The sequence below is a fragment of the Physcomitrium patens genome, chromosome 26, assembly GCF_059467195.1.
Source record: "Physcomitrium patens ecotype Gransden chromosome 26, ASM5946719v1, whole genome shotgun sequence".
Lineage (NCBI taxonomy): Eukaryota > Viridiplantae > Streptophyta > Bryopsida > Funariales > Funariaceae > Physcomitrium > Physcomitrium patens.
This window is the reverse complement of record NC_143435.1, coordinates 4,869,534-4,941,622: the sequence shown is the minus strand read 5'-3', so window position 1 is coordinate 4,941,622 and position 72,089 is coordinate 4,869,534. Positions and strand designations below refer to the sequence as shown.

The window sequence follows — 72,089 nt, the reverse complement described above, 5'->3', positions numbered from 1 at the left end:
ATTATTTTAGATTTCAATGTAAAAGCTTTATCCCAATACAAAGTACTTAAAAACACTATTTTTAATAACTTCAAGCTATTATAAGCATAATTTCTTTTATTATTTTGTTAGTTTTTTTTTTTTTTTTTTTTTTTTTTTTTTTTTTTTTTTTTTTTTAAACCCTAATTCTAAACAACGAGCTTCTCAATTTGTTTGTCTAATTCTGGTAGAACTTCTACTACTAGTGTCTTTGCAAGCCTTTTAAATGCTCAAGAAGTTTCAATCCAATCCAACTTACAGATTGGAAGAAAACGCTATAAATCCACACTGTTGTCCCTTGACCGTCGACTAGAAAGTTGATGACAAACTTTGAATTGCAATTTCTCTAATCGTTAATTATCATTCAAACTTTGTGTGCAACTTCACCTTTAAGTCCTCGACTTACTACGTAAAAATTCACCTTATTTCAGTTGATACATCCCCAGATTTGCAAAAATCCTAAAAAACCCAATCTATCAACTTCTTATACCTCTTTGCACTAATGATCAAATATCCTCTATCTGTACCATTCAATTAATATAAATTTTTGCATTCACTTGGCATATTCTATCATTTAGATACCTCTAACTTTCAACCGTAGATGTTTTTTCAATTTTACAAAACAATCAAGAGTACTAGCTCTCACTTTATTAAAAAAAAAAAAAAAAAAAAAAAAAAAAAAAAAAAAAAAAACCCAATTCAACAATACTAACACTGACTTTCAGCAACAATTGTCAAAAGTCCTCCCTAATCCTATGAAACTCAGTCTTACCTTTTTCCAAAACTTGAAGCTTCTTCCCCGATTCCAAATTCCCCCTCCCCCCTCAAATCTTGATATCCAAATGCCAAAAATTCTTCTTTTTTTCTTCCACTTTTTTTTTTTGCGTGGTCCAATATTCTTTCGCCTTGGACTCTCAAATTGGCCCAATCGATGGAGCTTCCTCTTATGTGGTTCCACATCTCAGAGGATCTTTTTACAAAAAAAACGTTTCTTGAACTAGCATAGAAAACTGAACAGCTTGAAACGGAACCAAAATCTCCGTATAGGGACCTCATTGGGTTGTCCAACTGAGTCAGGACTCATATTGGGTAAGAGGCCTATAACAGGACTTGGATTAGATGTCTCCATAATTGGGTCAAATTGGTCCTTGAATATTGGCACTAGAATCGGCCGTTGTTTTTGACATCCAAGATGACTAAATATTAATAAAATCTTTTCATTTATATTTTCATTATATAGTCGTGCTACAACACAACAGCCATGAAGTATAATAATTGTCTATTGTAATGTTGCCAAGATCAATGATCAAGATAACATACGATTCATCACACTCCAATTATATCAACAAGCAGCTTGAATTCACATTCAGAGGTAGAAGACATGTAAATTGATATGGTAAGTGTCAAATCCCTAACTTTAGAAGAAAAAAAGCGACATATAGAAGAAGGACTATGCTTGTATTGCAGTGAAGAAGGCCACAGAGTTGGAAATTACCCCAAGAAGCTAAATCAATGCATTATCAAGACCAGAGGCGCATTTGTTCAAGAAAATGAGGATGTCCAACCACAATAGGGACCGTGCGACTGGACGATTCAATACTACAACAACAATCAAGTTCCTCTCTTTTCACTTAGTCTGTCCATTGCTTTATCATTCCTCTATCTTTTGGCCCTAAGAAATTAAAAACCTTCACATTATTAGATTCAGGAGCATCTACTTACTTTTTAGACAAAGAATTTGCTAAGCGTCACGAGATTCTTCTAGTATGAAAATCTAAACCTATTCATGTAGAAGTAATAGATGGGCGACCTTTATTATCTGGTAGTGTCACCCATGAATCAAAACCTATAGAGGTGATGTTTAAAAACCATAGTAGTTATAATATTTCTAATATTATTAGTATCCCATCAAACTATATTATTCTTGGTCTTTTTTGGTTAGAAATGCATAATCCATCTATAGATTGGAAGTTACAAAAGATGGCATTTCCTATAGAACATTCTAAGAGTAAGTTTGTTAGAAGATCTCGAATAAAAAAATCCTATTTGTAGAAGCAAGAGCGTTTGTAACATCGTCCAAGGAAGATATATCGTTTGTCATTTATGCGACTCCAACTAGCGGAGAGAAGATTTTGACAGTAATATACCAAAGCAATATAAGGATTTTGAAGACGTATTTCAAAAGAAAAATATCGACATGCTATCAGAGCATCGACCATACGATTGTACCATAGACTTGTAGAAAGGAGCACAACCACCTTTTGGCCCAATCTATAATTTGCCGCAAAGAGAGTTAGCATAGTTGTGAAAGTACATTGATGAGAATCTAGCCAAGAACTTCATTTGTCATTCAAAGTCACCAATTGGGGTACCAATCTTATTTGTTAAAAAGAAAGATAGCTTGTTGCAGATATACGTAGATTATCGAGGTCTCACCAAGGTGACAAAGAAGAATTGCTATCCATTATTCTTGATATCAAGTCTTCAAGAACAAGTTGGGTGTGCAAGGAACTTTACAAAGATTGATCTAAGAAGAACTTATAACCTCGTGCAAATCAAAGAAGGAGACGAATGGAAGATAACTCTTTGTATAAGGTATGGCCATTTTGAATATAATGTCATGCTTTTTGGTCTTACCAATACTTCGATAGTCTTTCAACACATGATGAATGACATCTTTCAGGAGCACCTTGACAATTTTGTTGTCATCTATCTAGATGATATTATGATATTTTCTAAGAATGTAGAAGAGCATGAGACACATGTTCATCTAGTCCTTGAAAAATTCTACGAGCGAGGATTTTATGCCAAGTTGGAGAATTGCTTATTTAACCAAACTGAGATGGAATTTTTGGGATTCATTGCAACTATAGAAGGTTTGAAGATGGACCCTAAGAAGGTGGAAGCAATTGTATGGTGGGAAGTTCCAAAGATGATTAGAGATGTACAATGCTTTCTTGGCTTTACTAACTTCTATCAAATCTTCATTAAGAATTATTCTCAAGTTGCTACTTCGCTTACTCGGTTGACATGTAAAGACAAGCTCGAATGGAGACCTCTAAGGAAAAAAGCATTCGAAGATCTTAAGATGGCATTTACTATGGCTCCAATCTTGGTACATCCCAACTTTGTAAAGGCCTTTTACTTAGAGACTGATGCTTCAAATTTTGCTATGGAAGTTGTACTTTTATTGATAGACATAGACGAGAAGCTTCATCCGGTTATATTCTACTCTCAAAAGTTTTCTGTTACCGAGATCAATTATGAGATTCATGATAAAGAACTTCTTGCAATAGTAGATTCTTTCCAAGAGTGGCATCACTTTCTTGAAAGAGTTGTGCATCCGATGATCGTAGACAAGAATCATAAGAATTTGGAGTACTTCATGTCGGCTCGGGTCCTGAATTGTTGTCAAGCTCGATAGAATATGTTGCTATCTTGGTTTGACTTTGTTATTATTTATCGACCTAGGAAGCAAAAAAGACTATTCAATGTATTATCAATGAGATCATATCTAGTGCTAAAGATTGGAGAAGCAACGTTTGATCAATAGTATACAACATTATTGAAGTCAAAACAATTTAGGCTTTGCTTTGATATAGTGCCAATTGATGCTGACTTCCTCAACCAAGTATATATTGCAACTATTGCAGATTCTATAGCCCTTGATATCACACAATGTATTAATAATGACAAGTTCAAGGTAGAAGGAGGAAATTTATACTTTGAAGAATAGTTGTATATTCCAAAGGGGCCAGCATGACTCCGAGTTCTCCAATCTCGACACGACTTTCTAGCTCCAGGATATTTTGGATTCAATAAGACCTTGGAACTTATTTCTTGAGATTTTTGGTGGCCTCAAATATGGAAGGATGTCAAGGATTTTGTCCTCTCCAATGACATTTGCTTAAAATCCAAGAACCCTCGACATCATCCTTATGGTCTTCTTCAGCCATTGCCTATTCCACATTGGCCAGGTTCTTCAATTTCCATGGACTTCATTATGGGCCTCCTGCCATCAAATTCATTTGACAACATCTTTGTTGTAGTAGATCAGCTTACAAAGATGGCACACTTTGTCCCTTGCAAGAAAACATCGTCAAGCAAAGACACTACAAGGCTCTTTCTTGATAGTATGTATTGATATCATGGTTTACCAAATGATATCGTGCCGGATCAAGGAATCTAATTTATATCAAATTTTTGCAGATCCCTTTTTGAGATATTGAAGGTGGATATCAAGCTTTTTTTGGCTTTTCATCGTCAAACTGATGGCCAAACAAAACGGGTGAATCAAACTTTGGAGTAGTATTTACGATGTAGCATCAACTTTCAATAAGATGATTGAATTGCATATCTATTGTTAGCCAAGTTTACATATAACAACATACTTCATGCATCGACTTAAGAAACATCATTCTTTTTCAACTATGGGTATCATCTAAAATTTGATTTGTTGAACCCGTCAACCAATAACAATCCGACAGTTGAAGGATTTGTGAAACAACTATTGAAGCTTCAAACTACATTGAAACTTCAATTGCAAACTGCCCAAGAAGCTTATAAGGCATTCGGAGATAAATTTCAGAATCAGGCACCTACTATGAAAATTAGAGATAAAGTATTGCTACTTTGCCAGAATATCAAAACGAAGCGGCTATGTAATAAGTTGGACTACCGGATATTGGAACCCTTTATCATCTAAAAGTAAATTAATCTAGTGGCGTACCGTCTTGGGTTACTAGCCGCTATGAAGGTACATCCAGTCTTTTATGTTTATTTGTTAGAGCCTTATCAAGAGTTGCCTTTTCTTAGAAGAGTACAATATCCGCCACCTAGTATTGAAATTGAAAATCACGAGAAATACAAGGTGGAAAAGGTACTAGATTCATGGCATTAAAGGGAAAAATAAGTATATTAAGTGCATTAAAGCGGCTTTGATATGAATGAGCGCACATAAGAATGAGCAAAAAATCTTATAAATGCATCGCAAAAGGTACAAGAGTTTCATTGATGATATCCTCAGAAACCTAAGCTCTTTCAATGAAAGTTATTTCAATGAAGTTCCTTCTCCTTGAAGTCTCTTAATCCTCGGCTTTACAAAGAAGGGGAAGAAAGAACCTCTAAAAGACATAGTTAGAGACTATAAATCTAAAACCTGAGCCCATTCTTCCATGTTTAGTGGTATGATATGGATAGCCAAGAGATAGATACCATACCAGTTATGTCTTTTCAACCAAGTATCTCACGAAGACAACTCCGGGATGAAGAACTACCTGTACCACAAAGACGACGGAAGATACCCAGTAATAGGTCGCTAGTCATTATGTTTGAGGTAGTACATGCATACGATGATCTTCTCAAAGGAGTTTTTGTAGGACATTTCTACAAAGAAGACATGAAAGTTTATGCTTGGTCAAAAATCGAAGGTGTAGAACACTATTGTTGGTTACAAGGGCCAGTAAACTACTTACCGTGTGAACAACAATTGGAGTATATTGTAGACACTATGCGACAAATTTTCAACTTCTTACGTTGGTACTAACTTACAATAGGAGTGCTGCTCGGAGACCTCGAAGCTAAAAGAAGGGGTGATGTCAAAGACATATACTAGGGAGTTGTAGAAGATTTTCAAAGGTTCTAGAGAAGCTTTATAGTTTGTGGAAGTTGCTTTAGAAGCTTCATAGATTGTCAAAGCTGCTCGAGAAGCTTCATAATTTCTACAAGCTGCTTGAAAAGCATCTTAGTTTGTGAAGTTGCTCGAGAAGCTTTCTAGCTTGTAATATATATAAGAGCCGAGATAGACAAGTTCCATAATCTCGACAATACATCACTTAAAGGTCTAGCTCACCTCTCTAGTGTTGTTTCAATACTCATCTAATTAATCTAGTTCTTGCCAATTCTTCATGAGCTACTTTTTCTAGTTATTATTTTAGATTCATAATACTATCTCTATAATTTACTGTTGAAATAATCACTCAAATTATCTATATAAAAGGTCAATTAAAATCAACTCACTTCACATTTACACACACAATTAGAAGCACCACCTCCTAGCAAATGCACCAAAATGTGAAGATAAATTCTATCCCTGAATCCAAATTACAAGATGGCGTCAATTAAGAGTTGCTTGTAATTGGTGGTGTAAAGTGGAAGTAGCAAGAACAAAAGAAGTATAACACAAAAACAAGTGAAACCAGTGCAATTAAGCAATTGTATACTAGAACAATAGTCAAAGTCTATTCACTAAGTTTTTACTTAGTAAAAAATAAAAAATAAAAAATAAAAAAATTATTTTTAGAAATTTAATTATATTATCTTTTAAATAGTATAAGAAACATGTAAATCCAAACTATTATGAATAAGTTATAAAAGGTTAAAGATAAAAGATAAACAAAAAAAAATTAAATAAATAATTTTTATCTCAAGGATAACTTGATTAAGAGATCAAGAGTTTGAACTTCACCAAGACTCATAAGTAGTATATATGGGTGTCTAAGAGAAGCCGTAAGGCCATAGTCTTATCCTCCTAACTACCTTCAAGGTGCTACAATCCATATGGAACTTGTGCACCTCCCTTCTCACAAGGACTATACTAGCTGCTGGCCCTCCTATTTTCTACTAATAAAATCAATATTTTTGCATTTTTGACTCCACCATGGTGTTTAAAAACACCCAATTAGCATAGAAACCTTGCGTGGCCTTCAAATCTTGCTCCATTTCTTCATAATGGATCCCAAGGTAGTAAAATTTATTTTTATCAAAGTCTAAATTTTAAAAATAAATTCTAAATAAATTAAAAAAATTCCTATAAATTTTCTATAATATAAACATAAATTTAAAGCTATATTTTTCTAACTTTATTATTTTTTATAATGATAAAATCAATTTAAATAAACTATAAATCCTATTTCTTATATAACTAACTAAAAAGATATGAGTTTTTTTTCCATGTTATTTTTTAACTATTAACTGATATTTATAATTTTATTTATAAGTACTACATATAGATATAAGGCCAATATAAATATTAATCTTAATAAATAATCCTTGATATTCGATAATAAGTAAAAATATTAAATCAACTAAGATAATTGCCTCTAAGACTTACTAGGACTCCATTTTTACAACTAACATTCTAATTTTCTATTTGACTAAAGATTTCTACACTACTTAGTATATATTGTGGTTTAAAGCATTCTAAATATATCTTTTTATCCTAAAATAATTAATGAGTAAATTTGATAACTCACATTAATTATATTTTTTGTAATGCCATCATATCAGTATTTTTTATTATCTTCTTTATAATATTGAAAAAAAATTGGTAAAAATTTCAAAACATTGGAATATTGTGACAAAGTCTAATATGACTCAAAGAAATCCAAAAGATTGCAATTGCTATCATGAATTCTAACTTCAAAGTGAAGTGACTCTAGTGGTAGAATTCTTCTACTTATATCCCTTCATCGTTGTGTTTCTTTATTAGACCTATGAAAGAAATAGTTTTGGACTAATAGCTCATTCAAACTATCTTTTGGGCCTAGATTAGTCTTCTCACTTTCTTTTCATTTTTATTTTTCTTATTTTCTATTTCATTAATGATGCACTCATTTTGCAATCCTTGTAGTTGGAATATGTATTAGTTTAAGAGTTTGAAGAGATGCCTTTCAACTTGAATCACATCCATTAGAATGTCATATTCCAGATTTTTAAGATTAAAGATTATATTAAGTAGTGGAGGATCATACTTTGAGAACATACATTCATCTCATTTTTCTAAAGTAATAGTGCTTTTATCAAAGCTCCCGTTCTTGAGAATATACAAGTTGATGGTCTGACCATCAAATGGTGGTCATCAAGATAATATCTAACTTCTTATTCTTTTTCATCTTTTTCATATATTTTTAAGCAAATTTTTATTATTTTTCTTTAATAAATACTTGTATAGAAAGTTGGTATCTTAGAATGTTATATTTTTGTAAGTATTATTAATGTATCTATCTACATTAATAAACAAAGGTCTCTACAATGTATCTACATCTTAGTAAAAATGAGGAAGTCATTGCTTCCTCATTTGTAGAATAGACTGTGGTATTTGGAATGCCTTTCAAAGATTTCATTACGGAAGAGGAAGAAGAAAAGCTACAATTAAGTGGCAAGGTGTGACGGACACAAAAATAGAGACTCAAGATCTAACAAAAAGTTCAAGAAGAACTGACAAGAAGTAGATTAATCAGATGAATACAAGAACAACACCAGAGAGGTGAACTAGAGCTCCAAGAGATGTGTTTTCGAGAGTGAAGAACTCTTCAATCCGATTCTAATATATACTCCTATTTAGGAAGCTTCTCAAGCAATTTCTACCAACTAGGAAGCTTCTAGAAGGTTCCAGAGACTTGCTTCTAGAAGGTTCTAGAAACTTTTCTCTATAAGGTTTTAAGTATTATGTCTCTAATATCACCCCCTCCTTTAGCTTCTACGTCTCTGAGAAGCAATGTTGTTGTTAATTAGTACCAACGTAAGAAAATGAAGATCTGTGGCATTACGTCTGCTATGAATTCCAACTGTTGTTCACGAGGCAAGTGGTTCATCAGTCCTTGAAGCCAATGGTAGTAGCCCACTCTTTCGACTTCTGACCAAGCATGAACTTCCGTGTCCTCATTGTGAAATTGTCATGTAAACACGCCTTTTTGCTGACCATCGTAAGCAGGTCGAACTCAAATACAAACACCAGTGATCGGTTACTCAGTATCCTCTATTGTCGTCGTGGTGTAGGTAGTTCTTCATCTCGAGGTCGCCTTCGTGAGCTAGTCGGTTGAGATAATTTGATTGGCATAGTATCTATTTCTTGGCTATCCATATCAAAAGACCAAACTATGACTACTGAAAAAATTCTACTTTATCTTGGAAAAAATAACTACATCAACTACGAATTTTGGTGGTGCTCTCTCCCTTTCTTATATTCTTGGATGAGCAAGCTTAAAAAAGAAGCTATCATTGAACCGGCTTAGATTTATGAGGATGTTGTTGATAAAACTCCTGTACCTTTTGTGGCACATTGATAAGATTTTCAGCTCGCTCCCACATTCGCTCATTAATGTCATAGCCGCACTAATGAACAAGATACTCTAACTTGCCCCACCTTCGCCGTGAATCCAACACCTTTTCTACGCCGTATTCCTTGTGGTTCTCGATCTCAATACTGGGTAGTAGACATTCCATTCTTCCAGGAAAAGACGACTCTCGATAAGGCTCCAATAGAGAAACATGAAAGACTAGATGTACCTTCATAGAAGCCATTAATTCCAAACGGTATGCCACTAGATTGATTTGCTTCTGGATGATAAATGGTCCCAATCTTTGATAGTCCAACTTATCACATGGTCGCTTGGTCTTGATATTCCATCGAAGAAGCCACGCTTTATCTCCAATTTTGAAAGTAGGTGCTTGATTCCGAAATCTATCTGCAGATGCCTCGTAGGATTCTTGAGCAGATTGTAATTGAAGCTTCAATGTATTTTGACGCTCTGATAGTTGTTTCACAAATCCTTCAGCTGCTGGATTGTTATTTGTTGACGGACTCAATAAATCAAGCTTTGGATGATATCCATAGTTGGAAAAGAATGGTATGTATTGAGTCGACGCATTGAGGGTGTTGTTGTATGCAAACTCGGCTAGCGGCAGATATGCAGTCCAATCGTCTTGTTGATAGTTGATGCTGCATCATAAGTATTGTTCCAAGACTTGGTTCATCCGTTCCGTTTGGCCGTCACTTTCAAGATGAAAAGCCAAAAAAAACTTGATATCCACCTTTAGTATCTCAAAGAAAGATCTCCAAAACTTTGATACAAATTGGGTTCCTCGATCTAATACAATATCATCTGGTAGTCCATGATATCGATACACATTATCGAGAAAGAGCCTTGTTGTGACTTCATTGGAAGATGCCTTCTTGCAAGGGACAATGTGTGCCATCTTTGTAAGCCGATCTACGACGACAAAGATGCTGTCAAATGAGTTTGATGATGGTAAGTCCGTGATGAAGTCCATGGAAACTAAAGACCATGGTTGACATGGACTCGGCAATGGCTGTAGGAGTCTATGAAGGTGATGCCAAGGATTCTAGAATCTTGAACAGATGTCACAAGAGAAGACAAAATCTTTCACATCCTTCCACATTTGGGGCCACCAAAAATCTCAAGAAATAAGCTCCAAGGTCTTGTTGAATCCAGAACGTCCCACAGCTAGAAAATCGTGGCAAGATTGAAGAACTCGGAGTTGTGCTGGTCCTTTTGGGATATACAACCGCTCTTCAAAGTATAAAAGATCTCCCTCCACCTTGAACTTGTCGTCATTGGCACGCTGCTTAATATCAATGGCTACTGAATCTTTAATGGTCACGGCATGTACTTGATTCAGGAAGTTAGCATCAATTGGCACAATAGTAGCGCAAAGCTAAAATTACTCTGGCTGCAACAATGTCATACATTGTTGATCAAACGTTGCTTCTCCAGCCTTTGGTACAAGATACGATCTCTTTAATAAGGCATCAGATAGTCCTTGCTGCTTTCCAGGTCGATAAGTGATAACAAAATCAAACCTAGATAGCAACATACTCCATCGAGCTTGACGTCGATTTAGAACTCGAGCCAACATGAAATACTCCAAATTCTTGTGATGTGTGTATACGATCACTGGGTGTGCAACTCCTTCAAGAAAGTAATGCCATTCTTAGAAAGAATCCACTATAGTAAAAAGTTCCTTATTTTGGATCTCATAATTGATTTCAGCAGCAAAGAACTTTCGAGAATAGAATGCAACCGGATCGAGCTTCTTGTCTTCTCCCATTTGTAAAAGTACAGCTCCAAAAGCAAAATCCGAAGCATTAGTTTCTAAATAAAAGGCCTTTGTAAAGTCTAGATGTACCAAGATTGGAGTCGTAGCAAATGCGGTCTTCAGGTCTTGAAACACCTTCTTTGCTAGAAGTCCCCATTCCAACTTATCCTTGCATGTCAATCGAATGAGAGGAACAGCAACTTGAGAATAATTCTTGATGAAGATCTGATAGAAGTTGGCAAAACCAAGAAAGCATTGTACATCTCTAACCGTCTTCGGAACCTTCCAGGACACGATTGTTTCCACCTTCTTGGAATCCATCTTCAAGCCTTCAGTAGTCGCAAAGAATCCCAAAAACTCCATCTCTATTTAGTGAAATAAACACTTCTCTAACTTAGCATATAGTCCTCGCTCGTGTAGTTTCTCCAAGACTCAACGAACGTGCTTTTCATGCTCTTGCTCATTTTTGGAGAATATCAAAATATCATTCAAATAGATGACAACAAAATCGTCAAGGTGCTCTCAAAAAATATCATTCATCATATGTTGAAAGACCATTGGAGCATTGGTAAGACCAAAAGGCATGACATTATACTCAAAATGGCCATACCTTGTACGAAACGTTGTCTTCCATTCATCTCCTTCCTTGATTCGTACGAGGTTATAAGCTCTCCTTAGATCAATTTTTGTAAAGACCCTTGCATGTCCAAGTTGTTCTAAGAAACCAAAAATCAAAGGTAACGGATAACGATTCTTCTTTGTTACCTTATTGAGGCCTCGATAGTCCATGCACATCCGCAACGAGCCATCTTTCTTCTTCACAAATAAGATAGGTGCTCCCGCTGACGATTTTGAATGACAAATGAAGTTCTTGGCTAGATTCTCGTCAATGTACTTCTACAACTTCGCCAACTCTGTCTGCGATAGATTGTAGATCGGGCCAAAAGGTGATTTTTCTCCTTCCTACAAGTCTATGGCACAATCATATGGTCGATGTTCTGGTAGCATGTCGGCATTCTTCTTTTGAAATACGTCTTTAAAATCCTTATATTGCTCTGGTATATTCGCTGTCAAGATCTTCTCCGCGGTAGTTAGAATCGCATAAATGACAAACGATGTGCTTTTCTTAGACGATCTTATAAACGCTCTTGTTCTAATGAATAAGGATTTCTCTATTCGGAATTTTCTACTAGGCTTACTCTTAGGTGGTTTTGTGAGAAAGATCATCTTCCGCAACCTCCAATCTATGGATGGGTTATGCTTTTCCAACCAAGAAAGACCAAGAATAACAGGATTTGATGGGGTTCTAATAATATTAAAAATAATATGACTACTATGGCCCTTAAACGTCACTTCTATAGGTTCTGATTCGTAAGTGACCTACTAGATAATACAGGTCGCCCATCTATGACCTCAACGTGAACAGGTTTGGATTTTTGTACTAAAGAGATCTTATGACGCTTTGCAAATTCTTCGTCTAAGAAACAAGCAGATGCTCTTGAATCTAATAATGCTAAGGTTCTCAGTTTTTGAGGGCCAATAAACAAAAGGACTGTAAAGCAAAGGGCAGGTTGAGCGGAAAGTAAGGAACCTGGTTGTTATTGCAATATTTCACTGTCTAGCCGCACAGTTCCTATTGTGGTTGGGCATCCTCGTTTTCCTGAACAAACGTGCCCCTAGTCCTGACAATATGTCGATTTTACTTCTTGGGACAGTTTCTAACTTTGTGGCCTTCTTCACCGCAATGTAAGCATAGACCTTCCTCCATACGCCGCTTTTTTTCTTAAAGAGTAAGAGATTTGACACGTACAGCATTAATTTGCATGTCTTCTACCTCTAAATGTGAATTCGCATTGCTTGCTGTCATAGTTGGGGCATGGCAAACCGTATGTTATCTTAAGCGTTGGTCTTGGCAGCATTGGAATAGGCGATTATCGCACTTCACAGCTTGGCTAATAGCTTCATTGAGCGTTTGCGGATCAGAAAGAGTTAACATCAAATCCTTCACATCGTCCTTTAAACCTCAATAGAATTGACTCATCAATGTTTCTTCGTCCCAATTGATGTGGCATGCTAATTACCTGAAATCCTATGCATAGACTGATGTAGAATACATCCCTTGTCGTAGTAACCGAATCTTTGTTGTAGCCCATCCAACCTTATCGTGTTCACCAAATACTTCCGCAAACGCTTCCAAAAAGGTTTCAAAGTTGTTTAATATGGATGATTGTTTCTCAAACAAAGGAGCAAACCATGATAGAGCTTGCCTTGTAAGTAAGGTTCCAACAAGCCCAACATGTGACTCCTTCGATGCATAACGTTCGGGCAATAAAACTGTTATCAACTTGATTTAGATGACAAATCCTCGAAACTGGGAACGCGTACCATCAAACTTGTTTGGAAGGCTAACTTGGAGCTCCTTATGTTGTAGAACCAGCGGTGCTTGTCGAACTTTAGGTAAAGTTGCTTCTCCAAGTAGAGAAGTTTGAGGCTGGTGCAACCTAGATTGTGCCATCTCAGATGCTCCATCATTATGCAGCCTTGCCACGACTCCTTCAATCGCTGCAGCTCTTTACGATAACGTAGCGAGAGCATTCATGATAGCATTCAACTTGGACTTTGAACTTTCTGTCATACTAATGTCATGGCCTCCGGCCATTCTAAGAGAAGGACAGAAATGACTCTATAAGAATTCAATATTGGTTTAGAGGAGGATACTCTGCAACCTCTAAAATACCTTAAGAGTTGCAAGAAAAGGAATAATCCACTCTTTCCAAGAAGAATAAGACTCCAATATTGTAAGAAAAGAAGTATCAATTTAGAGGAGGGTAATCCGCAATCTCTAAAATGCTAGTACACTTCTAAGCAGAGGAGTAATCCACACTCTAACGAGAAAGAAACTAGCTTTGATATCTCACATGAGTGAAGTCTCGACAAACTCTCACGGACACAAAAATACAGACTCCAAATCTAACAAGAAATTCAAGAAGAAATGGCAAGAAGTAGATTAATCAAATGAATACAAGAACAACACCAGAGAGGTGAACTAGAGCTCCAAGAGATGTATTGTCGAGACTAAAGAACTCTTCAGCCTCGATTCCAATATATACTCATATTAAGGAAGCTTCTCAAGTAACTTCTACCAACTAGGAAGCTTCAAGAAGATTCTAAAATATTGTCTCTAGAAGGTTCTAAGGACTATGTCCCTAACATCTTATACCGACTACGAAGCTTCTAAAAGGTTCTAGAGACTTGCTTCTAGAAGGTTCTAGAAACTAGTCTCTAAAAGGTTCTAAGTACTATATCCCTAACACAGGATAGCTGCGATTATCTTAAAAGATGGTACAATTGATATTTTGGAGGCTCTTGTAATTACTTTTGAAAAAGAGGCCATTCAAATTAGAAAGTAGAATGCATTGTTATTTGATTCAAAGGCTCTAAAAGCTCTAGAGATTCTAAAGGCCTTGAAGGCTTCGAAAGCCTTGAAGGCTTCAAAAGCCTCGAAGACTCAAAAAAATGCTTTAGTGGCAATCATCCATATTAGTACTAACATAGCATTTATAGTAGTATAAATCATAAAGATGACAATGGAAATTTTTTCTACTCAGTGTACCTCAATTATGCAAGCTTCTCTAGTCCAAATTTAGGCAAAAAAATAAACCTTGCAAGTTGGTGTGAGCTCCTTTTCTATAGCTACTCTAATAAGAGTTTTGATTAAGAACATTTTTATATTCAAGTTCATAGAAGTTGGGCTTATATACTCCCTTATAGCTAAAAGCATAATTTTATGAACTAGACATATTTCTCTTTTTTAGCAATTTTCTACATGATATATATTATATTATAATATTTTTTTTTATTATTATTATTATTTTTGTATTAACAAGTTAGAACAAATAAACGAATAGAAATGTATTTTGCATTATGCCTCTATAGTGGATTCACCTCCTTGTTGTAGACCTACCAAAAAAAAATGCGAGTCCTGAACATCTCCTCTTAATCCTATACCATTTCAAAGTAGAATCGATATGTCAAGGCTTACTTAGAGGTCATTTTTGAATTTGCTTATGCATTCTTCTATAATGCACCTATATTCTTTTTCATGCTTGAATCACAAGCCATTTGGATAGATGTGCAAATGTATGCTTTAACATACGAGTTTTGGATTTTCAAAGATTAGTTGGCTTCATTGATGAATGTTATTGTCTCATTATGTTTTTTGAAATTAGCCATGGATTTAAACTCTTTTTGTTGTTTTTACTTCTAACATTCCTATCTCCTTCAAACATACCACTTCGATATCTTTTTGCTTCTTCATAAGATGGAACCATCTCTATAGTTTACTTTCAAAGAAGACCATGAATTATCCAATGATATATATATCATATTGAGGGTGATGATATCTGATTCAACTTCATAGCGAAGGAGACACAAGTTATAAACAAAGTTGTGCCATAGAAAAGAAGTCAGGAGAAGGACCTTATTTTTAAGTAAATTCTTCTAGAGGCCATTATCAAGTCGTGTGCTATTATTGTTGGAACCATTATCTCTACATATACTCCTAAATCTTCACTTTTTTATATTTTTTTTCTTTTAATTTTTTATTTTAAATTTATTCTAAATTTTTTTTGCTAAATCCTAGAGATATCTATTTATTCTTGCTGTTGTTTTGGTTGCCGCCTAGTTGCCTTTGAGAAGGACCATCTCATCTTCTTTCAACTGCACAATTTCTTGCTGCAGACTCTGAACTTCTTCCATAGTTGTAAGCATAGTACCTCCATGATTCACATTAGAAATACGTAAGATTTCTACTTTTAGAGTGTTGACAAGCTCATGAAGATCTATAATAATTATAAATCTCTTCTCACTTTGGCTAAGAATAGCATTCATAATCTTTCCTTCCATAGACAACTCAAAAAAATCCAAAATATTAAATTAGAGGAAGGTAATCTACAACTTCTAATAAAAATTTCCACAAAGAAGGATAATCCACTGTCTTTAAGAAAATGATCAGTATTAGAAAACAAGATTTTTTGTCTAAAGGTGAATAACTAGCAACCTTCAAAATATAACAATAGAAGTGGAATAATTCACTCACTTCTAAAACAAGATAAAAATAATATATTAGCACTCTTGTCAAACTATCAAAGACATGAATCTCAAAAAAAAACCTCCGCGGACCCCATACACTCCAGCGCGCTATAGAACGGCTACCAACGCCCCTACTCATCATCCACGGCTGCTATCACCCCTCTGATCTCTGCTCCGATCGCCATGCGCCTTCTTCCAACCATCAAAACCTCCAGGAAGCCTGTCGTCGTATATACCCCTGTCCACTCTATTAGCCCGAGTATCGGCACAATAACACATCAATATCAAAGGAGTATCACCTAGATATTAAACTATTCCACTCGTGTTCCTGTTGAGTGAGAGAGATAGCATTGCGTTTTGTGCTCACTGCGCGTATGATGCATTGCATCATACGAGCATGCTCGTAGGATTGAGGGAATGTTGACTGGAATTTTCTCTGCCTTGAAGCCATTAAAATCGAAGCTCAAGGATCTCTCCTGAATGCTCTTTTTTGGGGCTTTTTAGCACTTCGGAGTCTCTTGGTCCCCTCTTTGAGTGTGTTTCTTGAATCCAACGTACGATGTGGTAAGTGAAGTTCTAGTTCGTTTATGAGGTGACTTGCTGCTTTGAATTGGATTATAGAGAGGTAATATGTGTGCGGCTATGCTGAGGAGAAGTCTTTTCATGCTTAGGATTTTGCCAGATGGAATGTTGACTGGAATTTTGCCAGATATTATGAATCCGTGACTGTGAGTGAATAACTGGATTCGTAAGTATCGAGCTGTTTCTTTCGACAGCTCCTTTTACGTGCTCCTTTCAAGTACTTCGGTGATGTTTCTCGAGTCTTCATCAGTTGCATGTATTGTTTGAACTTCGCACGATGATTGAACTGATGTCATTGGAAAGGTCTTAGTTCTGCTTTGTTGCATTGTCATTTTACTTTTTCCAATAGTAGCCTCTTGTTGCGTTAAGTGATAATTTACGCGGCCTCCATCGATAGTAGTTTCGATTAGCACCGAGTCATTTGGTAGTTATAAGCTAGGGATTCTCTTGTATCTCATACGTTGCATTCATTCCCTCTCGATGCAATTTGTATGTTATGCTTTCCAAATTTATGCGCAGGTATTCACGTATTCACTATTTAGGTAGTCCGGCACCAGAGTCCCAGTCTAGGACATTTCACAACTATAGATGCGCTAGAGGCCGCTTTCTGTATTTATTATGTATACGCCACAAGATGGAGTGCAGGAATGACGTTTGCCAACGACGTGATTAGCAGAGAGTGATTTTAGGGTTTTCGATACTCTGCGGTAACTATGGACTGGAAGAATAATCCGGTATACGAGTCGGAAGGTGGTGGATCAACATAATGAGTTGAGACGGAGGGACTGAATGCTAAACTTGCATCATTCCAGGTATTAAACAATTTCTAATTCTATCACGCATTTGATATTGATTACCTGAATCTCTAGTGCACCCTCGTCTTTTGTCTGCGTTTATAAGTTGTTGAAGAACAATAGCTCCTAAAATTTGAGGTTTTGGCACCGGTGAGAATTGCAGAATTTTTGTTCACAGATTTGTTTCTTACTTTGCAGGAGCTTGAATTCAAAACATCAAATCAATCTGAAGAGGCAGAGAGCTTATGATCAGAGCTAAAGCATGTACAAGAAGAATTTGAGGGCAATCAAGTCACAATCTATCGCTTTGAGGAGAGACTTAGAGAAGGCCGAAGAAGACAAGTGAAATGCACAACAACAGATTGATTAAGAGCATGGAAGAGGAAGAACACGTGGAAAATTGCTGAACGAGATTGATAGCGTGCCATCGAAGCCGCCGAGAAAATAAAACTGAGGCAAGCGCTGAAGAAAGGGAAAAGTTAGAGACTCAAAAACTGGTTGCAGAGAGAATGACAGCAGTCGATCGAGCTTCAGCTCTTTCAATGTTGCAGATTTATATCATGCAGGGACAGATTGATAACCTCCAGCGCCACCTGTTCAGAGTGCACAATCACGAAGTAGCTCTAGAGACCCGACTAGTCCGGGGTTTTACGCACATTTCACCTAGGAAGTCACCAATGGGCCCCACTCGTATTAAAAGAACCTTCCAAGTCGCAGGTGTGTCTTTGCTGCTTCGCCATAATTTCACTCTGCTTGTCAACTTCAACTGGTTGAATTGATTGAATTGAGTCTAGTGTAGGATAGTGATGAAGAATTGGAGGCTATTTTGAACAGTTCTGGGACAGTCTCTTGCTTGGAAAGTGTACATTTATTAATGGTTTTGATGTGCATGAACCAAGAACGGAGACCCCTGAACAAGATATGTCATCAACATGGATAAGTACATCAAAAAAAAAAATCTTGTAAAAATTGGTTCATATGGTTTATAAATATGAGCTTAAAATAAAAAATAAATGAAATTTTATTTCAATATTTTATTATAATACTAATTTTGGAAGGAAAGATGCTCAAGGCCTCTAGAAAGAATAAAGTATGTAGTATCGTTTTGGCACCACGATCCAAGATTCCAAGGATCCCTCTTTCGAAAAGGGCAGGGCCCAACAAATTGAAGGGAAGAGAAGACTTGCTGAGTTCCATGCATGAATGTAAAAATAAAGGGAATGTCAGAATTCCACACCGTCTACCAGATTTTAGTTGTATCACGATGCATCAGAACATTACGGCCAACGCTTCGCGGCTGTTTCTGGTTGAATTCTTGGCTCGACTGTCTTAATTTCTGATTTGAGGTTTTTGTGTCAGATCAGTAATTAGGCTTTGTACGAATTGCCACCCCGATTTTAGAACTCGGTGCATTCCATTCTTGGCTTTGGGTCTGCCACTCTCGGATGGCTTGGGTTTTCTCTTCTTCCTTGTGCTAGGGTTTCCGTTTTTCCGTGCGCTAGAGTTTAGTGTTTATTTTGCTCCTTCCAAGTCTGCTGTTTCGTTTCGTTAGGTCGCTTCGTTGATGGGCGTGATTGACAAGAATGACCCTGGCAGAGGTAGGGAACCTTTCTCACGACGGGCAGTTCAATCGCTTGACCTCAGCTTGAGCGCTCTCTTCTGTTCTCTTACCACCCTTGCCTTCCGCCTACCGGTAAGTTATTCTGTCTCCGTTGAGCTCTTCAGTCATCCACAGGTATCGTATTGTTGTCCAGTTTCTTTTCCTCTTGTAATTCCAGCGCCGGTTTGCTTTTCCGGGTGTCGTTGATTTCTTGGCCGGGGTCAGCCGCCCCTCCGTGTTTCGTGTTTCTGCGGTAAATTTCGAGTCTTTATGGTGAATGTCAGGGTGATTACTTATGTTGTTGGATTATTAGTTGTGAGGCATGATTCGGGAGAGTTTAGAAGTGGCTGTCGTGCGCGCCATGAGCTTTGATTGTGGTTTGGCAGCTGATTTTACTCTTTCTGTTTGTTGTCTCTATAGGGGTTTGTTTTGGCTGAGCGGAGTTTTGTATGCATTTCGAGCACTGCTCGCGTTTGCGTGTGACAGCGTTCTAATGAATTGCTGCTGAGGTTGCACGTTACAGGAGGTGGTCACGTAGGCAGCATAGGCGTGCTGAAAGGGTCATGCGCTTTACAAGACAATGGATACCGAAATTGAAGAGGTGAAGCAAGAGATCAGGAAAGTAGAGCAACAGATCGATGCTGTGGAAGAACAACTGACGAAGGCTGTCACAGAGGCCGATGTCGCTTACTGGCGGAAAGAGAAGGAGCAACTGAGGAAAAAGGAGGAGCAACTGCGGAAGAAGGAGGAGCAACTGCGGGAAAAGGAACTGCTGCTACTCAACGCTGATACTTCAGGTGAAATCACTTGTCCTGACACTTATTGCATTATCCACTTGATTATATCCACTTCTTCCCTTTGGCCAGGGTTCCTATTAGTATCTCGTCCGGTTCATATTTTCGGGCGAGGGTTTAGTTCATGGTTATGGAATTAGGGTTGGCATTGGGGTAGCACCTCCTACCGGTATGATTCTCCTTCTTAACTTGGTAGCTTAATCAATACCTTAAGCCCTGAAGTATGCATTCTTACAAGCTCCTGCTCCTGGTATGTTTTTTTTTTTCAGCAGAACAATTAGGTTTTCTTGTGATGGCTTGTTCGATGCTTTATTCCACGTCTGATAAGGTCTGTTGTTTTCAAGGTTTCTGAACCTTGTGGATCTATTGAAACTCATTGGGTAAGAAATGTTGTTCTTGGTCTTACTGATTCGCTCTCTAGGGCTCTCTAGTTTTTGCTCAATGCCTGCATTTATTTTTCCCCACCCCCTTGTCCTCTTCTTCTTCTGGTACTTCTTGGTCATGTAGGTTATGCAAGTACACAGGGAAGTACACATTCCAATTTTATTCGATGTTTGTCATTCAGAGACACGTGCTTGTATTGGATGGTCTTGCACCATTGTTGAATTGGCTGCGTTGCACTGTTCATACTTTGCGCCTGAAGGTCTGATTGTTTTATCACAGTTGAGGAAGCCGTTGATTTATGCTTTTTGTAAACAAGTACGTTCCAATTTTTTCCTCCAGGTTAACCTATTAAGGGTTGTAGACGTGTCTGCATGGCACCTATTAATTAGTTCTCGAACTTATGGGTAACTGGTGAAGGTTTTCTTTATGCAGCCACGCTCCCTCCCTCCCTCTGTTTGAACTCATGGTACTTAACCTCAGCCGATTATTAACCGATAAAGGGTTACTGATGGCTGGTATTTAACACACTCCCCCAACTCACCTGACTTCGGCCTTTCTCTTGCTGCCACGTTACGTCTCGGTAGCTGTGCCTTAATGCTGTTCCAGCTATATATACCAAGCCACCACCCTTTCTTCTTCCCTGTGGTTACTGGACGCGTTGAGGTGGTCGGTGTGGAACTCTATACCTTGGGGGTTTTCGTTTCTGGAGGGGACACTACTCTTTCACAATGGCTACATAGGTTTCCGAAACCATAGGTAGTCTGGCCTGCTAATTTATGTGCTTATTTAGGCTCGCATCTCTATGTATGTTTACTTATTTTGTGGTTTAAGCAGCTGCTCAACAGGATGCACTGGACCCTTTCCGGAGGTTATTAGTAGAAGCAAGAGTGGACGTCAGGATTCCGGAGGTCACTGAACTGAAAGGTTACTTGCTGCATCCGCCACGTATGGCATTTCCGGTTTCTCACCGACGCTACTTTCAGTGGAAGAGCTATCTGAGTAAAGCAGACAACTTTATTTGTCATGACCCTGCACGAGGCGTTTGCTGGAATTTGGATGACCACCTTGGGATTGTGTTAAGGCCTCCAGCTACAGGCTCTACAGAAAGTTCTTATCATGCTTATTGGGATTGTCTTGTTACTGAGCCAATATCCCTGTTCTCTTTGGAAACACTTGTCTTTGATAGAGACACCTCAAGGTTTAGTTCATCCGAGAACAAGCGCCCAGACAAACTTGGGATGGTTTCCAGACTCGCACTTTGGCGTGGCGAGGAGAAGGGGCCAGATACTGAAGATGATCCCAAACAAGAATTGGTCAGGAAGCTGATCTGGACGTATGGAAACCTGCCCTATCTCCTGTGTTATTATGCCAACGCAGCGATCGTTACTTACTGTGCACTAGTGCATGATGCTAAGCGATGTAAGACTGAGGTGGTGGATTTGATCACTGTCAATCTATCTGTTGTAGAGGACAGGTTGCTGGCATCGTTGATAGGCTTCAACATCAGCAAGCTGCTAATGCGCCTGTCTGAAGCTGGAATCGTGCTGGGAGTTGAGTCTGACTTTTACGATTATCGCACTGACGGAAAAACTGTTTTCGTGGGGACTGGTGTTGACAAGATCTACAGAGATAAGCGTACCTTTGAGAAGGTGTACCAAATATATAAGAGCATCAAGGATTGCCCCAATGCAGAGCAGGTGCTGAAAATTAATGCAGCCGATCGTAGATTCCGAATGATACCCCGGTGTCTTGTGAAAAGCCGGGCGAGACCTGAAGATGAACTTTTGAAAGCATTGATCAATGTTGCAGAAGCACTGGTCTGGTTGCATGGAAAAAATCTAATGCATCGAGATATAACTTGGCGGAATGTTCTCAGAAACACTTCAGGTACCAACTGGGTTTTAATTGATTTTGATGAGACTGCTGCTACTCCCTGTGGTCACGCTCACGGACTGTGTGTTGAAGCTCACGCCCCTGAGATGAGCAGAGGTCGTCATGACTCGAGTGTAGACATATGGGGCATTGGGCATTTGATCAGGAGTAGCGGGATAAATGGTTTGTCAGCGGGTGTTCGAGAGTTGCAAAGGGATTGCTTGCAGACTGACGCTTCCAGAAGACCAAATGCAGAAACTTGCTTGGAGAGATTAAAATGTCTCCGTAGAATGACTAACATGAACTTACACATGGACTTCGAAAGCTGTTGAACCTGATGTGAGGGATACTGTGATTCTGGCATTATGTTGTTGAAGCAGATAAGGATGACCTATCATGTGGGAATGAGATCTTATTTGCAAGAATCCTACGTAGAGCCGCATCCGGCATTGTTGGCTGAAGGCGCCTATAGTGCTCCATCTTCTCAAGTTTCATGCAACTTTTGAGAAAATAGCTCCAGGGGGGATGAAGTCTGAAAACTCCGCAATTCTGATCATTACCAAGGGAATTGCTTCGTTAAAACAAACCTCTCGTGCTTGTGCTTCAGATTGGAAAAGTGGGATGTGCCCACGCAGAACCGAAGAACAACCGAAGAGGGTTTGTTTTTGACACCTTTTTTGGCAGGTTTCCGACATTTTATTATATTTTTTGGGAAATTCTCTGACATATGACTGTAGAAATTTGGAAGGATTTCGCTTGCTTCGGTTTCGACAATTGTTTAGACACACAAGTGACTAAATCAATGTCGAACTAATTTTTCGACACTTTAATGTCGATAACTTCATCTACAATTTGTCAATGTTGGGAAGTCTGTCAAAACGAAGTAAACAAAGTGGATGTTCCAGAAGGTGTCGACTTAATTCTGTGAAAACAAGGGTCCAGAACCTCGTACTGCAAAGCAAGTTGAAAAACGAATCTGAAATTCTGGCAAGTAATAAACCCAACGCAGTAATGAACTTCTTGTTGTAAACTATGCTGAATATGACGTCGATACGTGCGTCAATATGTTTATGTCACTGCAGCTACTAACAGTTCACTGGTCCAATAACGCATTGGACGTAAGAGTCCTCCGAAGCATACGCCCCCTTCCTACCAGGAGGTAGACAGGAGCTCGTGGTGGCTTGTAAACGAGGGTTTCAACCACAGAAAGGTGGTAACCACCGAACCTACATGGCATCCCACTTGCCAAGTGAGTTATTTATAGTGGTGTAGAGGTGGTGTAGTGGTGTAAAGGTACACTCCATAACTTCGTTGCATGCCATGGGTATTAGAAAAATGTATCTAGTAGCTGAAGTATGGACATACTAAACTAATCTACTAATAAGTGATTATTGTGCTTCTACAGTTGATGTAAATGTTTTCATCCATAATACTGTAGATATTTGCCTTCATTGTTTGAAATAGCTTGATTTGTGACATATCCGTGTGAAATCTAAGAAGATTTTTTGACTGCATGGTAGTTAGTGCGTTGCAGCCTACCTCTTGGTGCAAAAGTTGTTGAAGTACAATAGGAGTACAAACAAGATGCATAAGTACATGCAATAGATAGAGTATGCATACAATGCTCGGAGTGAGAGAGATCATTCTACTCCCCACTTTATCCACATGACTAAAACCCTTCAATATGATGTCTTTGCCTCTAAATACAAATTGAAGTCTAAAGTATCCTTCAAATATTTCATGATGCATTTCAACCATCCAATGAAAGGGACTTGCTCTAGATATGAATTGGCTTAGCACATCCATCAAAAATGCAAGATTTGCCCTTATATCCACCATTGCATACATGAATGATTCTATTGTTGTCTTGTATGGAATGCCTTCCATTTCTTCTTGAATCTCTTCATACTTTTTCTCAAAAAGCTTCAACAACTTGGAATTCACATCAAATGGAGTTTCAATGGATTTGCTCTCTTCTATGTTAAAATGCATGAGTTTTTGTGATTATCGTTTTACTTATTTTGAAAGAAACCTACCAGAATAAATTCATATAGGGGAATTTGAACACAGGAAAAGACCATGTATATGAGTTCCAATTGTTAGGGTCACACAATTAACCGCTACAACTGAATGCTTACAATGTTGAAGAACACTTAACTTTTCCTCCTATTGTTTACTCTCTCATATTAATATGATAACAACCTCGACATCAATTTCAATACCCTGTGTAATTTACAAACACACAAGCATAACCCAAATCTTGGAACGAACAACTTCTAATCCACTGAATTTGATGAAGACAATTCCTTCAATTATAATTCCTCTCCACTGAACTTACAACCTTGCGATAAACAGTGACTGGAAACTTCTATAAAAAACTTCCTAAATCAAACATTGATTCATTAAATCGATTATCTTCACAAGAATCAACACTAACACCAAAGAAACAAGAAAACTAAGAAGAAGAGATAGCACCAAGCTTATTCTTGGCTAATAACTATCACAATCTGGAATTTTCATCTTCTCTCCCATCCTCCTTATACTACCCCAAGATATCAACTCCTATACTACCGATGATAATTATTTTTCCTGACTATTCATCCATTCTACCTATTGAACCACCTTTTCAGTAGTTATCTAACCCTGTTTACACTATACATTATGTATCTACATCCTAAAAATAACTACTTATTCTATATAGCCCGACTTCTAATTGTATAGGGTCCATGCAAATACAATATTGATAAACAATTTTTTTTTTTTTTTTTTTTTTTTTCTTCTTTTTGTAAGTGGATTGTTTAATCTTTTCAATTCCTGGCGTTGGCTCCATTTGGTCTTGTTTCAACACTATATCTTCTTTCGACGACTCATCCTAAATCTCTACCTTTAATTGAGCTGTTAAATCTTCATTATACGCTCCCAATTCTCGAACATGAACTTGCAATTATTGTTGTTGCTTTTGCAATTTCTCCTCCAATTTTTCAATTTTTATTCTCGTTGAGGCAAATATCTGTGGCTAACCAATTTTGACCAAATCACTCTCCAATTTTGTTACTATTTCCTTCAAAACAATAATTTTTGCCTGTAGCTCATCTATTTTGTTTCGATATTCGACACCCAATTGTTTCTTTTTAAGCTCCAATGCCTCCTTCTTCTCTCATTCCATCTTCAACTTAGCGTTCATCTTGTCTTGTTCCAATTTATATGATTTGCGAGTTTGTAGTAATTCTTGCCTTTGATTTTTTAGGATATGTTGAATCCTTTGTTTCTCCTTTGACTAGTTTTCCACTCTCTTATCCAATTCACGCTTCACTCGCATCTTGGATTCTGATTCTACCTTGATGACTTGTTCTTGTTCCTTGATTTTGTAATTTTGCTCCAATATTATTTTCTTGCTCGCTTCTACTTGCCTTTTTAAGCTATCCTCATCTTTGAGCTTATTCACCGTAAGTTGCAGCTAGGAAATTTGATTCAATATAACTTTTTTAAGATTTCATCTTTCCGTTATACCCTGTGGAAACCCTAATTGGTTGCTTTCCCTTGGAATTGGTATTGGTGTCGTCATCTCTATTGTCATCTCTAATTGGTTGAGATTCTTATTTCAATGTATACTCAAGTACTGAGTTTACATAATTTGAACGTAATAGTGAAGCAAAATTCTCCGTCTTCCCATTACCTCTCATTTTTGCATGTATCGTTGTGGCCACAGAAGCTGCCCAATTGAATACCATGCCTTTCAGTGTTCCTATCATGAAAAATAATAATCGCTTCACCATGTAGGTGGTATGCTAATTCAATGCTAACTGCTTCTGAACAAACCGCATCCATTCCATAAGTTTGGACAGAAGTGCCTCCTGTACCTTCCATCCTTGATTTCACTCGAGAGACGACATTCCTCCTTTGAAGTAGCTTCCTCGCCTGAAGTCATTTGATGCATCTCCTCCTACATCAAGCTCTCCGGTTGGTAAATGTAAGACCTTGTGTAAGATATTCTCATCTATTCCAATCAAGACTCCTCTTACCACACTCAAACCATCCTCTAGATCATAATTCTCTATATATTTCGCCACTCGTTTTACATTAATTGGTGGTAGTTTATTCGATCTTTGTAAAAACGTAAATAACTATGTATTTCTAAAATCTTTTTGCCTTTTCAATGACCAACAGATATCTAACTTCATCGGTTACATGTTGGTGATAACTACAAGAGACCGTGATCCCAAATCGCACTTAGACCTCACATTGCAGTGACTTTTTGATCATTTCGGTACTCTCTTTGCTCTTTCTATCAACATTGTGAAAATCAAACTCTCAATACTTCTTCACGCTAACACTATTGCTGATTACTGTCGTAAAGCTTACAATTCAAAGCACAATGTCTAAAATTTGCAACAATGATACCTTCTATGAGTGCCTCGCTCCTAACTGCTTACTCGGGATTCAAATCAAGAATATCTAATCTAGAATATCTTAATCTCACGTCTAACAAGAATGTCTAATTTCTTGACTAGTCAATTTCAGTACCCAAAACTAACCATCAATCGTTTCCTAACTATCACAACCTTTTCAATCTTATCGATTCCCATTCATGCGTAACTAGTTCTCGTTAATGCGTGTTGTAAAGTGGATTCACAGAAAATCTTTCAATTAAATTGAAGCATTAACAAAACCTTCCACCACCCAATATGGCCCATGCAATTATACTTGAAATTTATCGAAAAAGTTGTTAAAGCGGCTATCATAAAGTAGCACCAAATCATTGGGCATAAAATATTTTGACTGTAACATACTGTTGTAATAACTCTTTCTACAACGTTGTGTAGCTTCCATGATCAAGAGAGCCATAGCCCTAGCTTCATCCAATTTCTCCAATTTGACTAACATATATTGAAGAGATTCTTTGTCTCCCATACGTTCATCTAATACAATTTGTAAACTTTGGACCTCCAATTCAATTGGTAGAATTACCTCCTGATCGTATTTCAATTGAAATGGGGTAGAATTGATAGTTACTTTATATGCAATACGGTATGCCCATAAAGTTGCAAACAATTTAGTATCCCAATTGTTTTTTGCTCTTGAAATAGTCTTTGTTAAGATCTTAAATTGGATATCATTGGTCTTTTCTATGTACCCATTGGCTTGTGGATGATAAGGTGTAATTTTGGAATGTTTGATCTCATACTTCGCTATTAATGTTTCAATTATTGTATTAATAAAATGTATTCCGCGATCATTAACCAATTCTTTCAGACAGCCAAAATCAGTGATAATGTTCTCATATAAAAATGTTGCTACTGTATTGGCATTATCAGTTTTCCTTGTCATGGCCTTTGCCCATTTGGTGACATAATTGGTGGCTATTAGAATATAACGTTTATGTCCATTTTGAGAGGCATGTACAATGGGTCCTACAAAGTCAATACCCCATTTTTCAAATGGTGCTTGTGCCAAAATTGGTACCAATGGCATTGCAGAAGTTATAGTAGGGCAAACAAATTCGTTGACAAGGATCACAACGACGAACATATTGGTGTGCATCCGAAAACATTGTTGGCCACCAATACCCAGCCATTAAAGCCTTACGTGTGGTGCTATCACCCGCAAAATGTCCTCCACAACTGTCCAAATGACAACCTTCCAAAATTGTACGAACTTCACTTTGAAAGATGCAACAGCATAAAATTCCATCCCGCCCTTGTTTGTACAAGGCATCTGCAATCATGGTATATGGCGCACTTTTTAAAATCTGACGCTTCTTTAATTTTTCATTATAAGAAATTACAAAAGTCTAAAACATTAGATATTGGATCGATTCACCATATTTGTGTGTAATGACATCCACAGCAAATAGTTGTGCGTCCAAAAAAACATTGTTTATTGGCTCATTACCCCATATATTAGATAAATGGGATAAATGATCTTCATTGGCATATTTTTTGCCGGATCGAACGTTAATCGTAAAGTTGAATTCCTACAGAAGTAACACCGTCAAGCAAATCATCTGCTCAATTGAGGTTTATTTATCATGTATTTAAGTGCATCATGATCAACGTGGAACACAAATGGGTATCCAAGTAGATAGTGGCAGATTTTTTGTACAGAGTAGATCATTCCGAGGGCTTTTCGCTCGGTAGTATTATAATTTCATTCTGCAGCAACGAATTGTTGGCTCGCATAATATATGAGATGATCTAATTCTTTTTCATCATTTTATCTGTGAATGGATCCAATAGCAACCTTGGACGCATCCATATAGACATGAAACGATTTTGTCCAACAACGTGTTACAAGAATTGGAACAGATACTAATTTTTGTTTCAATTTGTCAAATGCAAAAGTATAGTCTTTAGTCCATATTGAGCTAGATCCGTTTGGTGGGGGTTTCTTTAACAAGTTAATTAATGGTTGACAGATAATTGCAAAAGATTCAATAAAATGCCGATAGTAGCTAACATGACCGATGAAATTGTGTATGCCTAATACCGTATCTGGCTTTGGTTAACCCAATATACTAATAACTTTATCGGGGTCCATAGCGATACCTTCAATAGAGACAATGTGTCCCTATAGCTTTCCGGACGGTATGCCAAATTGACACTTCTCCAAATTTAGAGATATCCCAAATTTATCGCATTGATTCAAACAGTTATCTAGACATGCTAGTTGTTTAGCCGTTGTGCTAAAGGATCAAAAATCGTCTAGAAATATCTCCATTGATAAACATAGGTAGTCTTGAAATGCTTGTGTCATTACTTGTTGAAAAGTAACTAGGGCATTACATAATCCAAATGGCATTACTTTATAGGCAAATGTTCTCCAATTTGTGGTAAACGTAATCTTCAACAGGTCTTCTTAAGCAATTTTAATTTGATTATATCCCAAAAATCCGTCCAAAAATGAGTACCATTCATATCTGGCCATTGCGTCTAAAATATTGTCTATAAACGGTAACGAAAAATAATCCTTCTTAGTAGCCGCATTTAACTTTCCAAAATCTTGACACATCTTGATTTTCCCATTTTTCTTTGGTACTATCACGATTGGTGACACCCATGCACTATGCGGAATAGGATAAATAAAATCCACGTCGAGAAGTTTATCCAATTCTTCTTTCACTAAAAGAAAATATCTTGGGTTAAGTTGGTGTTGTCTTTGACAAACTGGCATAACACCCTCTTCCAAAATAATCTAGTGCTCACACACGTCGACTCGAATCCCTTTCAAATCCACATACGACCACACAAAGGCAAATTTGTGATGGACAAAAAATTGTTTTCAAGCATCTAATTCTGTAACTATAATACTGGCATATATTTTAATTAGATGTGGCATTTTGTTGGTGCCTAGGTTAATAGATAGACACACAGGATCTTCTACAACCTCTGATTTAATTATCTTCTCTTGATCTAAATATCTTATATTATCCGACATATAAGAACTATCCCATTCTTGTTCCAATCAGCTGACTCTATTGATTGCAAGATTGTCCATCCATTGGGCAATAGTATGATCCGAGTTAGTTGCATCCTCCTGATGAACAAAATATTCTTTAAGTCCTCAATATTGGTAGGATATTTCTTCCTTACGTATGCAATTTGGATCATTGTCGACTTGCATTAAGTTAGTAATTTCATCATAGTTATCCTTAGATTGATCCTCCTCATCAGATGTCACTTCCGAGTCTAGAACTTGTAATTCCCTATGATATTGGACTAGGTGCATTTGCAAAACAATCGTTTTTCTTCCCTTTCTGATAGTTAACGTTCTATGGCCCCAATCATTTTTAGCTTTAGCTTGGTATAACCATGGCCGTCCCAATAAATTTAGATATGATAATGTGGAACTTTATAATGTAAAAATGATATAATCAATTTTATACATAATTTCTGCTATAGCAATGTCAATACTATAAAGAATATCCATAGGCTTGACTCGATTATAGTCAGCCATTCTTAATACAAATAATGTGGATAACAACTTAATTAAACTCAGATTTTTTATTATTTCCACCGTCATTAAATTTACACTTGAGCCCGGATCCACTTGAACTCTAGAAATAAAGACTCCATTGATAGATACATCAATAATCGATGCTCCTGGATCGGGGTTTAAGCTGACTTCCCAAACTTCTTTAGACCAAGTTCTTCGTAGTATTAATGAAGAATTCAACATAGAACGACATTCTGGCATAATCGCTAATAGTTGCTTCATTGAGATTGACGATTTGATTTCATCCAAATCCTTCAATATATCATACAGTTCCATATTTGTAGTAATTCCCAAAGCCCTTTTCTTTTTCATAGGCTTCACTTTAACTCTTGTCAATAGCTTATCTTGCTTTATAGAGTCACACATCGGAATAGTTGAACAAGCTATTTCATATTGTTTCACCCTGAGAGGGTCTTTCAGTGAGTAAGGCTGCTCCTTGTCTTTTGGGGGTAATAGAATTGGTTCATGTTGGATCAATAGTCTCGTGTCAGAACCATCATTGGGCTGTTCTGATTATTCAGGTCTCAATGTTGATGACGATCTAAGTATGGTTATTAGATTTGAGTCTTATTGTCTCTTAGAAATTGGTTCCTCCAATTGTCGAATTGGATCTTTTTCTTTTTTTTGGACCCTTGTAAGCATGGTATGTACGCATTCCACCCAGTTTACCAATAAATCTCGATTATTCTCCTCTAGTTTACTCTGCAATTGAATATGTTGGTTTTAATTATTGAAATTAAATGGAGAATTACACTGCTGATAAGTATGTCCTGATTGCTTATAATTTCCACACGAGGGAGCATAGTCATTGCTTGCTTTTAGATTAGGACATTCACTAGCATAATGTCCAATTTGTCTTCAACATTAACATCAAAGTGGTTTCCTTTAAACACCGACAGGAATATTGGGAGTATCTATCAGGATATACCAGCTCAGCATGTTCTAGGTTGAATGGAAAAATGATCCCGGTTGTCCAGTTGGTACTTTGGAATCCGAATTTGATTGCTGAAAGGATTGATATTGGAAATATCCTTATTGATTTTGTACCATTCTTTGAGCATTGGTTCCGTATTCTTGATTGTATACCAAATTTTAAAATTTAAAATTTTTTCTATTCGGCTTGTTAAAACGATTCTCATTCTAGCCAAACCTATTTTCTATTTGAATTTGCTTAACGTCCCATGAATTTGGTTATCGTTCCACGGTTGGATCATTATCTAGTTACTGAGTTGTTGTTGCTTCCATAAATTCCAACAGTTGGTGGTAATATGCTTGCCCTCAGAAAAGGTATAATATACAATCATTTAAGGTGGTGAAGGATATTCTGTTACTAAATGACCTTGCCCCTTACAATTACTCCACCAGAAATTGGGATGCATATTGCTTGGTTTATATCTCTTTTCCTTGTCCTTCATAAGATTCATAGCCAATTCATCCATTTTTTTCGTCAATGTTAACAACAATGATTCATTGGAATCCCTTAATACCAATGCATTTGGAAATTCCTTCGTAGGTATTGATTTTTGATATGCAAAATAAGGCACATACGGATGTGATAATGATGGTGGTACAGCCTGCAATAGAACGGCATCCACTATTCCTTATGGAATTGTACCATAATCATTCCTTCCTTGATAACTATCCGATGCGTCATTCCAATTTGTCATTTGATAACCTCCTTGAGGTGGAATCATCATGGCTTCAACTGTTAAATTTTGGTCATAGTGACATTCTTCCCATACTTTTGTTCGCTCAAGAAATGATGCAATGGTGGCTGATTGGGCCCATTTTACAAACATCTTCAATTCTGGTGGATGTAGTCCATTAACCAATATGGACAACACAAATAATTTCGGTATTTGGTTATTTGGCCATTTTTGAAGTATATCTACTATACAATCATAATATGACTGTACCGCTTCCCCTGGTACCATTTTGCTGTTCATTAATTTTTCTCTAAGATGTTCTTCAAAACCAATTGGTCGAAAATGGACTAAAAATGTATTTTTCAATGCCTTCCAATTGATAAATGATTCGACAAGTTGGCAGTTATACCACTCAAATGGTGTGTCTTTTAATGTTGCTGGCAACCATCTTAACCAAATATCTTCAGTTCTTCCATTATTGGCTACACATGCAGTCAAGAATTGTTATAAATGTTGATCTGGATTGGCTCCTGGTAAACCTCTAAAGGTAGGTAATAGAGCCACGCTAGTTGTGTGATCTCTTGCCGCACCCATTTGTACTGCGATTTGAATCGTTGAACCTCCGAATGCCATTAAAGATGTTGGTGTTTCGCTCAATTTCTTATTAAAATAAAAATTTTCTCCCACAAAAGTATTTTTCAGCCATCCAAGCCTTCTCGATTGACTATTATTATCTCCAAATAATTTTACTGGTTGAATATGAGGTAAAAACGATGGATTTTGATATACTCTGAATTGGTCTCTATTGACAAGTGATTCATGCCAATCTTCAAAACCAATCTTGTTAGAATCGGACATATCTCTAATTGGAAAAATACCCAATGGAGTACCTAATTCCTTTGTACCTTCCTTGCTTTCCGTTAACGGCTTCGAGAGGTATGCTGGACTATTAGCAGATCTTCCCACAAGTGCTCTTGGTGATTTCTTTAATGGTGTATACTTTTGAAATATTAGAGGTCGATTGCCTTCTAGATATGATCAAATATGCCAATAGGCATACAACCACGACTTAATCCAACTTTATCAATGCTTTTTTTTCAACTTGTGATCTCGCTCACTATGTAACAAATTTATTGCTTGTGATCTCTTTGTTCTTTTCTTTGATTGCTTTATTCTCTTTGTTGTTAAATTCTCATTCTTAATAACCATACTCTTTCATTATTTTAATTCAGTTTGCTTCCTAATCTCCTTTACTGCTTTGGCAAATAATTCTTAACACCCAATAATGTTGTCAATCTTCGGCAGCGGCGCCAAAATGTGATTATCATTTTACTTATTCTGAAAGGATGCTACCAGAATAAATCCATATAGGGGAATTCGAACACAGGAAAAGACCATGTATATGAGCTCCAATTGTTAGGGTCACACAATTAACCGCTACTGCTGAATGCTTACAATACCGAAGAATACTTACATTTTCTTCCTACTGTCCACTCTTTCATATCAATATGATAACAACCATGACATCAATTTCAGTACCCTATGTAATTCACAAACATACAAGCCTAATCCAAATCCTAGAATGAATAACTTCCAATCCATTGAATTTGATAAAGACAATTCATTCAATTATAATTCCTCTCTACTAAACTTACAACCTTGCAATAAATAGTGACTAGAAACTTCCATAAACAACTTCCTAAATCAAACATTGATTCATAAAATTGATTCTCTTCACTAGAATCAACACTAATACAAAAGAAAGAAGAAAACTAAGAGGAAGAGATAGCACCAAGCTTATCCCCGGCTCATGACTATCACAGTCTGGTATTTTCATCTTCTCTCCCATCCTCCTCATACAACCCCGAGATACCAACTCCTATATTACGATGATAACTACTTTTTCTATCTATTCATCTATTCTATCTACTGAACCACCCTTTCAACAGTTATCTATCCATGTTTACACTATATACTAGGTATCTATATTCTAAAAATAACTACTTATTCTACAATTCCTCTTCAAGTTATTTTCTTTTAACTTATGATAATGGTACAATTAGGAGTAGCGGGATAAAAGATTTGTGAACTAGTGTTAGAGAGTTGCAAAGGGATTGCTTGTAGATTGACACTTCCAGAAGACCAAATGCAAAAACTTGCTTGAAGAAATTAAAATGTCTCCATGGAATGACTAACATGAATTTACACATGGACTTCGAAAGCTACTGATGTGAGAAATATTGTGATTCAGGCATTATGTTGTTGAAGCAAATAAGGATGACCTATCATATGGGTATGAGATCTTATTTGCAAGAATCTTATGTAGGGCTACATGCGACATTGTTGGCTGAAGGCACCTATAGTGCTCCATCTTCTCAAGTTTCATGTAATTTTTGAGAAAATAGCTCCAAGGAGATGAAGTCTCAAAACTCCACAATTCAGATCATTACCAAGGAATTTGCTTCGTTAAAACAAACCTCTCATGCTTAAGATTGAAAAAGTGGAATGTACTTATGCACAACCGAAGAACAACCAAAGAAGATTTATTTTTGATACTTTTTTTGACAGGTTTCCGACATTATATCATATTTTTTGAAAAATTCTAAGCAATCTTAATTATCAAAAGGAATTCCATATCAAGATGGCAGAAAGTTCAAACTCTTCTTTTTTCTTTCTACTTTTTTACAACAAGTCTATTAAAGAATTATCCACTACAACAATTAACAACAGTTGTTTATTAGATAAAAATTGTTCTTTGTAAAATAATTATATCACTTTGAAGAAGGACTTAGCTCGTCATATCTGTAGCCAACTTGACACAATTTAAAGAATTTCTAATGTGATTTTTTTCCTATTCGATTCTAACTAAATGGTTTAAAAATCTATTTTAAGAATGGAATAGTAAACGGTCCTAAGGCTCTATTGATCCCATTTGAAAAAATCTATAAAAAAGTTTAAAAGGGAACCTCTTCTTGCCTCTTTTTCTTAGATTCTACCCTCCAAATTCTAATTCCAGCTTCTTATACTCAAGTAATTTGCTAAAATTTCAAAAAAAGAAATAATTGACAAGGATTCAAAGACTTACTTGCTTGCAAACTATTAATGTCATTCTTCTTTCTTTTTGAGCTCTTTCTCCTTAAACCACAATCTATATTAGCAAAATAAATTAAAACTCAATAAAAGTTGTTAAAAAGTATATTCACCTTAGATTTATGACTTAAACTTGTTGATCTTTTCTTTCCTTGTTGATGAAGAATTTTCTTGAATTTCTTGTTAAGCTCCTACTATACTACTTCTTGTGAATAGAAGAGATATGAAGGGTGGAGAGAGTGATTAAATCTCCCTATTACTAGAGAAAAGCCTTCAATTAAAAATTTACAAAGATGAAAAGAAATGATACCAAGAATAGATGGAGTGATTAAATCTCCCTATTACTAAAAAAGACCCTCAATTAGAAAAATTACAAGGAAAGATAGTGAAGATCCTTGAAGATGAGCTCCACCCTTGATGATGAACCCTTAAAACTTTCAAGCTTACTCTTCACTTCAAAAATCACCAAAAATTGAATATTGACGTAATTTCAATAAAAATTGCACCATTCCAAGTTTATCCTTCAGATTTTTTTACTCCAAAGTAATTCAATTTAAAATATTCAACAAGCACTAAGAAATGCCTTTTCAAACATGGAGTATATAAAATTGCCAAGGCAGTGAATCCTTTTTTAATCAAAAATTCACTTAAAATTCAATTTTAGTCCAATTCAAACATGTAGTAGCTTTTTAAAAAGATAACACCAAGATACACAACTTTACAAAGTTCCAAAGTGAAATAACAATTACATAAAAACTGATTGATGAAAATCCGAGAGAAAATCACTCTCTACCTATCCATGGTTTTTTTTTTTTTCTTTTTTTTTTTTCTTTTAAATATCTTTTGATTATATAATTAAAAGAGATATTTTTATAAAAAAAATGAAGAAAGATAAAAGACTTACCAATGATAGAAAATAGATTTGAAATACTCACTCAAATAATCTATACAAAAGGTCAATTAAAATCAACTCACTTCACATTTACACACACAATTAGAAGCACCACCTCCTAGCAAATGCACCAAAATGTGAAGATAAATTCTATCCCTCAATCCAAATTATAAGATGGCCTCAATTAAGAGTTGCTTGTAATTAGTGGTGTAAAGTGGAAGTAGCAAGAACAAAAGAAGTATAACACAAAAACAAGTGAAACGAGTGCAATTAAGCAATTGTATACTAGAACAATAGTAAAGTCTATTCACTAAGTTTTTACTTGATAAAAAATAAAAAAATAAAAAATATATATATATATTTTTAGAAATTTAATTATATTATCTTTTCAATAGTATAAGAAACATGTAAATCCAAATTATTATGAATAAGTTATAAGAGGTTAAAGATAAAAGATAAACAAAAAAAAATTAAATAAATAATTTTTACCTCAAGGATAACTTGATTAAGAGATCAAGAGTTTGAACTTCACCAAGACTCATAAGTAGTATATATGGGTGTCTAAGAGAAGCCGTAAGGCCATAGTCTTATCCTCCTAACTACCTTCAAGGTGCTACAATCCATATGGAACTTGTGCACCTACCTTCTCACAAGAACTATACTAGCTGCTGGCCCTCCTATTTTCTACTAATAAAATCAATATTTTTGCATTTTTGACTCCACCATGGTGTTTAAAAACACCCAATTAGCATAGAAACCTTGTGTGGCCTTCAAAACTTATTCCATTTCTTCATAATGGATCCCATGGTAGTAAAATTTATTTTTATCAAAGTCTAAATTTTAAAAATAAATTCTAAATAAATTAAAAAAATTCCTATAAATTTTCTATAATATAAATATAAATTTAAAGCTATATTTTTCTAGCTTTATTATTTTTTATAATATTAAAATCAATTTAAATCAACTATAAATCCTATTTCTTATATAACTAACTAAAAAGATATGAGCTTTTTTTTTCATGTTATTTTTTAATTATTAACTGATATTTATAATTTTATTTATAAGTACTACATATAGATATAAGGCCAATATAAATATTAATCTTAATAAATAATCCTTGATATTCAATAATAAGTAAAAATATTAAATCAACTAAGATATTTATCTCCAAGACTTACTAGGACTCCATTTTTACAACTAACATTCTAATTTTCTATTTGACTAAAGATTTCTATACTACTCACTATATATTGTGGTTTAAAGTACTCTAAATACATCTTTTTATCCTAAAATAATTAATGAGTAAATTTGATAACTCACATTAATTATTTTTTTTGCAATGCCATCATGTCAATATTCTTTATTATCTTCTTTATAATATTAAAAAAAAATTGGTACAAATTTCAAAATATTGGAATATTGTGACAAAGACTGATATGACTCAAAGAAATCCACAAGATTGTAATTACTATCATGAATTCTAATTTCAAAGTGAGGTGACTCTAGTGGTAGAATTCTTCTACCTTTGCCCCTTCATCATTGTGTTTCTTTATTAGACCTATGAAAAAAATAGTTTTGGACTAATAGCTCATTCAAACTAACTTTTGGGCCTAGATTAGTCTTCTCACTTTCTTTTTATTTTTATTTTTCTTATTTTCTATTTGATTAATGATGCACTTATTTTACAATCCTTGTAGTTGGAACATGTATTAGTTCAAGAGTTTGAAGAGATGCTTTTCAACTTCAATTACATCCATTAGAATTTTATATTCTAAAATTTTAAGATTGGAGATTATATTGAGTAGTGGAGGATCATACTTTGAAAATATGCATTCATCTCATTTTTCTAAAGTAATAGTGCTTTTATCAAAGCTCCCGTTCTTGAGGACATACCAACTGGTGGTCTGACCATCAAACGGTGGTCATCAAGTTAATATCTGACTTTTTATTTTTTTTCATCTTCTTCATGTATTTTTTAGCAAATTTTCATTCATTTTCTTGTATAAATACTTGTGTAAAAAGTTGGTATCTAAGAATGTTGTGTTTTTGTAAGTATTATTGATGTATCTATCTACATTAATAAACAAAGGTCTCTACTTTGTATCTACATCCTAGTAAAAGTGATGAAGTCATTGCTTTCTCATTTGTAGAGTGGACTGTGGTATTTGAAATGCCTTTCAAAGATTTCATTATAGAGGAGGAAAAAAAAAAGCTATAGCTAAGTGGCAAGGGAGCTGCGATTATCTTAGAAGATGGTATTAATGATATTTTGGAGGCTCTTGAGATTACTATTGAAAAAGAAGCCATTCAAATTGGAAAGTAGAATGCATTGTTATTTGATCTGAAGGCTCTAAAGGCTCTAAAGATTCTAAAGGCCTTGAAGGCTTCAAAAGCCTCGAAGACTCAAAAAAGTGCTTCAGTGGCAATCACCCATATTAGTACTAACATAGCATTTATAGTAGTATAAATCATAAAGATGGCAATGGAAATTTTTTCTACTCAGTGTACCTCAATTATGCAAGCTTCTCAAGTCCAAATTTAGGCAAAAAAATAAACCTTGCAAGTTGGTGTGAGCTCCTTCTCTATAGCTACTCTAATAAGTGTTTTGATTAAGAACATTTTTATATTCAAGTTCATGGAAGTTGGGCTTATATACTCCCTTATGGTTGAAATGTATAATTTTATGAACAAGACATATTTCTCTTTTTTAGCAATTTTCTACATAATATATATTATATTATAATATTTTTATTATTTATTATTTTTTTTTGTATTGACAAGTTAGAACAAATAAACGAATAGAAATGTATTTTGCATTATGCCTCTATAGTGGATTCACCTCCTTGTTGTAGACCTACCAAAAAAAAATGCGAGTCCTGAACATCTCCTCTTAATCCTATACCATTTCAAAGTAGAATCGATATGTTAAGGCTTACATGGAGGCCTTTTTTGAAGTTGCTTATGCATTCTTCTATAATGCACCTATATTCTTTTTCATGCTTGAATCACAAGCCATTTGGATAGATGTGCAAATGTATGCTTTAACATACGAGTTTTGGATTTTCAAAGATTAGTTGGCTTCATTGATGAATGTTATTGTCTCATTATGTTTTTTGAAATTAGCCATGGATTTAAACTCTTTTTGTTGTTTTTACTTCTAACATTACTATCTCCTTCAAACATACCACTTCCACATCTTTTTGCTTCTTCATAAGATGGAACCATCTCTATAGTTTACTTTCAAAGAAGACCATGAATTATCCAATGATATATATATCATATTGAGGGTGATGATATCTGATTCAACTTCATAGCGAAGGAGACACAAGTTATGAACAAAGTTGTGCCATAGAAAAGAAGTCAGGAGAAGGACCTTATTTTTATGTAAATTCCTCTAGAGGCCATTATCAAGTCGTGTGCTATTATTGTTGGAACCATTATCTCTACATATACTTCTAAATCTTCACTTTTTTGTATTTTTTTTTCTTTTAATTTTTTATTTTAAATTTATTCTAAATTTTTTTTACTAAATCCTAAAGATATCTATTTATTCTTGCTGTTGTTTTGGTTGCCGCCTAGTTGCCTTTGAGAAGGACCATCTCATCTTTGAAGTTGTGTTTATACCTCTTCAATATACAACACCTATGGTGGTTGCTCCTTCATTGGAGAATGTTGTCATTGATGTTGAAAATAACATTCCTATCTATTGTGTCGCAAAGAACAATCGCTTGAGTATAGATGTAAGACTTCTAGAGCCATTACATACTTTTTGATTTTACATGTGGATTTGCCATATGAATTTTTTTTTTCTATTACTATATATCCTTAACACTAACATATTCTTGTATAAACTTTTCTATGGTATTCTAAACCATTTTCTATTGAAATAGAATTTGCTTCCGAAATTCATCCAAAAAATAAAAATTCTTGTAGAAATTGATGGCCATTGGCCTCCAAACATCCAAAGCTACAACAACAACAAACAACTGCTCACTAGTCACATGTTACTACTTATTGCTCAATGCTCATCGCTCATCATTCACATCTTAGCACTCTCCTACCTCCTTTGTACTTGTCATATGACATCCAGCAACACATAAAATTAGAAACCACTTGTGATATGGAAGATGGAAATGAGGGTCGTGGTAGACCACAATGTTTACACAGCATCATCCATTCAAACAATGATGCTGTGTGAACGAGATTTGTGCGATTCATCATGATGAATGACAGTGGCTGCAAGAGAATTCCATCGCCTCCGCGGACCCCATACACTCCAGCGCGCTATAGAACGGCTACCAACGCCCCTACTCATCATCCACGGCTGCTATCACCCCTCTGATCTCTGCTCCGATCGCCATGCGCCTTCTTCCAACCATCAAAACCTCCAGGAAGCCTGTCGTCGTATATACCCCTGTCCACTCTATTAGCCCGAGTATCGGCACAATAACACATCAATATCAAAGGAGTATCACCTAGATATTAAACTATTCCACTCGTGTTCCTGTTGAGTGAGAGAGATAGCATTGCGTTTTGTGCTCACTGCGCGTATGATGCATTGCATCATACGAGCATGCTCGTAGGATTGAGGGAATGTTGACTGGAATTTTCTCTGCCTTGAAGCCATTAAAATCGAAGCTCAAGGATCTCTCCTGAATGCTCTTTTTTGGGGCTTTTTAGCACTTCGGAGTCTCTTGGTCCCCTCTTTGAGTGTGTTTCTTGAATCCAACGTACGATGTGGTAAGTGAAGTTCTAGTTCGTTTATGAGGTGACTTGCTGCTTTGAATTGGATTATAGAGAGGTAATATGTGTGCGGCTATGCTGAGGAGAAGTCTTTTCATGCTTAGGATTTTGCGTTAATATTAAGTGGAAGGGAAGCAGTGTTGTGGAAGAGAGCTTGCACAAGTTTGCTCTACCAGAGATGACGCTGTTGTAGAGAGGTTGTGAGATTTTGTAATCGTTGATTGAAGACCGTTCGTTATGTGTGTCTTGATTTGTGATTTTTTTGTCATTTGATTACGGTGAGGTTGTACTGCGATGAATCAGGACTGAAAGAGAGTGTGAAATTGTTTGAACTCGCTAGGTGCTGGTAGTAATTCGTGTTGCCGATTCTGCAGAGTTTCCATGAAGTTTTTTCAGCGATTTGCTTCGCGACCCTTGTTTGCACGAGCATGTAACCATTAGTAAGAATTATATGAGTCTGATGCAGTTGGAATTGAGCTTCTGCAACGCTAGTAACAAATATCAATTCGTTGTAGCAGTGTTTCTTTTCCAAGTATTGCGTGAGCTATTTGAGTTCCTAGAACATCATGTACGTATTCAGCTTGGCCCGAGAGGAGCATTCGTTAGAATTGTGAATTTCGACAAGAATTAGAATGAAAAGAGCGTTTTACTACTTACTATGTCCTGGTCTTCAGCACCTGAATTTTGCCAGATATTATGAATCCGTGACTGTGAGTGAATAACTGGATTCGTAAGTATCGAGCTGTTTCTTTCGACAGCTCCTTTTACGTGCTCTCGGATGGCTAGGGTTTTCTCTTCTTGCTTGTGCTAGGGTTTCCGTTTTTCCATGCGCTAGTGTTTAGTGTTTATTTTGCTCCTTCCAAGTCTGCTGTTTCGTTTCGTTAGGTCGCTTCGTTGATGGGCGTGATTGACAAGAATGACCCTGGCAGAGGTAGGGAACCTTTCTCACGACGGGCAGTTCCATCGCTTGACCTCAGCTTGAGCGCTCTCTTCTGTTCTCTTACCACCCTTGCCTTGCGCCTACCGGTAAGTTATTCTGTCTCCGTTGAGCTCTTCAGTCATCCACAGGTATCGTATTGTTGTCCAGTTTCTTTTCCACTTGTAATTCCAGCGCCGGTTTGCTTTTCCGGGTGTCGTTGATTTCTTGGCCGGGGTCAGCCGCCCCTCCGTGTTTCGTGTTTCTGCGGTAAATTTCGAGTCTTTATGGTGAATGACAGGGTGATTACTTATGTTGTTGGATTATTAGTTGTGAGGCATGATTCGGGAGAGTTTAGAAGTGGCTGTCGTGCGCGCCATGAGCTTTGATTGTGGTTTGGCAGCTGATTTTACTCTTTCTGTTTGTTGTCTCTATCGGGGTTTGTTTCGGCTGAGCGGAGTTTTGTATGCATTTCGAGCACTGCTCGCGTTTGCGTGTGACAGCGTTCTAATGAATTGCTGCTGAGGTTGCACGTTACAGGAGGTGGTCACGTAGGCAGCATAGGCGTGCTGAAAGGGTCATGCGCTTTTCAAGACAATGGATGCCGAATTTGAAGAGGTGAAGCAAGAGATCAGGAAAGTAGAGCAACAGATCGATGCTGTGGAAGAACAACTGACGAAGGCTGTCACAGAGGCCGATGTCGCTTACTGGCGGAAAAAGGAGGAGCAACTGAGGAAAAAGGAGGAGCAACTGCGGAAAGAGAAGGAGCAACTGCGGGAAAAGGAACTGCTGCTGCTCAACGCTGATACTTCAGGTGAAATCACTTGGCCTGACACATATTGCATTATCCACTTGATTATCCACTTCTTCCCTTTGGCTAGGGTTCCTATTAGTATCTCGTCCAGTTCATATTTTTGGGCAAGGGTTTAGTTCATGGTCTCGCACCATTGTTGAATTGGCTTCGTTGCACTGTTCATACTTTGCGCCTGAAGGTCTGATTGTTTTTTCGTAGGTGAGAAAGCCGTTGATTTATGCTTTTTGTAAACAAGTACGTTCCAATTTTTTCCTCCAGGTTAACCTATTAAGGGTTGTAGACGTGTCTGCATGGCACCTATTAATTAGTTCTCGAACTTATGGGTAACTGGTGAAGGTTTTCTTTATGCAGCCACGCTCCCTCCCTCCCTCTGATTGAACTCATGGTACTTAACCTCAGCCGATTATTAACCAATAAAGGGTTACTGATGGCTGGTATTTAACACACTCCCCCAACTCACCTGACTTCGGCCTTTCTCTTGCTGCCACGTTACGTCTCGGTAGCTGTGCCTTAATGCTGTTCCAGCTATATATACCAAGCCACCACCCTTTCTTCTTCCCTGTGGTTACTGGACGCGTTGAGGTGGTCGGTGTGGAACTCTATACCTTGGGGGTTTTCGTTTCTGGAGGGGACACTACTCTTTCACAATGGCTACATAGGTTTCCGAAACCATAGGTAGTCTGGCCTGCTAATTTATGTGCTTATTTAGGCTCGCATCTCTATGTATGTTTACTTATTTTGTGGTTTAAGCAGCTGCTCAACAGGATGCACTGGACCCTTTCCGGAGGTTATTAGTAGAAGCAAGAGTGGACGTCAGGATTCCGGAGGTCACTGAACTGAAAGGTTACTTGCTGCATCCGCCACGTATGGCATTTCCGGTTTCTCACCGACGCTACTTTCAGTGGAAGAGCTATCTGAGTAAAGCAGACAACTTTATTTGTCATGACCCTGCACGAGGCGTTTGCTGGAATTTGGATGACCACCTTGGGATTGTGTTAAGGCCTCCAGCTACAGGCTCTACAGAAAGTTCTTATCATGCTTATTGGGATTGTCTTGTTACTGAGCCAATATCCCTGTTCTCTTTGGAAACACTTGTCTTTGATAGAGACACCTCAAGGTTTAGTTCATCCGAGAACAAGCGCCCAGACAAACTTGGGATGGTTTCCAGACTCGCACTTTGGCGTGGCGAGGAGAAGGGGCCAGATACTGAAGATGATCCCAAACAAGAATTGGTCAGGAAGCTGATCTGGACGTATGGAAACCTGCCCTATCTCCTGTGTTATTATGCCAACGCAGCGATCGTTACTTACTGTGCACTAGTGCATGATGCTAAGCGATGTAAGACTGAGGTGGTGGATTTGATCACTGTCAATCTATCTGTTGTAGAGGACAGGTTGCTGGCATCGTTGATAGGCTTCAACATCAGCAAGCTGCTAATGCGCCTGTCTGAAGCTGGAATCGTGCTGGGAGTTGAGTCTGACTTTTACGATTATCGCACTGACGGAAAAACTGTTTTCGTGGGGACTGGTGTTGACAAGATCTACAGAGATAAGCGTACCTTTGAGAAGGTGTACCAAATATATAAGAGCATCAAGGATTGCCCCAATGCAGAGCAGGTGCTGAAAATTAATGCAGCCGATCGTAGATTCCGAATGATACCCCGGTGTCTTGTGAAAAGCCGGGCGAGACCTGAAGATGAACTTTTGAAAGCATTGATCAATGTTGCAGAAGCACTGGTCTGGTTGCATGGAAAAAATCTAATGCATCGAGATATAACTTGGCGGAATGTTCTCAGAAACACTTCAGGTACCAACTGGGTTTTAATTGATTTTGATGAGACTGCTGCTACTCCCTGTGGTCACGCTCACGGACTGTGTGTTGAAGCTCACGCCCCTGAGATGAGCAGAGGTCGTCATGACTCGAGTGTAGACATATGGGGCATTGGGCATTTGATCAGGAGTAGCGGGATAAATGGTTTGTCAGCGGGTGTTCGAGAGTTGCAAAGGGATTGCTTGCAGACTGACGCTTCCAGAAGACCAAATGCAGAAACTTGCTTGGAGAGATTAAAATGTCTCCGTAGAATGACTAACATGAACTTACACATGGACTTCGAAAGCTGTTGAACCTGATGTGAGGGATACTGTGATTCTGGCATTATGTTGTTGAAGCAGATAAGGATGACCTATCATGTGGGAATGAGATCTTATTTGCAAGAATCCTACGTAGAGCCGCATTCGGCATTGTTGGCTGAAGGCGCCTATAGTGCTCCATCTTCTCAAGTTTCATGCAACTTTTGAGAAAATAGCTCCAGGGGGGATGAAGTCTGAAAACTCCGCAATTCTGATCATTACCAAGGGAATTGCTTCGTTAAAACAAACCTCTCGTGCTTGTGCTTCAGATTGGAAAAGTGGGATGTGCCCACGCAGAACCGAAGAACAACCGAAGAGGGTTTGTTTTTGACACCTTTTTTGGCAGGTTTCCGACATTTTATTATATTTTTTGGGAAATTCTCTGACATATGACTGTAGAAATTTGGAAGGATTTCGCTTGCTTCGGTTTCGACAATTGTTTAGACACACAAGTGACTAAATCAATGTCGAACTAATTTTTCGACACTTTAATGTCGATAACTTCATCTACAATTTGTCAATGTTGGGAAGTCTGTCAAAACGAAGTAAACAAAGTGGATGTTCCAGAAGGTGTCGACTTAATTCTGTGAAAACAAGGGTCCAGAACCTCGTACTGCAAAGCAAGTTGAAAAACGAATCTGAAATTCTGGCAAGTAATAAACCCAACGCAGTAATGAACTTCTTGTTGTAAACTATGCTGAATATGACGTCGATACGTGCGTCAATATGTTTATGTCACTGCAGCTACTAACAGTTCACTGGTCCAATAACGCATTGGACGTAAGAGTCCTCCGAAGCATACGCCCCCTTCCTACCAGGAGGTAGACAGGAGCTCGTGGTGGCTTGTAAACGAGGGTTTCAACCACAGAAAGGTGGTAACCACCGAACCTACATGGCATCCCACTTGCCAAGTGAGTTATTTATAGTGGTGTAGAGGTGGTGTAGTGGTGTAAAGGTACACTCCATAACTTCGTTGCATGCCATGGGTATTAGAAAAATGTATCTAGTAGCTGAAGTATGGACATACTAAACTAATCTACTAATAAGTGATTATTGTGCTTCTACAGTTGATGTAAATGTTTTCATCCATAATACTGTAGATATTTGCCTTCATTGTTTGAAATAGCTTGATTTGTGACATATCCGTGTGAAATCTAAGAAGATTTTTTGACTGCATGGTAGTTAGTGCGTTGCAGCCTACCTCTTGGTGCAAAAGTTGTTGAAGTACAATAGGAGTACAAACAAGATGCATAAGTACATGCAATAGATAGAGTATGCATACAATGCTCGGAGTGAGAGAGATCATTCTACTCCCCACTTTATCCACATGACTAAAACCCTTCAATATGATGTCTTTGCCTCTAAATACAAATTGAAGTCTAAAGTATCCTTCAAATATTTCATGATGCATTTCAACCATCCAATGAAAGGGACTTGCTCTAGATATGAATTGGCTTAGCACATCCATCAAAAATGCAAGATTTGCCCTTATATCCACCATTGCATATATGAATGATTCTATTGTTGTCTTGTATGGAATGCCTTCCATTTCTTCTTGAATCTCTTCATACTTTTTCTCAAAAAGCTTCAACAACTTGGAATTCACATCAAATGGAGTTTCAATGGATTTGCTCTCTTCTATGTTAAAATGCATGAGTTTTTGTGATTATCGTTTTACTTATTTTGAAAGAAACCTACCAGAATAAATTCATATAGGGGAATTTGAACACAGGAAAAGACCATGTATATGAGTTCCAATTGTTAGGGTCACACAATTAACCGCTACAACTGAATGCTTACAATGTTGAAGAACACTTAACTTTTCCTCCTATTGTTTACTCTCTCATATTAATATGATAACAACCTCGACATCAATTTCAATACCCTGTGTAATTTACAAACACACAAGCATAACCCAAATCTTGGAACGAACAACTTCTAATCCACTGAATTTGATGAAGACAATTCCTTCAATTATAATTCCTCTCCACTGAACTTACAACCTTGCGATAAACAGTGACTGGAAACTTCTATAAAAAACTTCCTAAATCAAACATTGATTCATTAAATCGATTATCTTCACAAGAATCAACACTAACACCAAAGAAACAAGAAAACTAAGAAGAAGAGATAGCACCAAGCTTATTCTTGGCTAATAACTATCACAATCTGGAATTTTCATCTTCTCTCCCATCCTCCTTATACTACCCCAAGATATCAACTCCTATACTACCGATGATAACTATTTTTCCTGACTATTCATCCATTCTACCTATTGAACCACCTTTTCAGTAGTTATCTAACCCTGTTTACACTATACATTATGTATCTACATCCTAAAAATAACTACTTATTCTATATAGCCTGACTTCTAATTGTATAGGGTCCATGCAAATACAATATTGATAAACATTTTTTTTTTTTTTTTTTTTTTTTTTTGTAAGTGGATTGTTTAATCTTTTCAATTCCTGGCGTTGGCTCCATTTGGTCTTGTTTCAACACTATATCTTCTTTCGACGACTCATCCTAAATCTCTACCTTTAATTGAGCTGTTAAATCTTCATTATACGCTCCCAATTCTCTAACATGAACTTCCAATTATTCTTGCTGCTTTTGCAATTTCTCCTCCAATTTTTCAATTTTTATTCTCGTTGAGGCAAATATCTGTGGCTGACCAATTTTGACCAAATCATTGTCCAATTTCGTTACTATTTCCTTCAAAACAATAATTTTTGCCTGTAGCTCATCTATTTTGTTTCGATATTCGACACCCAATTGTTTCTTTTTAAGCTCCAATGCCTCCTTCTTCTCTCATTCCATCTTCAACTGAGCGTTCATCTTGTCTTGTTCCAATTTATATGATTTGCGAGTTTGTAGTAATTCTTGCCTTTGATTTTTTAGGATATGTTGAATCCTTTGTTTCTCCTTTGACTAGTTTTCCACTCTCTTATCCAATTCACGCTTCACTCGCATCTTGGATTCTGATTCTACCTTGATGACTTGTTCTTGTTCCTTGATTTTATAATTTTGCTCCAATATTATTTTCTTGCTCGCTTCTACTTGCCTTTTTAAGCTATCCTCATCTTTGAGCTTATTCACCGTAAGTTGCAGCTAGGAAATTTGATTCAATATAACTTTTTTAAGATTTCATCTTTCCGTTATACCCTGTTGAAACCCTAATTGGTTGCTTTCCCTTGGAATTGGTATTGGTGTCGTCATCTCTATTGTCAGCCAAATTGAAACTCGCTCTAGTGTAGATATTGGTCTTGCTTACTGTTTTGCCACTCTGCTGGATTCTCCCACTTCATACACTATTACCCCTAGACTAACTGTTCCCATTTGTAAACTTGGAACTATTGGTTGAGATTCTTATTTCAATGTATACTCAAGTACTGAGTTTACATAATTTGAACGTAATAGTGAAGCAAAATTCTCCGTCTTCCCATTACCTCTCATTTTTGCATGTATCGTTGTGGCCACAGAAGCTGCCCAATTGAATACCATGCCTTTCAGTGTTCCTATCATGAAAAATAATAATCGCTTCACCATGTAGGTGGTATGCTAATTCAATGCTAACTGCTTCTGAACAAACCGCATCCATTCCATAAGTTTGGACAGAAGTGCCTCCTGTACCTTCCATCCTTGATTTCACTCGAGAGACGACATTCCTCCTTTGAAGTAGCTTCCTCGCCTGAAGTCATTTGATGCATCTCCTCCTACATCAAGCTCTCCGGTTGGTAAATGTAAGACCTTGTGTAAGATATTCTCATCTATTCCAATCAAGACTCCTCTTACCACACTCAAACCATCCTCTAGATCATAATTCTCTATATATTTCGCCACTCGTTTTACATTAATTGGTGGTAGTTTATTCGATCTTTGTAAAAACGTAAATAACTATGTATTTCTAAAATCTTTTTGCCTTTTCAATGACCAACAGATATCTAACTTCATCGGTTACATGTTGGTGATAACTACAAGAGACCGTGATCCCAAATCGCACTTAGACCTCACATTGCAGTGACTTTTTGATCATTTCGGTACTCTCTTTGCTCTTTCTATCAACATTGTGAAAATCAAACTCTCAATACTTCTTCACGCTAACACTATTGCTGATTACTGTCGTAAAGCTTACAATTCAAAGCACAATGTCTAAAATTTGCAACAATGATACCTTCTATGAGTGCCTCGCTCCTAACTGCTTACTCGGGATTCAAATCAAGAATATCTAATCTAGAATATCTTAATCTCACGTCTAACAAGAATGTCTAATTTCTTGACTAGTCAATTTCAGTACCCAAAACTAACCATCAATCGTTTCCTAACTATCACAACCTTTTCAATCTTATCGATTCCCATTCATGCGTAACTAGTTCTCGTTAATGCGTGTTGTAAAGTGGATTCACAGAAAATCTTTCAATTAAATTGAAGCATTAACAAAACCTTCCACCACCCAATATGGCCCATGCAATTATACTTGAAATTTATCGAAAAAGTTGTTAAAGCGGCTATCATAAAGTAGCACCAAATCATTGGGCATAAAATATTTTGACTGTAACATACTGTTGTAATAACTCTTTCTACAACGTTGTGTAGCTTCCATGATCAAGAGAGCCATAGCCCTAGCTTCATCCAATTTCTCCAATTTGACTAACATATATTGAAGAGATTCTTTGTCTCCCATACGTTCATCTAATACAATTTGTAAACTTTGGACCTCCAATTCAATTGGTAGAATTGCCTCCTGATCGTATTTCAATTGAAATGGGGTAGAATTGATAGTTACTTTATATGCAATACGGTATGCCCATAAAGTTGCAAACAATTTAGTATCCCAATTGTTTTTTGCTCTTGAAATAGTCTTTTTTAAGATCTTAAATTAGATATCATTGGTCTTTTCTATGTACCCATTGGCTTGTGGATGATAAGGTGTAATTTTGGAATGTTTGATCTCATACTTCGCTATTAATGTTTCAATTATTGTATTAATAAAATGTATTCCGCGATCATTAACCAATTCTTTCAGACAGCCAAAATCAGTGATAATGTTCTCATATAAAAATGTTGCTACTGTATTGGCATTATCAGTTTTCCTTGTCATGGCCTTTGCCCATTTGGTGACATAATTGGTGGCTATTAGAATATAACGTTTATGTCCATTTTGAGAGGCATGTACAATGGGTCCTACAAAGTCAATACCCCATTTTTCAAATGGTGCTTGTGCCAAAATTGGTACCAATGGCATTGCAGAAGTTATAGTAGGGCAAACAAATTCGTTGACAAGGATCACAACGACGAACATATTGGTGTGCATCCGAAAACATTGTTGGCCACCAATACCCAGCCATTAAAGCCTTACGTGTGGTGCTATCACCCGCAAAATGTCCTCCACAACTGTCCAAATGACAGCCTTCCAAAATTGTACGAACTTCACTTTGAAAGATGCAACAGCATAAAATTCCATCCCGCCCTTGTTTGTACAAGGCATCTGCAATCATGGTATATGGCGCACTTTTTAAAATCTGACGCTTCTTTAATTTTTCATTATAAGAAATTACAAAAGTCTAAAACATTAGATATTGGATCGATTCACCATATTTGTGTGTAATGACATCCACAGCAAATAGTTGTGCGTCCAAAAAAACATTGTTTATTGGCTCATTACCCCATATATTAGATAAATGGGATAAATGATCTTCATTGGCATATTTTTTGCCGGATCGAACGTTAATCGTAAAGTTGAATTCCTACAGAAGTAACACCGTCAAGCAAATCATCTGCTCAATTGAGGTTTATTTATCATGTATTTAAGTGCATCATGATCAACGTGGAACACAAATGGGTATCCAAGTAGATAGTGGCAGATTTTTTGTACAGAGTAGATCATTCCGAGGGCTTTTCGCTCGGTAGTATTATAATTTCATTCTGCAGCAACGAATTGTTGGCTCGCATAATATATGAGATGATCTAATTCTTTTTCATCATTTTATCTGTGAATGGATCCAATAGCAACCTTGGACGCATCCATATAGACATGAAACGATTTTGTCCAACAACGTGTTACAAGAATTGGAACAGATACTAATTTTTGTTTCAATTTGTCAAATGCAAAAGTATAGTCTTTAGTCCATATTGAGCTAGATCCGTTTGGTGGGGGTTTCTTTAACAAGTTAATTAATGGTTGACAGATAATTGCAAAAGATTCAATAAAATGCCGATAGTAGCTAACATGACCGATGAAATTGTGTATGCCTAATACCGTATCTGGCTTTGGTTAACCCAATATACTAATAACTTTATCGGGGTCCATAGCGATACCTTCAATAGAGACAATGTGTCCCTATAGCTTTCCGGACGGTATGCCAAATTGACACTTCTCCAAATTTAGAGATATCCCAAATTTATCGCATTGATTCAAACAGTTATCTAGACATGCTAGTTGTTTAGCCGTTGTGCTAAAGGATCAAAAATCGTCTAGAAATATCTCCATTGATAAACATAGGTAGTCTTGAAATGCTTGTGTCATTACTTGTTGAAAAGTAACTAGGGCATTACATAATCCAAATGGCATTACTTTATAGGCAAATGTTCTCCAATTTGTGGTAAACGTAATCTTCAACAGGTCTTCTTAAGCAATTTTAATTTGATTATATCCCAAAAATCCGTCCAAAAATGAGTACCATTCATATCTGGCCATTGCGTCTAAAATATTGTCTATAAACGGTAACGAAAAATAATCCTTCTTAGTAGCCGCATTTAACTTTCCAAAATCTTGACACATCTTGATTTTCCCATTTTTCTTTGGTACTATCACGATTGGTGACACCCATGCACTATGCGGAATAGGATAAATAAAATCCACGTCGAGAAGTTTATCCAATTCTTCTTTCACTAAAAGAAAATATCTTGGGTTAAGTTGGTGTTGTCTTTGACAAACTGGCATAACACCCTCTTCCAAAATAATCTAGTGCTCACACACGTCGACTCGAATCCCTTTCAAATCCACATACGACCACACAAAGGCAAATTTGTGATGGACAAAAAATTGTTTTCAAGCATCTAATTCTGTAACTATAATACTGGCATATATTTTAATTAGATGTGGCATTTTGTTGGTGCCTAGGTTAATAGATAGACACACAGGATCTTCTACAACCTCTGATTTAATTATCTTCTCTTGATCTAAATATCTTATATTATCCGACATATAAGAACTATCCCATTCTTGTTCCAATCAGCTGACTCTATTGATTGCAAGATTGTCCATCCATTGGGCAATAGTATGATCCGAGTTAGTTGCATCCTCCTGATGAACAAAATATTCTTTAAGTCCTCAATATTGGTAGGATATTTCTTCCTTACATATGCAATTTGGATCATTGTCGACTTGCATTAAGTTAGTAATTTCATCATAGTTATCCTCAGATTGATCCTCCTCATCAGATGTCACTTCCGAGTCTAGAACTTGTAATTCCCTATGATATTGGACTAGGTGCATTTGCAAAACAATCGTTTTTCTTCCCTTTCTGATAGTTAACATTCTATGGCCCCAATCATTTTTAGCTTTAGCTTGGTATAACCATGGCCGTCCCAATAAATTTGGATATGATAATGTGGAACTTTATAATGTAAAAATGATATAATCAATTTTATACATAATTTCTGCTATAGCAATGTCAATACTATAAAGAATATCCATAGGCTTGACTCGATTATAGTCAGCCATTCTTAATACAAATAACGTGGATAACAACTTAATTAAACCCAGATTTTTTATTGTTTCCACCGTCATTAAATTTACACTTGAGCCCGGATCCACTTGAACTCTAGAAATAAAGACTCCATTGATGGATACATCAATAATCGGTACTCCTGGATCGGGGTTTAAGCTGACTTCCCAAACTTCTTAAGACCAAGTTCTTCGTAGTATTAATGAAGAATTCAACATAGAACGACATTCTGGCATAATCGCTAATAGTTGCTTCATTGAGATTGACGATTTGATTTCATCCAAATCCTTCAATATATCATACAGTTCCACATTTGTAGTAATTCTCAAAGCCCTTTTCTTTTTCGTGGGCTTCACTTTAACTCTTGTCAATAGCTTATCTTGCTTTATAGATTCACACATCGGAATAGCTGAACAAGCTATTTCATATTGTTTCACCCTGAGAGGGTCTTTCAGTGAGTAAGGCTGCTCCTTGTCTTTTGGGGGTAATAGAATTGGTTCATGTTGGATCAATAGTCTCGTGTCAGAACCATCATTGGGCTGTTCTGATTATTCAGGTCTCAATGTTGATGACGATCTAAGTATGGTTATTAGATTTGAGTCTTATTGTCTCTTAGAAATTGGTTCCTCCAATTGTCGAATTGGATCTTTTTCTTTTTTTTGGACCCTTGTAAGCATGGTATGTACGCATTCCACCCAGTTTACCAATAAATCTCGATTATTCTCCTCTAGTTTACTCTGCAATTGAATATGTTGGTTTTAATTATTGAAATTAAATGGAGAATTACACTGCTGATAAGTATGTCCTGATTGCTTATAATTTCCACACGAGGGAGCATAGTCATTGCTTGCTTTTAGATTAGGACATTCACTAGCATAATGTCCAATTTGTCTTCAACATTAACATCAAAGTGGTTTCCTTTAAACACCGACAGGAATATTGGGAGTATCTATCAGGATATACCAGCTCAGCATGTTCTAGGTTGAATGGAAAAATGATCCCGGTTGTCCAGTTGGTACTTTGGAATCCGAATTTGATTGCTGAAAGGATTGATATTGGAAATATCCTTATTGATTTTGTACCATTCTTTGAGCATTGGTTCCGTATTCTTGATTGTATACCAAATTTTAAAATTTAAAATTTTTTCTATTCGGCTTGTTAAAACGATTCTCATTCTAGCCAAACCTATTTTCTATTTGAATTTGCTTAACGTCCCATGAATTTGGTTATCGTTCCACGGTTGGATCATTATCTAGTTACTGAGTTGTTGTTGCTTCCATAAATTCCAACAGTTGGTGGTAATATGCTTGCCCTCAGAAAAGGTATAATATACAATCATTTAAGGTGGTGAAGGATATTCTGTTACTAAATGACCTTGCCCCTTACAATTACTCCACCAGACATTGGGATGCATATTGCTTGGTTTATATCTCTTTTCCTTGTCCTTCATAAGATTCATAGCCAATTCATCCATTTTTTTCGTCAATGTTAACAACAATGATTCATTGGAATCCCTTAATACCAATGCATTTGGAAATTCCTTCGTAGGTATTGATTTTTGATATGCAAAATAAGGCACATACGGATGTGATAATGATGGTGGTACAGCCTGCAATAGAACGGCATCCACTATTCCTTATGGAATTGTACCATAATCATTCCTTCCTTGATAACTATCCGATGCGTCATTCCAATTTGTCATTTGATAACCTCCTTGAGGTGGAATCATCATGGCTTCAACTGTTAAATTTTGGTCATAGTGACATTCTTCCCATACTTTTGTTCGCTCAAGAAATGATGCAATGGTGGCTGATTGGGCCCATTTTACAAACATCTTCAATTCTGGTGGATGTAGTCCATTAACCAATATGGACAACACAAATAATTTCGGTATTTGGTTATTTGGCCATTTTTGAAGTATATCTACTATACAATCATAATATGACTGTACCGCTTCCCCTGGTACCATTTTGCTGTTCATTAATTTTTCTCTAAGATGTTCTTCAAAACCAATTGGTCGAAAATGGACTAAAAATGTATTTTTCAATGCCTTCCAATTGATAAATGATTCGACAAGTTGGCAGTTATACCACTCAAATGGTGTGTCTTTTAATGTTGCTGGCAACCATCTTAACCAAATATCTTCAGTTCTTCCATTATTGGCTACACATGCAGTCAAGAATTGTTATAAATGTTGATCTGGATTGGCTCCTGGTAAACCTCTAAAGGTAGGTAATAGAGCCACGCTAGTTGTGTGATCTCTTGCCGCACCCATTTGTACTGCGATTTGAATCGTTGAACCTCCGAATGCCATTAAAGATGTTGGTGTTCCGCTCAATTTCTTATTAAAATAAAAAATTTCTCCCACAAAAGTCTTTTTCAGACATCCAGGTCTTCTCGATTGACTATTATTATCTCCAAATAATTTTACTGGTTGAATATGAGGTAAAAACAATGGATTTTGATATACTCTAAATTGGTCTCTATTGACAAGTGATTCATGCCAATCTTCAAAACCAATCTTGTTAGAATCGGACATATCTCTAATTAAAAAAATACCCAATGGAGTACCTAATTCCTCTGTGCCTTCCTCGCTTTCCGTTAACGGCTTCGAGAGGTATGCTGGACTATTAGCAGCGCTCCCCACGAGTGCTTTTAGTAATTTCTTTAATGGTGTATACTTTTGAAATATTAGAGGTCGATTGCCTTCTAGATATGATTAAATATGCCAATAGGCATACAACCACGACTTAATCCAACTTTATCAATGCTTTTTTTTCAACTTGTGATCTCGCTTACTATGCAACAAATTTATTACTTGCGATCTCTTTGTTCTTTCCTTTGATTGCTTTATTCTCTTTGTTGTTAAATTCTCATTCTTAATAACCATACTCTTTCATTATTTTAATTCAGTTTGCTTCCTAATCTCCTTTACTGCTTTGGCAAATAATTCTTAACACCCAATAATGTTGTCAATCTTGGGTAGCGGCGCCAAAATGTGATTATCATTTTACTTATTCTGAAAGGATGCTACCAGAATAAATCCATATAGGGGAATTCGAACACAGGAAAAGACCATGTATATGAGCTCCAATTGTTAGGGTCACACAATTAACCGCTACTGCTGAATGCTTACAATACCGAAGAATACTTACATTTTCTTCCTACTGTCCACTCTTTCATATCAATATGATAACAACCATGACATCAATTTCAGTACCCTATGTAATTCACAAACATACAAGCCTAATCCAAATCCTAGAATGAATAACTTCCAATCCATTGAATTTGATAAAGACAATTCATTCAATTATAATTCCTCTCTACTAAACTTACAACCTTGCAATAAATAGTGACTAGAAACTTCCATAAACAACTTCCTAAATCAAACATTGATTCATAAAATTGATTCTCTTCACTAGAATCAACACTAATACAAAAGAAAGAAGAAAACTAAGAGGAAGAGATAGCACCAAGCTTATCCCCGGCTCATGACTATCACAGTCTGGTATTTTCATCTTCTCTCCCATCCTCCTCATACAACCCCGAGATACCAACTCCTATATTACGATGATAACTACTTTTTCTATCTATTCATCTATTCTATCTACTGAACCACCCTTTCAACAGTTATCTATCCATGTTTACACTATATACTAGGTATCTATATTCTAAAAATAACTACTTATTCTACAATTCCTCTTCAAGTTATTTTCTTTTAACTTATGATAATGGTACAATCAGGAGTAGTGGGATAAAAGGTTTGTGAACCAGTGTTAGAGAGTTGCAAAGGGATTGCTTGTAGATTGACACTTCCAGAAGACCAAATGCAAAAACTTGCTTGAAGAAATTAAAATGTCTCCATGGAATGACTAACATGAATTTACACATGGACTTCGAAAGCTACTGATGTGAGAAATATTGTGATTCAGGCATTATGTTGTTGAAGCAAATAAGGATGACCTATCATATGGGTATGAGATCTTATTTGCAAGAATCTTATGTAGGGCTACATGCGACATTGTTGGCTGAAGGCACCTATAGTGCTCCATCTTCTCAAGTTTCATGTAATTTTTGAGAAAATAGCTCCAGGCAGATGAAGTCTCAAAACTCCACAATTCAGATCATTACCAAGGAATTTTCTTCGTTAAAACAAATCTCTCATGCTTTAGATTGAAAAAGTGGAATGTACTTATGCACAACCGAAGAACAACCAAAGAAGATTTATTTTTGATACTTTTTTTGACAGGTTTCCGACATTATATCATATTTTTTGAAAAATTCTAAGCAATCTTAATTATCAAAAGGAATTCCATATCAAGATGGCAGAAAGTTCAAACTCTTCTTTTTTCTTTCTACTTTTTTACAACAAGTCTATTAAAGAATTATCCACTACAACAATTAACAACAGTTGTTTATTAGATAAAAATTGTTCTTTGTAAAATAATTATATCACTTTGAAGAAGGACTTAGCTCGTCATATCTGTAGCCAACTTGACACAATTTAAAGAATTTCTAATGTGATTTTTTTCCTATTCGATTCTAACTAAATGGTTTGAAAATCTATTTTTAGAATGGAATAGTAAACGGTCCTAAGGCTCTATTGATCCCATTTGAAAAAATCTATAAAAAAGTTTAAAAGGGAACCTCTTCTTGCCTCTTTTTCTTAGATTCTATCCTCCAAATTCTAATTCCAGCTTCTTATACTCAAGTAATTTGCTAAAATTTCAAAAAAAGAAATAATTGACAAGGATTCAAAGACTTACTTGCTTGCAAACTATTAATGTCATTCTTCTTTCTTTTTGAGCTCTTTCTCCTTAAACCACAATCTATATTAGCAAAATAAATTAAAACTCAATAAAAGTTGTTAAAAAGTATATTCACCTTAGATTTATGACTTAAACTTATTGATCTTTTCTTTCCTTGTTGATGAAGAATTTTCTTGAATTTCTTGTTAAGCTCCTACTATACTACTTCTTGTGAATAGAAGAGATATGAAGGGTGGAGAGAGTGATTAAATCTCCCTATTACTAGAGAAAAGCCTTCAATTAAAAATTTACAAAGATGAAAAGAAATGATACCAAGAATAGATGGAGTGATTAAATCTCCCTATTACTAAAAAAGACCCTCAATTAGAAAAATTACAAGGAAAGATAGTGAAGATCCTTGAAGATGAGCTCCACCCTTGATGATGAACCCTTAAAACTTTCAAGCTTACTCTTCACTTCAAAAATCACCAAAAATTGAATATTGACGTAATTTCAATAAAAATTGCACCATTCCAAGTTTATCCTTCAGATTTTTTTACTCCAAAGTAATTCAATTTAAAATATTCAACAAGCACTAAGAAATGCCTTTTCAAACATGGAGTATATAAAATTGCCAAGGCAGTGAATCCTTTTTTAATCAAAAATTCACTTAAAATTCAATTTTAGTCCAATTCAAACATGCAGTAGCTTTTTAAAAAGATAACACCAAGATACACAACTTTACAAAGTTCCAAAGTGAAATAACAATTACATAAAAACTGATTGATGAAAATCCGAGAGAAAATCACTCTCTACCTATCCATGGTTTTTTTTTCTTTTCTTTTCTTTTTTTTTTTTTAAATATCTTTTGATTATATAATTAAAAGAGATATTTTTATAAAAAAAATGAAGAAAGATAAAATATTTACCAATGATAGAAAATAGATTTGAAATAATCACTCAAATAATCTATACAAAAGGTCAATTAAAATCAACTCACTTCACATTTACACACACAATTAGAAGCACCACGTCCTAGAAAATGTACCAAAATGTGAAGATAAATTCTATCCCTCAATCCAAATTATAAGATGGCCTCAATTAAGAGTTGCTTGTAATTGGTGGTGTAAAGTGGAAGTAGCAAGAACAAAAGAAGTATAATACAAAAACAAGTGAAACAAGTGCAATTAAGCAATTGTATACTAGAACAATAGTAAAGTCTATTCACTAAGTTTTTACTTGATAAAAAATAAAAAAATAAAAAATATATATATATATTTTTAGAAATTTAATTATATTATCTTTTCAATAGTATAAGAAACATGTAAATCCAAATTATTATGAATAAGTTATAAAAGGTTAAAGCTAAAAGATAAACAAAAAAAAATTAAATAAATAATTTTTACCTCAAGGATAACTTGATTAAGAGATCAAGAGTTTGAACTTCACCAAGACTCATAAGTAGTATATATGGGTATCTAAGAGAAGCCGTAAGGCCATAGTCTTATCCTCCTAACTACCTTCAAGGTGCTACAATCCATATGGAACTTGTGCACCTACCTTCTCACAAGAACTATACTAGCTGCTGGCCCTCCTATTTTCTACTAATAAAATCAATATTTTTGCATTTTTGACTCCACCATGGTGTTTAAAAACACCCAATTAGCATAGAAACCTTGTGTGGCCTTCAAAACTTATTCCATTTCTTCATAATGGATCCCATGGTAGTAAAATTTATTTTTATCAAAGTCTAAATTTTAAAAATAAATTCTAAATAAATTAAAAAAATTCCTATAAATTTTCTATAATATAAATATAAATTTAAAGCTATATTTTTCTAGCTTTATTATTTTTTATAATATTAAAATCAATTTAAATCAACTATAAATCCTATTTCTTATATAACTAACTAAAAAGATATGAGCTTTTTTTTTCATGTTATTTTTTAATTATTAACTGATATTTATAATTTTATTTATAAGTACTACATATAGATATAAGGCCAATATAAATATTAATCTTAATAAATAATCCTTGATATTCAATAATAAGTAAAAATATTAAATCAACTAAGATATTTATCTCCAAGACTTACTAGGATTCCATTTTTACAACTAACATTCTAATTTTCTATTTGACTAAAGATTTCTATACTACTCACTATATATTGTGGTTTAAAGTACTCTAAATACATCTTTTTATCCTAAAATAATTAATGAGTAAATTTGATAACTCACATTAATTATTTTTTTTGCAATGCCATCATGTCAATATTCTTTATTATCTTCTTTATAATATTAAAAAAAAATTGGTACAAATTTCAAAATATTGGAATATTGTGACAAAGACTGATATGACTCAAAGAAATCCACAAGATTGTAATTACTATCATGAATTCTAATTTCAAAGTGAGGTGACTCTAGTGGTAGAATTCTTCTACCTTTGCCCCTTCATCATTGTGTTTCTTTATTAGACCTATGAAAAAAATAGTTTTGGACTAATAGCTCATTCAAACTAACTTTTGGGCCTAGATTAGTCTTCTCACTTTCTTTTCATTTTTATTTTTCTTATTTTCTATTTGATTAATGATGCACTTATTTTACAATCCTTGTAGTTGGAACATGTATTAGTTCAAGAGTTTGAAGAGATGCTTTTCAACTTCAATTACATCCATTAGAATTTTATATTCTAAAATTTCAAGATTGGAGATTATATTGAGTAGTGGAGGATCATACTTTGAAAAAATACATTCATCTCATTTTTCTAAAGTAATAGTGCTTTTATCAAAGCTCCCGTTCTTGAGGACATACCAACTGGTGGTCTGACCATCAAACGGTGGTCATCAAGTTAATATCTGACTTTTTATTTTTTTTCATCTTCTTCATGTATTTTTTAGCAAATTTTCATTCATTTTCTTGTATAAATACTTGTGTAAAAAGTTGGTATCTAAGAATGTTGTGTTTTTGTAAGTATTATTGATGTATCTATCTACATTAATAAACAAAGGTCTCTACTTTGTATCTACATCCTAGTAAAAGTGATGAAGTCATTGCTTTCTCATTTGTAGAGTGGACTGTGGTATTTGGAATGCCTTTCAAAGATTTCATTATAGAGGAGGAAAAAAAAAAGCTATAGCTAAGTGGCAAGGGAGCTGCGATTATCTTAGAAGATGGTATTAATGATATTTTGGAGGCTCTTGAGATTACTATTGAAAAAGAAGCCATTCAAATTGGAAAGTAGAATGCATTGTTATTTGATCTGAAGGCTCTAAAGGCTCTAAAGATTCTAAAGGCCTTGAAGGCTTCAAAAGCCTCGAAGACTCAAAAAAGTGCTTCAGTGGCAATCACCCATATTAGTACTAACATAGCATTTATAGTAGTATAAATCATAAAGATGGCAATGGAAATTTTTTCTACTCAGTGTACCTCAATTATGCAAGCTTCTCAAGTCCAAATTTAGGCAAAAAAATAAACCTTGCAAGTTGGTGTGAGCTCCTTCTCTATAGCTACTCTAATAAGTGTTTTGATTAAGAACATTTTTATATTCAAGTTCATGGAAGTTGGGCTTATATACTCCCTTATGGTTGAAATGTATAATTTTATGAACAAGACATATTTCTCTTTTTTAGCAATTTTCTACATAATATATATTATATTATAATATTTTTATTATTTATTATTTTTTTTTGTATTGACAAGTTAGAACAAATAAACGAATACAAATGTATTTTGCATTATGCTTCTATAGTGGATTCACCTCCTTGTTGTAGACCTACAAATAAAAATTTCGAGTCCTGAACATCTCCTCTTAATCCTATACCATTTCAAAGTAGATTCGATATGTCAAGGCTTACTTGGAGGCCATTTTTGAATTTGCTTATGCATTCTTCTATAATGCACCTATATTCTTTTTCATGCTTGAATCACAAGCCATTTGGATAGATGTGCAAATGTATGCTTTAACATACAATTTTTGGATTTTCAAAGATTAGTTGGCTTCATTGATGAATGTTATTGTCTCATTATGTTTTTTGAAATTAGCCATGGATTTAAACTCTTTTTGTTGTTTTTACTTCTAACATTCCTATCTCCTTCAAACACACCACTTCCACATCTTTTTGCTTCTTCATAAGATGGAACCATCTCTATAGTTTACTTTCAAAGATGACCATGAATTATCCAATGATAAATATCATATTGAGGGTGATGTTATCTGATTCAACTTCATAGTGATGGAGACACAAGTTATGAACAAAGTTGTGCCATAGAAAAGAAGTCAGGAGAAGGACCTTATTTTTATGTAAATTCCTCTAGAGGCCATTATCAAGTCATGTGCTATTATTGTTGGAACCACTACCTCTAAATATACTTCTAAATCTTCACTTTTTTGTATTTTTTTCTTTTAATTTTTTATTTTAAATTTATTCTAATTTTCTTTTGCTTAATCCTAAAGATATCTATTTATTCTTGCTGTTGTTTTGTTTGCCACCTAGTTATTACAGACATACTCATATAAGCTAGTAATTACATATAGAAATAGGTAGAAGTAAGTAAAAGTAGGTAAAAGTAAGTTAATTCTATAGTATTTAATATAGAAGATTTTTGGAAGCTTCATAGACGCTGCTTTGACTTCATAAGTATCTTTTATTGACTTTTTGGATTAGAATCGTGGACAATAAGTTGGCCATGTGCCACACATATTGTTAGGTTAAATATAAAGGTAACTATGTGGCCCACACTTAGAAAAACTTGCCTTGTAAGTCCAGGCATGTATCCTACAAAGTCAACACATATTGGAGGTCTTATAGAACGTCGCCACGTAGCTCTTAGCTAGATAGTATATATAGAGACATTAGTGAAGCCTTCTTCACTCTTGTCGATTCTTTTCTTGCTTCTAGTCTAATTTCAAGGATTTCTAGTTTTCTTGTCTTTTGGCAATAGCCATTCTAGTTTCTCTTTCAATATACATACTTATTTATTTATATTTTGTTTCTTTTCTTTGAGTGAAGGCTCACTTGGCTGGATTGTTTTTTCATCGAGTTTTTGTCCTTGACAGATTGATAAGAGTACACCTACAATATCAGAGCTTTGTCTTATCTTGATTAAGAGTGGATTACCCCTTTTTCTTGATAACATATAAGTATATTAGAAGTTGCGGATTACCCTCTTCTAAACTGATATTGTCCTTAGTATTTTCTTTGTTCTCAAGCCCTCTCTTCTATTTGTCTTGAGCGATATTACACATCTTTTTTTTTTCTAAGTATTATCATGGTAGAACTTGTTGAAATGAAGAATACATTAGCAAAAATGCAAGACCATTTGAGTGAGTTATTGCTTGCGATGCATCAATTCAATTTACAACCACGAGGAGTAACAAGATTGTCAAGAAGTGAAGATATAGAAATGGTTGGAGCTGCTTCAACATCTGCACCAAACCATATCCTTTGTCCTATGGTGGAATACCCTTCTAGTATTAGAGACCTAAGAATTGCCCTACCCAAGAAGTTTGATGGCACCAAATTTAAGTTTTAAGGATTTATCAATCAAGTGCAACTTGTGATTGAACTTCAACCCCAAAACTATCCAACTGTAGGATTGCAAGTTAGATTCATTGGTACACTTCTTTGAGGTTCAGCACTATCATGGTTTTCATCTTTTCTTGAACGAAAAGATCCAATATTGGATAATATAGAGGCTTTTCTGGCAAAGTTTCGATCCATTTATGGAGAACAAGATATAATTCGTGTTGCAACCAAAAAGATCAGTATTTTATGATAAGATAATCGATCAATAACGTTGTGTGCTTCATAATTTTGACAACTTACAATTGATATCAAGTGGAATGATGCTGAACTTATTAGCCAATTTCTCTATGGATTATAATATGAGGTAAAAAAATTAATGCTCAACTTACGTGAACCTCAAACATTGAATCAAGCAATTGACTTTGCTCTGAAGTGCGACAATTGCCTCTTTGAATTCCGATCTGAGAACCATATAAGTGGATTTCAACGTTACTATAATTCAATGGCAATACTAACTCGGAAGTAGAGGATACCAAATTGATGCAGTACGTTTCAAACGTCTTATTGAGCAAGAAAAGACTCGTTGGTGTCAAAAACGATTATATTTATATTATGGAGAATCAAAGCACACTGCTCAACATTGTCCAAAAAAATGATGCAATCATAAAATGAGGAGTATGGCTGTCAAAGAAGACAATATGTAGGAAAATGAATTTGTCCAGCTACAATAGGGATCGTGCGGTTGGAACCTTGGACAACATCTAGTAAAGGCCCTATTCACTCCTTAGAGCCCTCTTCTTGTTTTACATTAAATATTATTTTAGGACCTCAATATTACAAAGCCTCTGCCTTGTTTGATTCAAGAATCTCAGCGTGTTTTTTAGATGAAGAATTTATAAAAAGACATAACATATCTTTAGTAAAGAAAACTAAACCTGTTCATGTAGAAGTCATAGATGGTCATCCATTATCTTCTGGAGATATTATTCACGAAATCCTTCCTATAGAAGTAATAATCAATGGTCATAATAGCTTTGTAGTATTTAATATCATTAGATCTCCCTCCAATCCAGTTATTTTAGATTTATCGTGGTTAGAAAAATACAACCCTCAAATAGATTAGATTTCTCGAACTCTTATTTTCTCTAAAAGTATAACTAACAGTGTAATTAATCAAATAGAGAGTCATAAGTCCAGTTCAATTAAACCCGTATTTATAGGTGCAAAAGCTTTCTTACATGTTGCTATGAAAGAATCACCATATATTATTTATGCCACACCTGTTTCTACTGGTGAAAAGACTTCAAGTGGCATTCCAAGCCAATATCAAGAATTTCAAGATGTATTCGAAAAAAAAAATGCGGATACACTCCCGAAACATCATTCCTATGATTGCTCAATTGACCTTCAAGAAAGAGCACAACTGTCATTTGGACCAATCTACAGTTTATCACAAAATGAGTAGACTGAACTCAAGGAGTATATTGAAGAAAATCTAGCCAAGAATTTCATATGCCATTCTAAATCTCCAGCAGGAGCTCCAATTTTATTTGTGAAGAAAAAAGATGGATCATTGCAGATGTGTGTTGATTATCAAGGACTGAAGAAGATTACCATTAGGAACACGTATCCACTACTTTTAATATCTGAACTTCTTGATCAGCTGAATCAAGCTAAAATCTATACAAAAATAGATCTCTAGGGAGCATACAATCTAGTACGCACCAAAGAAGGAGATGAATGGAAGACTGAGTTTTGAACTAGGTATGGACATTTTGGATATAACGTCATGCCTTTTGGACTTACAAATACACCAGCAGCTTTTCAACATCTAATGAATGATATTTTTGAAAGCTTTTTGATAATTTTGTGATCTGTTATCTAGACGACATCTTGATCTATTCTAAAAATCTAGAAGAACATGAACTTCATATTCGTCATGTGTTACAAAAATTAAGAGATGCAGGACTCTATGCCAAGATAAAAAAGTGTATATTCTATACTACTCAAGTCGATTTCTTAGGTTACATCATTTCAAATGATGGACTTATGATGGATCCTAAGAAAGTTCAAACTATTATAGACTAGAAGATCCCAAAAATGGTAAGAGATGTCCAATGCTTTTTGGAATTTACCAACTACTATCTGATCTTCATCAAAGACTTCTCTCGAGTTGTAGCTCCAATTATACGTTTGACTTATAAAAACAAACTCCAATAGAATCAAGAAGTGGAAGTTGTTTTTGAATCTTTGGAGACAGCGTTTGTTTTTGCACCAATCTTGTATCGTGTTGATTTTTTCAAAGCATTCTTTATGGAAACAGATGCAACAGACTTTCTTCTGGATGCGGTTTTGTCACAAATGGGAACAAATGACAAACTTCATCCAGTAGCCTTTCATTCAAGAAAATTCTCAGCAGCAAAAATCAATTATGAGATCCATGACAAAGAACTTCTTGCAATTATGGATTCTTTTCAAGAATGGCATCATTATTTAGAAGGCGCTTCAAGACCAGTCACCATGTATATGGATCACAAGAACCTCAAGTATTTCATCTTAAGACGCATATTAAATCGTCGTAAAGCTCGTTAGAGCATGTCTTTATCAAGATTCGAGTTCATCATCACTTATCGGTTAGAAAAACAATAAGGTTTATCTAATGCCTTGTCTAGACGTTCTTATCTTATACCAAAAGAAGGAGATGCTGCTTTTGAGCAATAAAAAATGATTCTTTTGAAGCTCGAGCAATTTCATCTTCAAGCAATAAAATCAACATTGACTGTTGATTTAACATTTCTTAAGCAAGTCCAGTTAAGTATGTCTTTAGACCCTCTTGTTCATGATATCAAGAATAATTCTTTTAAATCTCATGATCTCTCTAAATTCGAGTTCAAAAACAACCTACTCTATATTGAAGGACGTCTATATGTTCTAGAAGGAGAAGCTCGTTTACATATTCTTCAAGCTCATCACGACTTCCCAGCAGTAGGACATTTTGGATACAATAAGGCTTTGGAGCTGATATCTAGGGATTTTTCGTGGCCTCAAATATGGAAGGTAGTCAAAGATTTTGTACAATCATGTGATATTTGCTCAAGATCAAAAACTCCTCATCATCAACCTTTTGGACTTCTTCAGCCATTATCCATTCTAGAACAACCATGGTCTTCTATTTCTGTGGACTTTATCACGGATCTTCCAATCTCAGGTTCTTATGACTGTATATTCATGATAGTGGATTTTTTTACCAAGATGGCACATTTTGTACCATGTACAAAAGCTATTATAGGTTAAGAAACAACTAAGCTCTTTCTTGACAATATCTATCCCTATCATGGATTACGCAAGGATATTATATCAGATAGGGGAACTCAATTTGTATCAAGATTTTGACAAGCTCTTTTCAAGATTCTAAAAGTGGATATAAAACTATCTTCAACATTCCATCCTCAAACTGATGGACAAACGGAGTGTGTTAATCAAGTTTTGGAGCAATATTTAAGATGTACCATCAACTACCAATAAGATGATTGGATAACTCTTTTACCATTGGCAGAGTTTGCTTACAATAATATAGTACATTTTTCTATAAAACAAACACTTTTCTTTGTTAATTATGGTTATCATCTACGACTTGATACTTTTGACTTTTCAAAAGTTGATAATCCTACTGCAAAAGATATGGCGATTCATTTGTCAGAGCTACATGCAACAATGAAGGCGCAGTTAAAAGAGGCTCAAGAACAACAAAAGATCAATGCGGATGTCTATCGAAACGAACAACCACCATTTTACTTGGGTGATAAAGTATGGCTACTTCTTTGCAATATCAAGACCACTCGTCCTTGTGATAAGTTGGACTATTGAAGGCTTGGACCATTTTCTATTTCTGTACAAATCAATCTAGTTGCATATCGTTTACATCTATCGGAGTCAATGAAAATCCATCCAGTATTCCATGTGTCTCTTCTTGAACCATACAAGACAGTGGACATACTGTCAAGGACAAGAACTCGATGAAAAAACAGTTCAGACAAGTAAGCCTTCACTCAAAGAAAAGTAACAAAATATGAATAATAAGTATGTATATTAAAAGGAAACTGGAATGGCTATTGCCACAAGACAAGAAACTAAAGACTCTTGAACCTGGACTAGGAGCAAGAAAGGAGTTGACAAGAGTGAAGAAGCCTTTACTCTTGTCTCTATATATACTATCTAACTAGAGGCTACGTGGCGACGTTCTATAGGACCTCCAATATGTGTTGACTTTGTAGAATACATGCCTTGACTTACAAGGCAAGTTTTTCTACGTGTAGGCCACATAGTTAGCTTGATCTTCAAGCTAACAACATGTGTGGCACATGGCCAACTTGTTGACCACGTTTCTAATCCAAAAAGTCAATTAAAGACACCTATGAAGTCAAAGCAGCGTCTAAGAAGTTTCTAGGAAGCTTCTATATTAAATATTATACAATTAACTTACTTTTATCTACTTTTACTTACTTCTACTTATTTCTATATGTAATTATTAGCTTACATGATTATGGCCGTGACATTACCCCCCCTTCTAGAGACGAGTTCCACGAGGAGCGGTCATCATATGTTGAGGAAATCTATGATGCGACGAATTGTATTCGCCACATACTCTGATCTCTGTTCTCTTCGAAGATGATTGATAGGGCCTCTCAACCATCGGTAGTGTCCCATACCAGGGCGGGAAGACCACCCAGTTATTTGATCATTATTGAGGCCTTCATAACTTCCTTCGAATAGAATATTCGGAACACCATCAGGAGTTGTTCCTACCTCTAGCAAAATCACCAAACATCGGGAGTCCCTTCCCAAATCGTGATACCAAACGCGTTGTATCTCACCATCTGTTCGAGGAAGAACATGTCGTTCTTGAAGATCTTCATCTCGATTGCGTCGTCTTGAAGGTTGTGACAATCGTAATGTCTCGTCCGGCAGGTCAGCAAACGAAGGTTCTTGAGTTGAATCTGCTGGTTGTTGGCTCTCCATCTTATCACCGACGTTGATGTGTGGTTGCTCCTTACGATATAGATCTGCGTTTATCTTTTGTCGTTCTTGAGCTTCCTTCAATTGCGTCTTCATTATTGCATGTAACTCTGACAACCAATTTGCCATATCTTCTGCTGCAGGATTATCAACTTTTGAAAAATCAAAAGTATCAAGTCGTGGATGATAGCCATAATTGGCAAAGAAAGGTGTTTGTTGCGTGGAAGAATGTATCGTATTATTATAAGCAAACTCTGCCAATGGCAGAAGGGTTGTCCAATCATCTTGTTGGTAATTGATAGTACACCTTAAATATTGCTCCAAGACTTGGTTTACGCGCTCTATTTGTCCATCAGTTTGAGGATGGAAAGCCGAAGATAGCTTGATGTCCACTTTTAAAATCTTGAAAAGGGTCCTCCAGAATCTTGACACAAATTGAGTTCCCCTATCGGATATGATATCTTTAGGTAATCCATAGTAGCAATAGATATTATCAATGAAAAGCTTAGCTGTTTCTTCACCTATGATAGATTTTGTATATGGCACAAAATGTGCCATCTTGATGAAACGATCTACTATCACAAGTATAGAATCATAACATCTTGAGCTTGGAAGATCTGTGATGAAATCCATAGAAACAGAAGACCATAGTTGTTCTGGTATAGGTAATGGCTGAAGAAGTCCATAAGGTCGATGACAAGGAATTTTTGATCTTGAACAAATATCACATGATTGTACAAAGTCTTTGACTGACTTCTACATTTGTGGCCACCAAAAATCTCTTGATATGAGTTTCAAAGTGCCCTGCTGCTCGAAAGTCATGACGTGCTTGGAGAACACATAAACGTGCTTCTCCTTTTGGAACATATAGACGTCCTTCGAAATATAATAGATTATTCTTGAACTCGAATTTAGAAGGATCATGAGACTTGGAAGAATTATTCTCGATATCATGAACAAGAGGGTCTGAGGACATACTGGACTGGATTTGCTTGAAAAAAGTTGAATCAACAGTCAATGTTGATTTCATTGCTCGGAGATGAAATTGCTCCGGTTTCAAGAAGACCGTTCTTTGTTGCTCAAAAGCTGCATCTCCTTCTTTTGGTGCAAAATAAGAACGTCTAGATAGGGCATCGGACAAACCTTGCTGTTTTCTTGGTCGATAAGTGATAATGAACTCGAATCTTGACAAAGACATACTCCAACAAGCTTGACGACGATTCAATACGCGTGCTGACATGAAATACTCGAGGTTCTTGTGATCTGTATACACAGTGACTGGACTAGAAGCGCCTTCTAGATAATGACGCCATTCTTGAAAAGAATCCACGATCGCAAGAAGTTCTTTATCGTGGATCTCATAATTGATCTCGACTGCTGAGAATTTTCTTGAATGAAAAGCTATCAGATGAAGTTTGTCATCTGATCCCATTTGTGATAAAACTGCATCCAAGGCAAAATCTGATGTATCTGTTTCCATAAAAAATGCCTTGGAAAAGTCAACACGATATAAGACTGGTGCAGAGACAAACGATGTCTTCAAGGCTTCAAATGTCGCTTCCGCTTCTTGATTCTATTGGAATTTATCTTTACTAGTCAAGCGTGTAAGTGGAGTTGCAACTCGTGAGAAATCTTTGATGAAGATCCGATAGTAATTCGCAAATCCCAAGAAACATTGGACATCTCTTACTGTCCTTGGAATCTTCCAATTCATGATTGTCTGGACTTTCTTAGAATCTATCATGAGACCATCATTTGAAATGATGTATCCTAAAAAGTCAACTTGAGTAGTGTGAAATACACACTTTTCCATCTTGGCATACAATCCTGCATCTCTAAGTTTTTGTAATACTTGACGAACATATATTTCATGTTCTTTGACGTTCTTAGAATAGATCAGGATATCGTCTAGATAGCAGATGACAAAATTATCTAAGAATTCACGAAATACATCATTTATGAGATGTTGAAAAGCAGCTGATGCATTCGTGAGTCCAAAGGGCATGACATTATATTCGAAATGTCCATACCTGGTTCGAAACGCAGTCTTCCATTCATCTCCTTCTTTGATCCGTACTAGATTATATGCTCCTCTTAGATCTATTTTTGTATAGATCTTAGCTTGATTCAACTGGTCAAGGAGTCTTGATATCAAAGGTAATGGATACCTGTTCTTGATTGTGATCTTGTTGAGTCCTCGATAATCAACACACATTCGTCAAGATCCATCTTTTTTCTTTACGAATAGAATTGGAGCTCCTGCTGGAGATTTTGAATGGCGTATAAAATTCTTCGCTAAATTCTCGTCAATATATGTCTTGAGTTCAGCCATCTCATCTTGCGATAAATTGTAAATTGGTCCAAATGGTGGCTGAGTTCCTTCCTTGAGGTCGATTGAACAATCATATGGGCGATGCTCGGGAAGAATATCTGCATTCTTTTTCTCAAAAACGTCTTGATACTCCTGATATTGACTTAGAATGCCACTTGAAGTCTTTACGTTTTCAAAAATAGGTGCAGCATAAATAGCAAAAGTTGATCCTTCTTTTGCTGCGTGTATAAATGCTTTTGCACCTATCAGTACGGGTTTTACTATACTAGACTTATAATTTTTTACTTGGTTGGTAGAACTATTAATAATGCTCTGGGAAAAGTCAAGTTTACGTAAATTCCAATCTATTCGAGGGTTATATTTTTCTAGCCAGGATAAACCTAAAATAATTGGATTGGACGGGGATTTAATTATGTTAAAAGCTATGTAGCTATCATGACCGTCTATTGTTACTTTTATAGGATGAGTTTCATGAGTGACATCTCCAGAAGACAAGAGACGACCATCTATGACTTCTACATGTACTGGTTTAGGTTTCTGTACAAAGGATATTTTACGACTTTTAACAAATTGTTCATCTAAAAAACATGCTGAGGCTCCCGAATCTAATAAAGCAGAGGCTTTGTAATTCTTAGGTCCTAAATATAAGTCTATTATAAAACAAGGAGAGGGTTCTGAGGAGAGGATAGGACCTTCATTAGGAATTGTATAAGGTTCCAACTGCACGGTCTCTATTGTAGGTGGACGAATCCATTTTCCGACATGTTGTCTTCTTTGACCGTCGTACCCTTCATTTTATAGTTGCGTCGTTTCTTTGGACAATGTTGAGCAGTGTGCTTAGGTTCTCCGCAATATAAACATAATCCTTCTTGACGACGACGAATCTTTTCTTGCTCAGTTAGGGGTTTAAAACGTACTGCGTCAATTTGCATGTATTCTACTTCCGAATGTATGTTTGGCAAAGATGTTGATGTTGCCATTGAGTAATAACGTTGAGGTTCCCGTGAATGATTCTCGGATCGAAATTCAAAAAGTTGATTATCACATTTTATCGCAAAATCGATTGCTTGACTCAAAGTTTGAGGATCATGTAAGTTGAGCATCAATTTCTTTACTTCGTATTGCAATCCATAAAGAAATTGACTGATAAGTGCAGCATCATCCCACTTGATGTCAATTGCAAGTTATCGAAATTGTGAAGCATACATCGTTACTGAGCGATTTTCTTGTCGCAGAATTCAAATCTTATTTGTTGCAACACGTGTTGCATCGTATTCACCATACATAGATCGAAACTCCGCCAAAAAGGCTTCCAAATTGTCCAATATTGGATTTCGTTGTTCAAGAAAAGATGAAAACCACGATAATGCAGAACCAGAAAGTAGAGTGCCAATAAACCTGACTTGTGATCCTGGAGTTGGATAGCTTTGCGGTTGAAGTTCAATTGTCAATTGTACTTGATTGATGAACCCTCGAAACTTAAATCTCGCACCATCAAATTTCTCGGGTAAGGCAATTCTTGGTTCTCTAATGCTTACAGGGTGTTGTACAATTGGAGAAGGAACGTGATTTGTTGTAGATGTTGAAGCAGCTCCGATCATCTCTATATCTCCACTTTCTGCTATTCTTGTTCTTTCCTGTGTTGGTGAATTGAGTTGATGCATCGCAAGCATTAACTCCCTCATTTGCTCTTGCATTTGTGCCATTGCACTCTTCATTTCAACAAGCTCTGCCATAATGACACTAAGAAGAAAAATTTGTTTGATACTGCTCAAGACAAAAGAAAAGAAAGACTTGATAACAAAGAAGATACTAAGAACAATATCAGTTTAGAAGTGGGTAATCCGCAAACTTCTAATACACTTATGCCTTGTCAAGAGAAAGAGGTAATCCACTCTTACTCAAGAAAAACAAAGCTCTGATATTGTAAGTACACTCTTATCAATCTGTCAAGGACAAGAACTCGATGAAAAAACAGTTCAGACAAGTAAGCCTTCACTCAAAGAAAAGTAACAAAATATGAATAATAAGTATGTATATTAAAAAGAAACTGGAATGGCTATTGCCACAAGACAAGAAACTAAAGACTCTTGAACCTGGACTAGGAGCAAGAAAGGAGTTGACAAGAGTGAAGAAGCCTTCACTCTTGTCTCTATATATACTATCTAACTAGAGGCTACGTGGCGACGTTCTATAGGACCTCCAATATGTGTTGACTTTGTAGAACACATGCCTTGACTTACAAGGCAAGTTTTTCTACGTGTGGGCCACATAGTTAGCTTGATCTTCAAGCTAACAACATGTGTGGCACATGGCCAACTTGTTGACCACGTTTCTAATCCAAAAAGTCAATTAAAGACACCTATGAAGTCAAAGCAGCGTCTAGGAAGTTTCTAGGAAGCTTCTATATTAAATATTATAGAATTAACTTACTTTTATCTACTTTTACTATCTATTTCCATATGTAATTATTAGCTTACATGATTATGGCCGTGACACATACTAAGAAGATGACAAGCTCCACCTCCTCCTATAGAAGTAGA

General features: G+C 35.9%; 2 protein-coding genes across 9 annotated transcripts; both read left to right on the top strand.

Moving 5' to 3' along the window:
- The first annotated feature begins 16,286 nt into the window (after nt 1-16,286).
- Nucleotides 16,287-22,825, top strand: LOC112277945 (crinkler effector protein 8). 4 transcript variants are annotated; one of them, XM_090247953.1, is made up of 7 exons: nt 16,287-16,512; nt 17,207-17,342; nt 17,523-18,041; nt 18,224-19,017; nt 19,448-19,721; nt 20,937-21,989; nt 22,355-22,825. In XM_090247953.1, the coding sequence occupies exons 5-7, from the start codon at nt 19,505-19,507 to the stop codon at nt 22,432-22,434; spliced, it is 1,350 nt and encodes a 449-aa protein (XP_090104079.1). In that variant the 5' UTR covers nt 16,287-16,512; nt 17,207-17,342; nt 17,523-18,041; nt 18,224-19,017; nt 19,448-19,504; the 3' UTR covers nt 22,435-22,825. The 4 variants fall into 4 exon arrangements, with proteins under 4 accessions (XP_090104079.1, XP_024366592.1, XP_024366588.1 ...); XM_024510822.3 differs by lacking the exons at nt 16,287-16,512; nt 17,207-17,342; nt 17,523-18,041 and having other exon boundaries at nt 18,613-18,630; nt 18,921-19,017; nt 20,937-22,825; XM_024510824.3 differs by lacking the exons at nt 17,207-17,342; nt 17,523-18,041; nt 18,224-19,017 and having other exon boundaries at nt 16,290-16,512; nt 20,937-22,825.
- A 17,277-nt stretch (nt 22,826-40,102) lies between these two features.
- LOC112277936 (crinkler effector protein 8) lies at nt 40,103-44,709 on the top strand. 5 transcript variants are annotated; one of them, XM_024510808.3, is made up of 4 exons: nt 40,103-40,334; nt 41,267-41,363; nt 41,794-42,067; nt 42,821-44,709. In XM_024510808.3, exons 3-4 carry the CDS (start codon nt 41,851-41,853, stop codon nt 44,188-44,190), a joined length of 1,587 nt encoding a protein of 528 aa, XP_024366576.1. In that variant the 5' UTR covers nt 40,103-40,334; nt 41,267-41,363; nt 41,794-41,850; the 3' UTR covers nt 44,191-44,709. The 5 variants fall into 5 exon arrangements, with proteins under 5 accessions (XP_024366576.1, XP_073387751.1, XP_024366578.1 ...); XM_073531650.2 differs by having other exon boundaries at nt 40,712-41,363; XM_090247962.1 differs by lacking the exon at nt 40,103-40,334 and having other exon boundaries at nt 40,356-41,363; nt 42,821-43,873; nt 44,239-44,709.
- Nucleotides 44,710-72,089: the final 27,380 nt, after the last annotated feature.

Excerpts from the sequence above, each read along its gene's own strand:
- LOC112277945 (XM_024510824.3), top strand. The coding sequence starts at position 19,505 with ATGGATACCGAAATTGAAGAGGTGAAGCAAGAGATCAGGAAAGTAGAG. Across the intron at positions 19,722-20,936 it reads ACTCAACGCTGATACTTCAG|CTGCTCAACAGGATGCACTG; the intron begins GTGAAATCACTT and ends TGGTTTAAGCAG.
- LOC112277936 (XM_024510810.3), top strand. The coding sequence starts at position 41,851 with ATGGATGCCGAATTTGAAGAGGTGAAGCAAGAGATCAGGAAAGTAGAG. Across the intron at positions 42,068-42,820 it reads GCTCAACGCTGATACTTCAG|CTGCTCAACAGGATGCACTG; the intron begins GTGAAATCACTT and ends TGGTTTAAGCAG.